Source organism: Schistocerca nitens, chromosome 5 (assembly GCF_023898315.1).
Source record: "Schistocerca nitens isolate TAMUIC-IGC-003100 chromosome 5, iqSchNite1.1, whole genome shotgun sequence".
Taxonomy (NCBI): Eukaryota; Metazoa; Arthropoda; class Insecta; order Orthoptera; family Acrididae; genus Schistocerca; species Schistocerca nitens.
The window spans coordinates 252,883,063-252,955,151 of record NC_064618.1 but is presented as its reverse complement, the minus strand read 5'-3'; the positions used below and the strand labels follow the sequence as shown (position 1 = coordinate 252,955,151).

General features: G+C 42.3%; 1 protein-coding gene and 1 long non-coding RNA gene across 2 annotated transcripts in view; both read left to right on the top strand.

Annotated features, from left to right (window-relative positions):
* The first annotated feature begins 24,921 nt into the window (after positions 1 to 24,921).
* On the top strand, positions 24,922 to 46,751 carry LOC126260834 (uncharacterized). Its single transcript, XR_007546649.1, has 2 exons — positions 24,922 to 25,137; positions 45,568 to 46,751. It is a non-coding gene; the product is annotated as an uncharacterized LOC126260834 (long non-coding RNA).
* Positions 46,752 to 64,315: 17,564 nt separating this feature from the next.
* LOC126260370 (ctenidin-3-like) overlaps positions 64,316 to 72,089 on the top strand; it is a 10,107-nt gene continuing 2,333 nt past the window's right edge. Inside the window, exon 1 of the mRNA XM_049957699.1 lies at positions 64,316 to 64,375. Coding sequence (XP_049813656.1) covers positions 64,316 to 64,375 — 60 coding nt within the window. The remainder of the gene's footprint in view (positions 64,376 to 72,089) is intronic.

Below are 72,089 nucleotides of genomic sequence, written 5' to 3'. Positions count from 1 at the left end.
GGCGTATAGTGGGCATGCGGGAGGCCGGGTGGACGCACCGCCGAATTGCTCAACACGTGGGGCGTGAGGTCTCCACAGTACATCGATGTTGTCGCCAGTGGTCGGCGGAAGGTGCACGTGCCCGTCGACCTGGGACCGGACCGCAGCGACGCACGGATGCACGCCAAGACCGTAGGATCCTACGCAGTGCCGTAGGGGACCGCACCGCCACTTCCCAGCAAATTAGGGACACTGTTGCTCCTGGGGTATCGGCGAGGACCATTCGCAACCGTCTCCATGAAGCTGGGCTACGGTCCCGCACACCGTTAGGCCGTCTTCCGCTCACGCCCCAACATCGTGCAGCCCGCCTCCAATGGTGTCGCGACAGGCGTGAATGGAGGGACGAATGGAGACGTGTCGTCTTCAGCGATGAGAGTCGCTTCTGCCTTGGTGCCAATGATGGACGTATGTGTGTTTGGCGCCGTGCAGGTGAGCGCCACAATCAGGACTGCATACGACCGAGTCACACAGGGCCAACACCCGGCATCATGGTGTGGGGAGCGATCTCCTACACTGGCCGTACACCACTGGTGATCGTCGAGGGGACACTGAGAAATAGTGCACAGTACATCCAAACCGTCATCGAACCCATCGTTCTACCATTCCTAGACCGGCAAGGGAACTTGCTGTTCCAACAGGACAATGCACGTCCGCATGTATCCCGTGCCACCCAACGTGCTCTAGAAGGTGTAAGTCAACTACCCTGGCCAGCAAGATCTCCGGATCTGTCCCCCATTGAGCATGTTTGGGACTGGATGAAGCGTCGTCTCACGCGGTCTGCACGTCCAGCACGAACGCTGGTCCAACTGAGGCGCCAGGTGGAAATGACATGGCAAGCCGTTCCACAGGACTACATCCAGCATCTCTACGATCGTCTCCATGGGAGAATAGCAGCCGGCATTGGTGCGAAAGGTGGATATACACTGTACTAGTGCCGACATTGTGCATGCTCTGTTGCCTGTGTCTATGTGCCTGTGGTTCTGTCAGTGTGATCATGTGATGTATCTGACCCCAGGAATGTGTCAATAAAGTTTCCCCTTCCTGGGACAATGAATTCACGGTGTTCTTATTTCAATTTCCAGGAGTGTAGAAACAGTGGCCAAGTCTAGTCGTCACTGAGCTTCTCCACTAGCTCCAATTTGAGTGGTTTCGTAGAAATCTTCTGTCGCAGGACTTTGCACACTGTCATTGGAGCCATTTCGAGTTCACGGGATGCACGATGCACCGATTTCTTTGAACTCCTTATGAATGTCTCTCGTACGCGCTCCACATTCACTTTTCTCACACTGGGACGTCCGCTTCTCTTTGCCGGACACAAACAACCAGTCGTAACGAATTTGTTGTGCCAGTGGTAAAGGGCATTCCTTGTTGGTGGCTTCTTACCATACTTGGTTCTAGGCATCCGCTGAAAAGCTGCAGCACACTTGTTTTTGTCGAGCTCAAACACACAGAAAGCTCGCTCCGCACCTGAACTCGCCATGTTTGCGACTAGCGCTGACTATCAGCAAATTACCAAACAACACTGGCGGTATACATGAAAAAAAAAAAAACAACTTTCAGGGTTTCTCTTCAAAATGACATATGTATGATATCTGTACAATCTTTGGTTGTTGTGCAATAAATAACTGGAAGTGTTCCCGGACTTCATGTACTCCCTGTACATCGTTCTCACCAACTGAGATGATAGGTCAATGTTTCTTGTGCAAGCCGCGCAGGGTAGCCGTGCGATCTAACGCGTCTTGCCGCGGTTCGCGTAGCTCCCCCCGTCGGAGGTTCGAGTCCTCCCTTGAGCAAGGGTGTGTGTGTGTGTATGTGTGTGTGTATGTGTGTGTGTGTGTGTGTGTGTGTGTTGTCCTCAGCGTAACGTAGTTCAAGTTAGGTTAAGTAGTGTGTAAGCCTAGGGACTGATGACCTCAAAAGTTTGGTCCCATACAACTTACCACAAATTTCCAAATTTTTTTGTGTAAGCTGATATTAGTATCAGGTTTGAAATAGCATAGCAATATTGTTTAAAAAAAATGTATCGCCACGAGAATACATCGAGAAGCCCATACCGTCTCAACAGTCAGCCACCGCTTTCCTCCAATGTGCAGCAGCGTTTCGCCTCTGTGTGCAGAATATTATAGTGGCGGTCGAAGCATGTAATTTGGGTTTGCTAATAGGCCTATGTGTAGAATAGTTGGGTACTGTTTAAAGCACACTGTCAAACAGGTTTTCACATGAAAGTTCATCAGAGATTAAGGTCTACTTTCACAATCTACCCTTTTACAGAACTCGCTTGAATTTCTCTGTGTCCTTGATCTCTCCCCACGTTTTTTTAATTTATTTATATTTTGATTAAATTATTATTCTCTTGTGAAGATTCAGAAGTCAGTTGTGAGCTTTACAGCACTTCTTGGCGGGAAGAGCAAAGACTTTTCCAAAACTTAAGTACTGTATGTGATAGTTTATATGTCACCTGAAATCTTTTGCAGAAGGCGCACCGTTCTCAAGATTAAGAACAGAGTTCGCATTGCAAATTAATTTATTTGTGTCGTGATCATGTTCGACCACGACCGGATATGAGACATAGCAACTACGAACAGAGAAACCGAAGGGAGCAGACAGAGCTGGAAATTTTCTTTGCTATACTACGCCACACGTTAAAAGAAATTAAATTTAAACCACAAGCAAGTTAAATGGGAATGCGCTTTCTGCCTTAACTACGACGTTTGCGACATGCAGTTGGTACCTGGTAGCTGTATCAATACTATAAAAATACCGTTATTTCGGTTGCCATTAATAGGAGATGGATAGCACAGAAATACTTTAAGTAATAGGCAGGCACTACAGAATTTGAGAGCACAATAACCAATTTAATTACCTTAGTCAGTATTGCTAACAATAGGCTCCGTACAGTTTCAATGTTATTACATCTTAGATGCACACATAAATTCTTACATAGCACTGAACAATAGTAATATTTTATAATAATTAATTAGTTATTGCTGACCGCACCACATACACGACCGCAGTCTTTAAAAAAAATGTATCGGACTGTGGTAACAGAAGAGGATTACAATTCTTCGTCTGTCAAAGAACAAGAAACACAAAATATCGCTATCGATACAATTTATGAACAATTCGTATTCTGCGCCGTGGCGCGTAAGATATTTTTTGAAATAATAGGTGGTCGCTACTCAGCGACGATCTAAGAAATTTTTACAAAAACTGTATGTGTTTTATGAGCCTGCATGGTCAGATTATCGAATGTAAGTTTATGTAAGCTAACGAAACAGATACTAATATTACACTGTCGAAGCATATAATTTGGGTTTGCTAATATGCCTATATGTAGGATAGTTGGGTACTATTTGAAGCACACTGTCAAACAGGTTTTCACATGAAAGTTCATCAGAGATTAAGGTCTACTTTCACAACTACCCTTTTACAGAATTCGCTTGAATTTCTTTTTGTCCTTGTTCTCTCCCCACGAATCGAATAAATGACTTTTCTGTGTCACTTGCACGATATGAGTAACGTAAATCCGACTTTCTATGAACTTTTTTGAATTCGAGGACGATACACGTATTCCTAACTACGGCTAACAATTTGCCTAAATTCAGCGTGTTAGGACTTCACAGAAAATGCGAACACCTGCTGCGAAATCAGATATCTTTGATGCACCGGAAGCTCCTCCGCCCATTAAGCTCCCCCCGCTGAGCACATCTGTTAAACGCCCGAGGCCATTCTCGCGGTCTCCTGCGCAGCAGTGAGGTTTTCGTCCTTAGCTGCGCAACGGAGCTCAGCGTGAGGCGGTTTGCAATGTAATTACTTCGCCAGATTTACGGTACAACAAGATGACATGCGCAACCACAAAGGGCAGTGGACCGTTTGCCCGTTGTGAGAGAAATTATGAGCGAAGTGCTGACTGTCGCAGCCAAGTACGCACAACGGCTGCCGGCAGTAACCAACCACGCCTGAAGTAACAAAATTAAAGCCCCCACCGCCGTGCATGCATGGTAGCTGCAGAAGTGTGCAGCTGCGTAATATGGTAACTGTAGACTGCCCAGCAGCCGCTGTTCTCTTAGAAACTGTTACGGCTTTCAAATGTTCCTGGTCTAGTCAGTCTTTCGAAATCGTAATTCTGACGGCTATTCATTACTTAATCAGCCAAATATGCACCACGGCTGCTAGCAGTAACGACGCATAGCATGGGTCCTTTTAGACCCAACAGGCTTCTGTTCTCTCAAGAAATTGTCTTAAAGTTTATTTATGTTACTTGATGTCCTGTGCAATCCTTGCGAATACAATTAACTTTCTTCAGAAGGAATATTGTTTGTTGCAAGGCAAATTAATTATTTTATTTTATGAATTTTGTAGTCCTACTCGTACAATGCATGACAGGGGTCTGTTAGACCCCGTAGTGAACCAACTGTCTTTCCTGTACTCTATTTATATTTTAGCAGACCGGCCCGTTAAAGCAGCTAGAGTACTGATAACAGTTGTCAGTTTCGCACAATAACACTCTTTATTGAGAGGTCAGAAGCACTGTAAAAGTGACATTCTAGTATTCAACTGAAGGTAAATTTATTTCTCAATGCCAAAACACTTTCTGATGAACTTATATTTTGTATCATAGACAGAATAAGTATTTAAGGTAGTATTATTTCTTATTTAGAACATGATTATATACCATACTACCTGTAAAGATGGAAGAACATGTGAAGTAAAGACAAGTGACCAAAACTTTAAATAAATTATTACTGAATGGTTGTAACGTGAAGCTCTCTTTGATCAAGAAGACAGGACCGTAATACGAGTAGACAGTATCACGAAAATTACGCCCTGTCCTGTAACAGTAATTTTAAGAGGTAGAGTAATTAAATAAAAAGGAAAATCCACTACAAATGAAGCCTTCCATGACCTTGTGATCGTTATTTTCGTGTCGAAGACAATTTGACAGTTTACGTTGTGTGGGCAGAAATAACAAACGTGTGATGTTACTAAGTTTCTCCAAAACAGCACCACAGTAACGAAAGACATGAAAGCAACATTATTTTAGAATCAGTTAAGATCAGGAGTTGATTATCTTGGCCAGAATGCAAGTACATACACTTGGAAGAAACAGTGAAGAAGATGCTATTTTATCTTATGGACAACCGTATTGGGTCTAGTAGCAATAAATATCTAGTGCTTATTTTCACAGTAACATCCTGGCTACATCGAAGGCAGACCTGACGAAAACAGGACTTTTCTTATATGGAGAGGTGAAATTAGTAGCCAAGGGAACAAAATTGCGGCAACCGGAAGATCGCCGAAACGAAGATGCTTCTTGTGTCCACAGCTGTAAGATAGAGAAGCGATCAATCATTTTGCAAATGCACAAAATATAAGTACAAAAAACACAGTGAAATTATTCGTGAGGAGTATTACTTTTAATGAGCAAATATTATGGTGTGAGTCAGTAAAACTGACAGTTAGTTACTCAACTATGAAACGTTATAATATAAATTATAATATTGTATTTAATACTGTAATAAAATAAAAATCACACTACCCTCATAAATACTTCCTTATTCGTTCTGTGTCACCAACCCATTCAAAAGTTTATATTTTCTTTTAAAAGTAACGTTTAGGAGTTGGTTTAAGGTAGTTGTCTTTACAGACCCCTCTCTTGCAGTTTTCATAGTCCAGCCGCTCATACACGCAAGGGTCAAAGCTCCCATCGCTACACATTCATGGCAGTAGCGGAAGTATAGAAGAGAATCCACCGAATGACCTGTCGCTACTTGCCTATGTGCTAGCGAGCACTTTGCAGAGATGAAGAGGTACACACTGGACATTGTATAAAGGCAACTATAAGAATTTTAAAACTGTAATATTTCCAGAAATAAGATGTTATTAATATTATATCACGCTGACATATTTTTCTCCGTACTGATAGGGTACATTATCCACTTCTTCTTCGGCTGTACTACAGTTAAATTAGTAATGACAGCTATGTACTGCTTGCAGACGGAGATGTTCAGGCTTTGAGTACTGTCATGTACTGAACATTCATCTCTTCTCGGCACACTTAAAGCTCAGTACGTATTAAACAAGGTTCCCCCTAGATCTCCACAGGCATATTTAGATTTGCGATTTTTTTTTAATGGTACAACTCTTGTTCATTAACGACATAGGGATTGCAACGACCACTGCCAAGGCCATGGATGTCCAATAGAGACGCTAGCTGGGTTTTCCCTTACTGGTTAAACGGATGTATTGTTACCCTCTGGAAAATGGCAAAACTGTTTCGTCGACTTTCAGACTATCGATATTTGATATGCAATTTTATGGAATGATACGTAGATCGAATTAATTTGATCTCAAAATAGCGTATTCCTTTATTTTTATTAAAGGTTATCCGATAGTGATTGCCAATACATGAAGTACTTGTTGGCGTTTTATTTCTTGAGAATTGGTTTGGCTGGGCTGGTAATTTCACAGACACACAGCAGATCAAAGCGGGCCGAAGGACACCCTTAACTTAGCGCAGGTTGTAAAAGGCGAGGCCGATGTCAAGTAGGAAAGCTATTGTGTGTGCTAGACAGGAGAGGGAGCGCACGTTGCGAACCGACACAATACGGACAGCAGGTAATGAACGCCACGGTCGTCGGGGCGCCCGCAGAGAAATTTTCGCGGAATTCTGCACAAGATGACCGCCACTCCCCCTTTCCTAAAGCGTTTTATTGTGGCGAGGACATTGTACACTACAGTAGAGGTCCCGGTAAGCAGACAAACAATGAGCCTTGGGCGGAGAATGCAGAGAAGACGGCGCCTGTCTCTCGATAGGAGAGCACAATGTACCAGTGGACGGTAGGCAGGCTATGCTTTCGACGGAACACGGCAGGCGAGGTGTTAGGATTCTTTAAGTGTGAAAGTGCAACTTTCTCCCAAGAATACCTGTAGCTGGAATTTCATATGTATAAAGCAGATAGGAATCTTGGGAAGGTCATAGGAAACAACGTGCTGTAACAAAATACCACGCTCCTTTCAGACACCGACAGGACAGAGCCAAAATAAATTCCTTTCTTTAGCTGTACGCCTCTGACGCGAAAATGTGGGAAATGTCATTGGTCAGCCTGGCCTGCCGTAGTAGTTTTGGAAAATTATTGAGAAGTGGGAGCACTTCATAGTGCCACAAACAGTACAATGAAACAGACTGCCCATGAGTACTAGAAAACTGACAACTCAACATACATAAAGTTTAGTAGATACAAATCAAGATTATAGAGAAATACTTGTAGGGAACCTGATTTAATGTCCTGTGCACCTCCATTTCATTTTCGCTGCAGTCTTACACTCCAGTTTATTCCGTTCGTTTTCCTGTCCCTCCCATTAAATTCCAACATGCACCTTTCCATTTCCCGCTGAAAAAAATTTCAGATTTGATATTGGCATTTAAATTGCATCTCACAGCTATAAATCAAAACTGGTAATACACACCGACTGTGAATTTACTTTTCAGACACATCACAAAGTTAATTTTGCAAAATGTTTTGGTATTTGCTTTGCGTTACACGGTCACACCCAGAGCACCGCACACAGCTACAAGGCTCCTCTACCAGTGGATTCTGTTTCGTGCCTTCTGTCTTCAATCAACCTCTATGTCGATCTGAACAAGTCCTCATGGATTCCATCTCTCCACCTTTTCCTTGATCTTCCTAGCGATCTTCTTTCGCACGTAGTTTACCAAAAGCAAGCAATTTGTTCTTCTGTCGGTTTCTTTTGGTGTCAGTTCAGTCATTGTCTTCAAATACTCTAAACGCAAAAATTCATCCACGTGTTCTATGACTTGTATTTAATTTGTATTATTTTCCTTTAGATGTGTAAATTGTACCTTTATATCTATAACGTTTTGTACATAGGTCTGCTTTCAAACTAGATCCATTAATTTCTTCCATTGTTTGTGGAAGTCTATGTCCGCTAGAGGTAAAAAATTCAGCATCGTCAGCAAAACCAAGGAGGTTCAGATATGTTTCGTTAAACTGTATGGGGTTTCAGTTTTCTCTGTTTAAAGATCTGAAAAATTCCTCATTTCCTGGTCAGTACTGTTTTGGTGGGACGGAAATTCATCGTCTGGCTTGGTTTGGAATTCTTAATTTTCTACTATCGTGATGAAGCTTAAATGAAACTGCATCACTGAATTCATATTCTGCACTTGTCTGATCTGACAGATATCATGTAAATGTTGAGTAGAAGAAGTAACAAAGTAAGTGTTATACTACCACTATTATTCCTTAAACACAAACGATGTGGCGAATAGGGTGAGCAGCAACCGGCGACTGTTTGCTGATGGTATTGTAGCGTATGGGAATCAGAATTTCTATTTTGTATGACGAATGACAACTTGCTCTAAATGTAGCGTAATGCAAATGAATTAGGGAGAAACCCCGTAAAGTTTGAACACATTATTGTGCTACGCTGCTTGACCCGTCACACTGATTAAATATCATGTACAAATGAGACCGTGAACAGAACACTTGCGCAGCTTATTCTTCAGTACCAGTGTATAATTTAGGATCCCCATCAGGCGGCATTAAAGGAAGCCATCGAAACAATTCAGAGGGGTGCTGGTAGGTTCCATCAGCATACGAGTATCACGGAACTGCTCCGTGAGTTCAAATGGAATACCTGGAGGGAAGATGAACGTTCCGTTCGTGAACCACTGTGACGGACGGACTGCAGAACTATTCTACTGACACGAAAATACATCTCACGTACGGACCCCGAATGCCAGATAAGAGAAATCAAGGCTCGTGCAAAAGCATACAGGCAATCGTATTGCCCTCGCTCCATACCAGATTTAGATGTAGCCTACATTTTACATAATCGTATTCTTTTATCAAATCTGTTATAGAGAGACAGATCGCAGCTGGTTCAGATTATTACGAGCGTGACATGCAGCCCCTTGTTCACCGTTGGTAAAAGTGCTTGATGAATGGTGGTCACAATCTCATTAAATGACAGTAGGTAGTTGGAATTTTGCTTCATTTAAATTGCTAATATGTTTTTAGTGTCTGCTAGTTTCCACGAAAATAAATGGGAGGCATTAATTTCCAATTGACTCTCTTACTAATGTTAATGTCTTGTATCTCTAGGGCTATTCATATAGTTTGTGTAGAAAATTTATCAGGTGAGTAACTCTCGCGTAGAAGATAATACATGTTGAAATCTTTATTCAGTAACTTCGATCTTGTCTTACAAGTCGTCCGTTGAACGACATCCACCTCTAATACCAAATGATCCCCTTCCTTCAGTAAAATCCATAATTTTTTCTTCGCTGTTCATAATTTGGCAAATAATTTGTAGGAAACATGAGGAGGCTTATGGGTCTCTATTTTACAGTTTTCTGTCTGCTGGTAGCTACAGAGTCGTCTGTCGTCTTCAACGATGAAATGTGTGTGGCTTTCGTCGATGTCCGCATATTCTTCATTCCGTAAAATGCAGAGATTGTTGCTTAACTTTATCTTTTTGTCGATCAGAACTTTTATAATTTTCCAAAGACTATTTTTTTGACATTGTATCGTCGTCTACTCTGCATTTTAGGAACCTATAATAAACACCAAAGTGGTTTAGGGCAGCAAAATTCCGTGCAATATCTTCTTTCTTTGACAAAGTATTTAACTTCAAAGCCACATAGTACTTGCCAAGTCCTTTTTCTCTATATTCGCTTCTGAAATAGTGTGTTGTTTATTTTTTCTTCGACTCGTTCTTTTAAGGTACAACCTCTATCATTTCTGATAGCGTATCTAAGTTACCAGCTGAATATTTTTAAAGTTTTGGAGTAACTTTTGTGTTAAAATCCCTTAATATCTCCATGTAGTAGGATTTGCAATTATTTACCAGGTTATGGAATTCTTCCAAGAATCTTCTGTGTCTCCATCAGGACGTGAGTATTTTGGCACACACCTACATCAACGTCTCCATGATTACTCTGCAGTTCGCAATAAACGAACACTTAACTCTTTCCGTGTGAGTTCTGATTTCTCTTACTTTATTATGCTGCTCATTTATCCCTATGTAGGTAGGCGTCAAACTAAATATTTTCACGCTCTGTGGAGACAGTTGGTGGTTGAAATTTCATGAGAAGGTTCTGCAGCGGCAAAGACGCCTTTGTTTCAACGACTGCCAGCCCAGTTTGTGTTTCATGTCGATGGTACCTTTCCTACTTCGCGATAATGCGAAACCAGCTGCACTTATTTGAAGCTTTTCGGTGTCCTCCATCAATTCTATCTGATGTGGATCTCACGCCGCACAGCAGTACTCTAGAAGAGGGCGAACAAGGTTAGTGTAAGCAGTCTCCTTTAATAGAGCTGTCACATTTGCTAAGTTTGCTGCCAATATATCGCAGTCTTTGAGCCGGCCGGGGTGGCCGAGCGGTTCTAGGCGCTGTGTCTGGAACCGCGCGACCGCTACGGTCGCAGGTTCGAATCCTGCCTCGGGCATGGGTGTGTGTGATGTCCTTAGGTTAGTTAGGTTTAACTAGTTCTAAGTTCTACGTGAACTGATGACCTCAGAAGTTAAGTCCCATAGTGCTCAGAGCCATTTTTGCAGTCTTTGGTTTTGCTTTACCCACAACATTATCTATATGATCGTTCCATTTTAAGTTATTCGTGTTTGTAATTCCTATGTGTTTAGTTGAGTTTACAGCCTTTATTTCCGTGATTTATCTTGTAAATGAAATTTAGTGGATTCCTTTTAGTAATATGTATATGACTTCACACTTTTCATTATTTAGTGTCAGTTGACGCTTTTTGCACAACACGGATAATTTGTCTAAATCATTTTGCAATTCGTTTCGATCCTCTGATGACTTTACAAGACAGTAAATGACAGCATCATCTGCAAGCAATCTCAGATTGTCTCCTAAATCGTTTACGTAGATCAGAAACAGCAGAGGGCCTATAAAACTTCCTTGGTAAACGCCAGATATTGCTTCTGTTTTACTCGACGACTTTCCGTCTCTTTCTGACAGGAAATCACGATTCCCGTCACACAACTGAGACGATACTACAAAGGCACTACACTTTAGTTAGAAGACGCTTGTAAGGAATGGTGTCAAAAGCCTTCTGGAAATCTAAAAACATGGAATCAGTTTGACGTCCCTTGTCGATGACAGTCGTTATTTCGTGAGAATAAAGAGCTAGTTTTGTTTTACAAGAACGATATTTTCTGAATCCTTGTTGGCTCTTTGTCAATAAAGCGTCATCTGCGAGGTCGTTAATAAAGTTCGAGCACAATTTATATTCCAAAATCCCACTTGAAATCGACGTTAGTGATATGGATCTGTAATTCAACGAATTACTCTTATTTGCTTTTTTGAGTACTGTTGTGACTTGTGCAACTTCCTAGTCTTTGGGTATGGATCTTAGTACTAGCGAGCCGTTGTGTATGATTTCTAAGTATGGAGCTTTTGTATCAGCATACTCTGAAAGGAAACTGACTGATATAGAATTTGGCCCGGAGGCTTTGCATTTCATAAATGTTTTCAGCTGCTTCGCTAGACCGAGGGTGTCTACTTCTAAGTTACTCATGTCGGCAATTGCTCTTGATTCGATCTCTGGAATATTTACTTCACCTTCTTTTATGAGAGAATTTCGGAAAACCGAGTTTAGTAACTCTGCTTTAGTGGCAGCATCTCGCGTTGAATTCCTCGCTAAATTGTGAGCTTCTGAATAACTTAACGAATCTTGGGGATTTTGTGTGTGTGTGTGTGTTTTTTTTTTTTTTTTTTTTTTTTTTTAATTTGGCATGCTTGTTTCTCTGCTTCTGCAAGACACTTACATAGTCATATTGGAAGGAGGGGAGACTGTCTCTTAGGAAAGGTTCAAGCAAATTTTTATTTGCATTTCTAAATAGATGTATTTTGTGTTTATTTTTGGTGGGTTTGGATGTTATGGTACTCAGTCTAGCTACAACCATCTTGTGGTCACTGATCCCCGTGTTTGTGGTCAGGAGTACTATTACTAAGAGGTCAAGTATGTTTCCGCAACCATTTACACTTAGGTTCGATATGAATGATTCCCACAGACCGCACCAGTAGGTAGTTGATACAGAACACAGCCATCACTTTAACGTAAAACGCTCGATGTGTATTAGAAATCGAAGTATTTAATCGAGAGAAGTTAAGCTACTGTTGGGACCACATTATTTTAAAAGGAGGGGAACCGCAGCTAAAATTGTACACTGTGAATAAAATCTTCGGCACTGGCTGTTAAAATACTTTTATTAAAAAGTCACAAACGGTTTCGCATTAGTAGAGATGCATTTTCAGGTGAAAGTTGTTTTAAACAGTCAGATTGCTTAGCTTATAAAACGTATCACCTGAAAATTCGAAGCTGTTAGCGAATTTCTAACAAAAGTATTTTAACAGCCAGAACGCAAGACTTTATTCACGATCTGGTTACGATAATCTGGCTCTCTTGACTTCACTTCTTCGGTTTTGATAAATCGCTTCGGGCGATACCTTGAATTTTTATTTTATTTATTTATTTATTTTTTTTTTAAGTGGTGTCCTAATTCCTTCTCCAACTTGGTACAAGTAAATTACAGTTCGTTTATAATGATTTCAATGTCGATGGGGAGCAAAAATGAAACGTACCTTTTGCTTAATTTGATTTCGCATTATTAATATGCTTTATTATTATTTACGTGATAGCTTTGCGCAATAGCTGATTGGCTCTTTCAAACCTGTGCACAGGTTTTTCAGCATATCATCAATATTAGCTTTCCGCCTTCCAGGATTGCCGGGATAAGGAACGGCACGAGATTCTTTCGGTTCTAAACATGTCAAAAGGCAATTAAAATCAATGGAGCGTTGTGAATTATATTTTGTCCTACAGCCAAATAGTTTCTCTAGTTTGTGTTTTAGATAAATGGAAAAAGGAGACATGAAATGCGCTCACCGTGTTATTTGATGTGCATAATTTATGACTTCTTTTCCGTAAGAAGAATTCCTTTATTATTATTACTGTTATAGTGTTGTTGAGAAATCGTTCTCTCAACATCTGTCTGCATACTTCAGCATTATCATCTTACATCGTGGCTAGAAATTAGGGATTTTGGGATTGCTGTAATATTTACGTAGTCTACCTTTTGGTGATGTATTGTGATCTGTCGTATCTCCATACAGAGATTGTATTTTTAAGAATTTCTTTTACTGTGGTGGTTTCGTTCCTTCGTCCGTTTTAAAACTTCGTCACAAAAACTTCTTTGAACGCCTTGTAAAAGTTTTTTTGATGTAAATAAAAAAGTGAAATATATTTTTCAAAATATCTTATTGCAGCTTAATGAATCTGCAGTCTGATGCCTAGACAGGTAAGAAAAGCTGTCACTACCTACAGGAACATTAAGTTCAAATTTCTAAAAGCTAGTCAACATATTTCCTTTAACGAGGAGCATCTTTTACGAAATCTCATTCCTAAACATGTTTCAGCTTATGTGAAAATTTAGAACTTCTCCTTGCACCATTACGAGAAAAAAAAAATGGGTCTCAGTTAACAATGAAAAATGTGAACTATATTTTATTGCACCTAACAGGTTTCTACAGATTAATCTGCATCTTCAGAACTTCAATATCTGGACTGGCAAGTAACAGATCTTTCGTTCATAAATCATAATAAACATGATATGTCGGAGTATGAGGCTGATAGTTTGTGGTGGCAATTATCGAATGCACTAAGTTCATTTTCCGATATGTCATGTTATTGTGGCTCATTAAAGAAGGGTTTCTTAGTTGTCGGATCAGAATATGAAGTCTGTTTAACCATGTTATAAGTCAGTATTGAACTTCAGAAGATGACACAATAATCTACCGAAAACAGTTAAGCGCGATAAACTATTCCAGCAGTGCAGCTGATGACTGATTTTATTTTGTAAAAATAGACGACTATACTACAGTTCCTAAGAAAATGACAGCTATAAACAGTATAAGAACGAAAGGCATAAACCTATCATGCACAGTGGTAGCAAACGTGCATAATATACGTGAACATACTCGTACGTACTTTTGCAGAAGCTCCAGATATTTTAATCAAATGTTGATATGCCTGAATTGTTTCTGCAAGGCACGACACTTGGTCCGACTTTGATAAACATATATCCTGTAGATACAAATTCGGCAAATTCCTTTTTGAATTACATGCTCCCCTTTTTTGCTGTCCCAATAAGTTTCATACAGAGACGTCGAGATGTAGGATAAGCAAGTACTACAGTGAACAGATTAACAGCCAGTGTACGCGCCAATAGATTAAATACAAGCAATAGCTTACGTTAAGTCACGTGATGTCAATGATTAATAACAAGCACAGTGGAAACTTTGAAGCCGATATGATTTGTGAGCAGTGACGGGTTTCGCTTCAGGATTTGAGCTGTCGAACATTAACCTCGAAACATGACGAACACGAGCTTTCTCCTGCCGCCCGAATGCAACCTAATACTTCGAAGTAATATCACCGCCAAAGCACACATATGACGATAAAATAAGGTGAATAGCCACCCTCCAGGCGATAGAAATAAAACTACAGCGTCCGATGATAGGCGAAGCTACATAAAGATACTCCTGTGAGTCTCAGATTTGATAATAACTGGCCCATGGCTTCGAAATCTTCTTGGGATCCTATCTCTTGACGTGGATAGATATATCGCATCTCCACGGTTTTATGGAAATCCATTTTTCTTTTAATGGGCAACTATTATATTTTGATGGAAAAGGGGCGATATATGTGGAGAAATTCATCCGAAAGCATGCTGTCTCGGAAACTGTTTGGGAACCGTCACTTTTGAAGAGAGACGTATGTCAAATCATATTTTTGTGAACAATCTACATTGCACAGTTTAAATATTTAAGCATTCTCTACGTACAGGCGGATTTCCGTTGCTAACCGGTTAGTCGTTTTGTGGCAGGAATGGTGGATGTAGAGTGATGTGATTCGCTCTATGGCGAAACTAAGGAAGGGATCAAAAAGTGGAAATACAAGAGCTGCTATTGCGTTTCAGAGCTGTTATGTTTTACACACATAATGCTACACAAAGCGATAATATTACCTGTTCAATTATTTTGTTTTCTATGCACACCACCTATTTGCGGATGTCGTGTCGCTTCATTAAAGCTTACTATCCTAACCTCTGAGTTCTACTTACGCTCTCGATAATGGCCACAAGTGTATTCGTCACATTCGTGTTTTGTGTGTGGCACAGGAAACAGTGGGAGTGGAATGTGGCTGTGGGTAGTATAGACGTATGTATTTACCAGATTTTAAACACATTTATTAACAACATAATTCAATAGATCACAGCACACGAGTAAAAGTAAAACATAAAAGTAAAACACTATGAATATGACCAAACTATAAATATTCATTAACTTAAAATCTGGTGTAATATGCAAATGGTATGATTTCCGCCCTTCAAAATAACTTTAGCTTTAAAGTAAGAAGGAGGGCACAAAGCAATAGACAACCATACCACTAATGATTATACAAACTGGAAGGAATGACAATAAAAATAGAATAGCAACACTAGCGCGATATACTGTATCAAAATCAAACCTTCGTTAAAGCACATGAAATTAGGCTACACGAAGCTGGACACGGGACAAAATAAATCAGACTAGGAACGCAACAAGACTAACAATGGGAGTCAGAAATGTAGATCACTTAAGATCTCTTGATAACAGTGACTCGTTTCAAGCTTATAGGAGTTTCATCGACTAATTTTTTTTTACTTTTATTTTAACTGATGTCTGATAACAAGTGAACTTAGTATCTCTTCTTCTTCTTCATTTTCTTGTCTCTCTCTCTCTCTCTCTCTCTCTCTCTCTCTCTCTCTCTCTCTATATATATATATATATATATATATATATATATATATATATATATATATATTTGAAGTCGTTTGCGCATGTCTGTTTGTATACGCAGGACAGTCTCTTGTACAGCTGTAGGTATTTAGAATTTGTAGGTATTTTGAATTTTGATCCTGTTTTGAGAAATAAATGCACTAACTCACAAAGAAGGTTTCTGTGTATAATTTATTTCGTACAAACTATTTGAATTGTGAAGAATTAAAGTTAAGTTGCGAAAATGATGTCATTGACACGTAGCAAACAGCTATCAAAAGTGTCTTGAGAATGCAACGAGGGGGATCTAAATTGCCACTGGTGTGGTGGTCTAGCTGCAAAGTGTGTGACTGGAAACCAAAAGGTTGTGTTACTGAATCCTGGTGGGTCACTTTTTTCACTCTGCCTTTTAACAAAGCTTTCAACTCTCGGTGATATGGAGATACGCATTCGAAATATGACACCACTGTGACTGCCAGTTTCTACTTCCTTGAGATTAGCAGTCTGAACACGCCATCTTAATTCACTGCAAATTCTTCGAACAACTGTCTTTGAGTTACTCAATTTAGTAATATCGTAACAAATACTCTATGTAATCAAAAGTATCGGTAATGCTGAAATTCAATATGGTGTTGGCCCACTCTTAGCCTTGATGACAGCTTCCACTCTCGCAGGCATACGTTCAGTCAGGTGCTGGAAAGTCTCTTGGGGAATGACAGCCCATTCTTCACGGAGCGCTGCACTGAGGAGAGGTATCGATGTCGGTCGGTGAGGCCTGGCACGAAGTTGGCGTTCCAAAACATCCCAAAGGTGTTGTAAAGGGTTTAGGTTAGTACTCTGTGCAGGGCAGTCCATTACAGGGAGGTTACTGTCGCGTAACCACTCCGCCACAGGCTGTGCATTATAAACAGGTGCTCGGTCGTGTTGAAAGATGCAATCACTATCACCGAATAGCTCTTCAACAGTGGGAAGCCAGAATATGCTTAAAACATTAATGTAGGACTGTGCTGTGATAGTCTCATGCAAAACAACAAGGGGTGCAAGCGTCCTCCAAGAAAAATGCGACCACACCATAACATCAACGCCTACGAATTATACTGTTGGCACAACACACACTGGCAGATGACGTTCACCGGGCATTAGCCATACCCACATCCTGCCATCGGATCGCCACAATGAGTACCGTGATTCGTCAATCCACACAACGTTTTTCCATTGTTCAACCGCCCAATTTTTACGCTCCTTACTCCAAGCGAGGCGTCGTTTGGCATTTACCGGCGTGATCTGTGGCTTATGACCAGCCGCTCGACCATGAAATCGAAGTTTCCTCACCTCCTGCCTATGTGTCACAGTACTTGTAGTGTATCATAATGCAATTTGGAATTCCTGCGTGATGGTCTGGATAGATGTCTGCCTGTCACACATTACGACCCTCTTCAACTGTCGGCATTCTCTGTCAGTCAACAGACAAGGTCAGGCTGTACGCTTTTGTGCTGTACCTGTCTCTTTACGTTTCCACTTCACTATCACATCGGAAACAGTGAACCTAGGGATGTTTAGGAGTGTGGAAATCTTACGTACAGACGTATGACACAAGGAACACCCACTCACTTGACCACGTTCGAAGTCCGTCAGTTCCGCGGAGCGACTCATTCTGCTCTGTTACGATGTCTAATGACTGTTGACGTCGCTGATTGGTGTAACTGGCAGTAGGTGGCAGCACAATGCACCTAATATGAAAAACGTATGTTTTTGGGGTGTCCGGATAGCTTTATGACATAGTGTATGACCAATAACGCAAAGACAACCACAGGCTGTGATGTGAGACATTTTGAAATAATCAAGTATTTTTAACCAACAATTTCCCTGAAGTTGTTTGGAATGAATGACATAGCGAAATAACATGAGAATCCACAAAACGTGGTAGTTTGTTTTTTATGATACAAGGAAAATGTTTTTCGAAAAGGTCTTTCAATAAATTTGTTTCTTTTACATGTAGCAAAAGCGCAGGAGTTGACTCAGCTTTCAGGTTGCTGCCTCCCTTGAGTTAATCCTAGATGTGGACACGATTCTTCTCATCACAGAGCGGGGAAATCTGACATAAATCAGTTTGGTCCTATTTTACCCCCTTAGAGTGTGAATTTCTAAAAACAGTGAAATATGTTTTTCTTTCAAATTTTCATACATTTAGGTTTACGGTGCTTTCATAATTAAATACTTTCATAAAATATTTCATTTCCTGCTTCACCCTCTTAGTGCTTAGGTTTCCAAAAACCGAGAAGTCAAAGACCAATTTTCATAGAAGAGTCTCAAACATACTTTAGTAGTTCTTTAAGAATGATTTATTTTCAAAAACAAACTTTCACCCACTATTTCTCCCCATAGAGGTTAAATTTCCAAAAATGCAGAAACACATATTTTTTATTTCTGGCCGAGAAACCAAATTCCAATTTTCGTAGGTCTAGCTTTAAAATTGCCCTAATACCGACATATTTTCAAAAAAAAAAACCTTCCATTGCCTTTTCCACCCTCTTGGGAGAGAAATTTTGAAAAATTCCTTCTTAGACGACGCCGGCAGCGTAAGATCAACACTCTCTCCAAATTTCAAACTTTTATTCTTAGTGCTTTGGGCTGGGCTGTGATGAGTTTGTCAGTCAGGATATTGTCTTTTGTGTGTATAGGTAACTGATGCTGTGTGTCATTAATTAAATCACGAATTACACAGTTGCAACCTTTCTAAAAACTTCGTCTGTGATGGATGAAATTGGGGGTAGAAGAGGATTGTAAGCAGCAGCGAGCAAATAGTGAACGATGAAATATTACCGTAGCACAGGGTGACAGCCTTCTTGAGTTGGAGTGCTGAATGCTTTACCGAGTCTAAACCTGTCTATGTTGTCTATGACTGGTTTGATGGCAAGCATTTCATTGCATAAGCTTGCATTGTCCGGGACCTACAAATACATCAGATGGCAGTGAGCACGTGAATGTCATCTCTGATTAAATAGTTTGTTAGATGTACCTTGAGTCACTTTGCACTGTAAGTTGTAATGACGTGAAAACAAGACACTTTGCGAATCAATAACTCAAATTGTAGTTAAATATGGCTGCATATTGAGCATTTGGAGAAACGTTTGCATAACAGAAAACAATATTAAGTGACAAAAGGAAGTGTGTATCACCTATGCACCAAATCCTCTGCAAGTTTGTAAATAAAAATTCTTCTGTAGAATAAGAGTTGTCCCGAAGGAACGTTTCCTGCTTGCTTCGAAACTTATTGTCTGTCAAGCGTTTACTGTATTGGATAAGTCATCAAAAATTTTAGTAGAGGGGTTACTCCTCCTTTTTTGACCTGAAGTCAATTAAGGAAGAATAATGTAGGTAATTCCTTCTTCTAGTATTGTAATTATGGATGTAATTTCTTCTGAACCAAGATTATTTTCAAGAAATTTCATAAAAGGAAATCTATGCTGAGTTGGGGCAGGTGAAATGATTAACTCCTCAAACATTTGTCTACAAGATGATAGAGACTGAGCACCACGTATTATTCCTATGACACACTTTTTCGCAATGAAGAATTTCTCCCTTAACACAGATTTACTCCATTTTATAATTCCGTACGACATTACTCAATGAAAATAATCGAAGTATGTTTCGTTACGAACTGCTCTTTCCAAGGTCTACAATAAGAACTGCAGAAGTGGCTGCACTGAGTTGTTTAAGAATAAAATGTGTTTTTTTTTAATCTAAATTGTGGTTAATTATTCATTTAATAATGGTGAAGATTCTGCACTGGTTTCTAACTTCTACTCATACGTCAAACTTATCATTGATGTGCGCGGACCCTCCCGCCGGAGGTTCGATTCCTCCCTCGGGCATGGGTGTGTGTGTAGTTCTTAGCATAAGTTAGTTTACGTAGTGTGTAAGTCTAGGGACTGATGCCCTAAGCAGTTTGGTTCCTTAGGAATTCACACATTTGAACATTTTGGATACGATGTGTCGTTTTTAAATTAAGAGACCAGTGCAGAAAACTAGTCAATAATACTACTATACATGTTAATTGCAGTTTCCTCAGATTCTGTATGTATGTTGAGACTGATTACAATACATGTTTCATCTCCAAAAATTACTAACTCTAAAGGCGTGTGTTACTAGGGGCGCCCAGTAAGTAATGCGACACATTTGTTTCTGAAAGGAGGTTTATTCAGGATTCCAATATACCGTATTATTGCTCACTCTTTCGGCAACAGAATCCTATTTTTCAACTTAATCTCTGCTCACTGTGAAGGCCTTACGCCACTGTACTGGGAGAGCCAATATGCCCACTGAGTGCCACTCTACTGGTCGACGTGTGGCGCTACTCCATATACTGACGTATTGGCGGCTGGCCGGCACATGGGAGGTCTGACAGCTTTGCCCAACTTTGTTGCCATGATTAGAGACGCCTCGCCCAACGACTCACTAAAACTGGCAGAGAAAAATAACGTGTCGCATTACTTACGGAACGCGACTCGCAAATTAAAGTTAAATAACATACATTAGAAGGAACAGTATGCCCAAGCGTGTGCAACTCCATTAATGATATCCCTCCAAATCAGAGAAATACCTCCTTCTGATGTTGATGAATCACGATGTTCTACTTTTAGCTTTCTTTCTGCTAAGCATGACAGGACCCGTCTGTTAGCTATACCGTTAATTCGATAAACCCTCAGTTGTGATAAAATATTGTGGATGTTGGCGAGCTGAGTGACAAACTGCAATGTTCCTGGATGAGCACTACTTCAACCTGTTTTCCAGTTATGTGCGCTTAGAAAAAAAAATGGTTCAAATGGCTCTGAGCACTAAGGGACTTAACATCTGTGGTCATCTATCCCCTGGAACTTAGAACTAGCTAAACCTAAAACATAAGGACATCACACACATCCATGCCGAGGCAGGATTCGAACCTGCGACCGTAGCGGTCACGCGGTTCCAGAGTGAAGCGCCTAGAATCGCACGGCCACACCGGCCGACTGTACGCTTACGTTTTAGTCTTTACGCTAAGGACTGCGAACTGGCAGCCTTTGTTTTGGAGCAGCATATTGGACAGATGCCGTTTACGATGTCTGAGGCCGTTACAGGACACAGCTTCAACCCCGAACGTTGAGGGACACCTCTCTAGCAACTGCTACATCGGTGACGATCTTCGATTCCTAAGCGGTGCCTCTTCACACTTCAGCAGGATGAGGAATGTGGACGTCTTCTTCGAAAAACATCAGTTTCCATTGCTTTCACGACCTAGCCTCCACGTTCGTCGCACTTCTCACCCACTGAACATACTGTACCGGTGGCTAGTTTACAACTTGATCGTCGCGGTTCTCCAGCAGCCACAACTGATTAGTGGCTTCAAATAACAGCTTCCTGGAGAAAACTTCGCCAAAAATGTATTCAAGCCGTCTATAATTTTATGTTACGACTTCTTTTGGAGGTTCTGATTAAATCACATGGTGGAATTCACACTAAATTAAATCATCGCTAAAAGAGATATCGTACACTTGTGCAAAAGTAATTATTTGCGTTTTATCAGTGTACCTAAACTGTAATAAAAAAATCATTTCAGTCACATATACTAATTTTGATGTTGGTGTTACCGCAGACGTTGTGTTGCTATCCATTCATTGTATATGACTCACAGATGTGCTGATCATACGTTAGCCTTAGTTGCTGGTATACAGTAGATTGTAGAAAGTGATAAATAGCTACTCATACAAACTTTACTGTTGGTAGATATACGTCCAGTTCGGCCGCCGTATTTCAAGTCCTTTTTAGGTGGTGCCACATCGGCGACTTGCAAGTCCTCACAGAATTCGTCATAAACTGCGTTGTTCCAGACAGTCATGGAGACCTGCAGCACCCGCCTGACTCACTGGCAGCTCTTCTAGCTCTTGTGCCTACTCCAAATGACATCTCGTCTTGATTCTGCAGGGTGATCGCAATACGGAGACTCGTCAACATCTTTACAGGAGCTGTTAGGTACGAAAGAAACTAATCTTTCTTGTTTCGGTGACATTTACCCAGAAAGCCTAATGGTTCTGTATTCAACGTATATTGCGGAAAGATGACTCCCGTTCAAGAATCGTGTGGAAAAATTGAAATAATCTGAACCGTGAAAAGAATGATGCAGGCAGTCGTTTCTATGGCTTAACAGCTTAGAACGCACGCACCCGTGTTCCAGAGGCGCCGGCACGGTAGCTCAGCGTATACGGTCAGAGGGCTAGCTGCCCTTCGAAAGAAAAACGAATATGTGGTATTCAGCGATGAACTTGGAGGGATGTCACGTGACATTCGCCCAGACAAAATACTGAGAAAAATGACGAACAAAATTAATAAAAAAGAAACAGCTTCCTTAACTGGCAATAATACCGAGTTCGAATCCCGTCGCTCTTCAAATTTTGAATAAACATCATCAGCAATGGCGACCAAAGATTTCCGGCATAAGATGTCGAAGTCACCCTCATACTGCTAACGGGCTTGTCGAAGAGGGCGGAGGAGCAGACTGAGGTTCAGGGCACTCTCTTGCCCTTGGGCTGGGACACTGTCCTTATAACGCGGAAGAATAAGTAATGATCAACGGCATGACGACGCAGAAGGCAATGGAAAACACTGCATTAAAGAGACATAGCGTGTATCCATAGGACATATGGCCTGTAATTGCAAAAATGTCATGACGATTTTACCACGGGCAAAAGATTCCGGAATAGAACCTCTTAGGGTCTCCGGGACTGGCTACCAGGCTTGACTAACCGACGGGAGGAGAACTTTCTATAATGTCTGAGATTTGAACATGATAGAGAAGCTGGGCCGCGCGGGGTAGCCGCGCGGTCTAATGCGTCTTGCCACGGTCCGCGCGGCTCCCGCCGTCGGAGGTTCGTGTCCTGCCTCGGGCGTGTGTGTGTGTGTGTTCTCCTTAGCGTAAGTTAGTTGAAGTTAGATGAAGTAGCGTGTAAGCTTAGGGACCGATGACCTCAGCAGTTTGGTCCCATAAGACCCTACCACAAATTTCAATTTTGTCAGAGAAGCTGGAAAATCTGGAAGTACGTTTGAAGCACAGGATTGTGTGGCAATGAGACGTGGACTGTGGGAAAATCGAAACAAACGAGACTCAAAGCATGTCAGATTTGATGATATAGAAGAATGTTGAAAATTAGGTGGACTGACAAGGGAAGGAATTGGGAGGTTCCCCAGAGAATCGGCGAGGAAAGGAATATATGGAAAACATTGACGAGATGAAGGGACAGCATGGTAGGACACGCGCGAACACATCACGGAGTAGTTCCATGGTACCAGAGGGAGCTGTAGACGGTAAAAACTGTAGAGACAGAGATTAGAATACACCCAGCAAATTATTGAAGGGCTTTTTGCTGCAATTGCTACTCTCTGAGATGCTACTCTCTGAAATGCTGTCCATGCATCAGCACGGCTTTAGAAAGCATCGCTCCTGCGAAACGCAAGATATTTCACGTAATATCTTGCGAACCATGGATGAAGGGTATCAGACGGATTCCATATTCATTGACTTCCGGAAAGCGTTTGACTCGGTGCTCCACTGCAGACTCCTAACTAAGGTACGAGCATATGGGATTGGTTCCCAAGTATGTGAGTGGCTCGAAGACTTCTTAAGTAATAGATCCCAGTACGGTGTCCTCGATGGTGAGTGTTCATCGGAGGTGACGGTATCATTTGGAGTGCCCCAGGGAAGTGTAGTAGGTTCGCTGTTGTTTTCTGTCTACATAAATGATCTTTTCGACAGGGTGGATAGCAATGTGCGGCAGTTTGCTGATGATGCTGTGGTGTACGGGAAGGTGTCGTCGTTGAGTGACTGTAGGAGGATACAAGATGACTTGGACAGGATTTGTGATTGGCGTAAAGAATGGCAGCTAACTCTAAATATAGATAAATGTAAATTAATGCAGATGAATAGGAAAAAGAAATCCGTAATGTTTGAATACTCCATTAGTGGTGTAGCGCTTGTAGCGCTTGACACAGTCACGTAGATTAAATATTTGGGTGTAACATTGCAGAGCGATATGAAGTGGGAGAAGCATGTAATGGCAGTTGTGCGGAAGGCGGATAGTCGTCTTCGGTTCATTGGTAGAATTTTGGGAAGATGTGGTTCATATGTAAAGGAGGCCACTTATAAATCACTAATGCGACCTATTCTTCAGTACTGCTCGAGCGTTTGGGATCTCTATCAGGTCGGATTGAGGGAGGACATAGAAACAATTCAGAGGTGGGCTGCTAGATTTGTTACTGGTAGGTTTGATCATCACGCGAGTGTTACGGAAATGCTTCAGGAACTCGGGTGGGACTCTCTAGAGGAAAGGAGGCGTTCTTTTCGTGAATCGCTACTGAGGAAATTTAGATAACCAGCATTTGAGGCTGACTGCAGTACAATTTTACTGCCGCCAACTTATATTTCTCGGAAAGACCACAAAGATAAGATAAGGGACATTAGGGCTCGTACAGAGGCATATAGGCAGTCATTTTTTCCCTCGTTCTGTTTGGGAGTGGAACAGGGAGAGAAGATGCCAGTTGTGGTACGAGGTACCCTCGGCCACGCACCTTATGGTGGATTGCGGAGTATGTATGTAGATGTAGATGTAGAAGGGTTGGCACAGGAGACGAATTCGTAGTGAGCTGTATCAAACCATCGAGAAGGCTGCTGAAAAAAAAAAAAAAATGAAAAAAATCTTATAGTTGAGGGCAGAACAGTGGGTGGAACTGAATTGGTCTGAATTGGTGGTTGTCACATTTACAGCGAACTGAAACCGAGGGAGTTGACTGATGGGTTGAAAACGTTTTCTTGGTTCTGAAGACGACGGGACGGTGGGCGGGCTGTGGAAAGAGAGAAAGCTGTCCGATTGGTCCTGTGACTCCGATCGACAGCCGGGCTCTGGACCCGTGTGCCCACACGCCGGCCCGTATCGTGTGTCTGTGTGCGGCCGGCCTGGAGCGGACCAGCTGGTCCCTGGCGGCTGGCGGCTGGACCGGAGCGCTGCACGACTGGTCTGGTCCCCATCCTTGAACCCCGCCTCGCCGCCTCGCAGCTTATTTAGGTTGAGCTCCGCCGCCCCACCCTGCCGCCCCACTACGCCGACGCAGCCGCACTTTCACCGCTATATAAACTGCCGCACTGCATTCTCCCGTACCTCCAGTTGTTTCCTGGATCACAGCTCTGCACCATGTTCAGGTTTCTGGTAAGTATGCACCGCGGTCAGGAGATCGTAGAAAGGCGCCCACGAGCAAAACAGTAGTTAATATTTTCTAAAAAAATCATTTAAACGTGTTCAGACTTTGTTTATAATTCAAAAAAACAGCCTTTTAGTTGTCAAACTGGGGATAAGATGTACGAATGGTCAGGTGTAGAGCCTTGAAATACAGCACCCACGACTGGAATGGCTTACATTAAGACTGTGCATGTCTTTGGGGCAAGTGCAGCTCGTAGTTAAAGAGTGTGAGGCGCACTTCCTTCATAAGATGTATGACAATATATTTTTCATTAACGTATTACGTAATTTCAATTATCCAAAAGCACTTCGAATATTTTCCACACGTATTTATTTTAAATAATGACAGCAAACTTGTTTGGAACTGTTGATACCGACTGATATTTTTCAAATAGTTAGCAGCCATTCTTGCGGCTGCACCTTGAAGAGATATTCATCTCCATCTAGCAGAGGTTTGAGGATGTGGCTTGTATGGAGTACAGCTATTCTGGGCTTTTACAAGGCACAAATAGCTGACTCTAAGGCAGTCATACCAATTACCACATTATTAAACGGTGTGCTCCTTATGGGAAACGGGATAAACCAAACTCTATCCGAACAGGCCTCGACAGGTTCAACAGTACCGCCCGACCACCATGTCACCCTAAGCCGATAGGCGACACTGGCTACGGATAAGGAGGAGTATGTGGTGAGCACACTGCTCTCCCGGCAGTTGTCAGTTTCATGACGGGAGCCGCTACTTCTCGGTCAAATATCTCTTCAATTGGCCTCACAAGGGATGAGTGCACCCCGCTTACGAACAGCGCTCGACAGACCGGTACGGGCACCCATTCGACAGCCAGCTAAGCCCGAAAGCGCCTAACTTCGGTGATCCGACGGGAACCGTTAGTACCACAGCGGCGAGAGCGTTGGCTAGAAGGAATAAACAAGTGGCTCTTGAAAACTGAGTATCTGTACCTCTCTAGTAAGTTTTGATGCATCATTACTCGACGTTTATTACTGAAACTACATTTATCTTTCTGATATTGGCAGTTACATCTGCTGTGATAAAACCATGTTAAGTGTGCAAATGTTTCGCTTGAGTAACTTTAATACGGTGACATGAGTTTCACGAACTACTCAGGAAATACGCTTGTGAGTCGTTTGTCGTCTCTTTCAGTTGCTAACAAGTTCCTTTACTGATAAAGTACTTCAGTCGGATGCTTCTTATTGTTTCTCGAGATGAGTTTTGAAGGTTTTCGCAATGTGTGCGTCAAATACAACTGCCGAGAACAAGTATTTTAGGACCATTCTAAGGGGAAAAATGTCCATATGACTTTCTGGCACGCTGGGACAATTTAAATTTGATACTACCACAAAACTGATGTACTTCATGGCAACAGATCATACCTTTTCACATATCGTCTAACTTAGAAAATGGTACAATACACCAATGCAGTGGTAAGAAACGCGATTGTCACCATCACATAACTCTCGTTAGTTGTTTTCAAATTTATGGAGCTCTTGAAGACCATTCATCTTTTTTTTTTTTTTCTTCTAAAAACCAGCAACACTGAATACATACACAATGACGGTCTTCTGCTGATCTTATGATGTTTATTATATTGGGCTCGTGAACACAGAAGTCTTTTCAATGTTTCATTTTTTCTCAGATTTCATACTGCGATCCTGTTTAAAAAATCTAGCTGTAAAGTGCATGCACGAAGTAAGGAAAACTGCATCATTTTATCCTCATGAGAGAAAAATGTGATCTGAACCTTACAACGGCTTGAATCTTAATTATGGTGTACATGTAAATTCAGATACCTGTACGATCCCATCGTTATAAAGGAATATCTACTCTTTTGGTTTGTATAGAAGTTGTGCGGCAATAAAAGAAACGCGATATAAATACGAACAAAAATATAATTTTAAAAAATGAGGTGACTTGTTCTAACAAACACTCGGCTTATCATAAGCAAACTCAGTTGGTACCAGATCTACGTTCCCAGGGTGGTTAACAAAAAAATTTACTAGTTGTAAAGAGCGTAATACTTTGCATTTGTTGCCTACAGACGAGCGCAATCGGATGGAGTTTTTACTCTATAGATGCCCCATTGCAAATCTTTCATATTAGAAAGCGTGTCTGTAGTTGTGGTAAAAAGGAGACCTTACGCACATTTTTTACATCTGCTGAACTGTACACAGGTAAAGCCCCGTATCACATCTAGTTTCTCTTTCTCGTCGCGATCATTTCGCGAGACTTATGTGGTAGGAAGTAATGCATTTTCCGACTCGTCTTGGAATGTACGCTTTTCAAATTTCAAGAGTAAACCCTTTCCGTGATGTACAACACCTCTCTTGGAGCGTGTGCCATTGGAACTGTGTATTCCCGGGACACTCTCGCACCGAACAAAAGGTCCCGTGAGGAAACCAGCCGCTCTTCGTTGGATTTTTTCCGTTTGTTATGTGACGCCTGTTGATTCATAATAGTCCAGAAGTAACTGAACCAGCGTCTTGTAGGTCAGTTTTTTACATTTCTTAAGATTTCTCCAATGAATCTCTGTCTGGCATTTGCTTTTTCTAAAATTTGTTTTGTGTAATCATTCCACTTGCTCTGGGTTGTTAAAGAAATTTCCACTTTTGGCGATCAGATTGATTTCTTTCATAATACTAAGTCAGACCTGGTGGTGCAACTGTGAAGCTCATGTCTGGGAACAGAAAGGTCGCGACATCGAAATCGGCCGGTCCACGGATTTCTTCACTGTGCCATTGAACTATCATTCACCTCTCAATCACATGAAGAATCGCCAGAAATGACAGGCGTTCCGCATTTCATGGTAAACTGTAGGTCTCAGTTCGCCCGGTGGTTATGGATACGCAAGTCGCCGAAATGGCTTCCAATTGAAAGAGCTGCACCAGGCTGCTGAGCGACACAAAAATATTATTTACGGTATTAATGATTTTATTGCATTATGTTGATCTTTGACGAAGCCACTAAACGGAAATTTATATCCTAGAACTCTGTCGATCACATCCTTAACAACGAGCAGACTTTCAACACGTTTCCTCCACCTTTTGGTACAATTTCTATAAATATGTCACGTCGTCATGTAATTCAAGCAAATGTTTCAGTCCACTGTTTTATTGTGACAGGAACTGTTTTACCCCTGGCGGAGTGTATGTTTAGTTGATCTTTTGGCTGCAGCTGAAATTTCACAATCCAAATATTTTCGAACACTGACATACGCTCTCGAGAACAATACTCTGCTGATTGGACCATTCAAGTGCCTCCCAGAGACCGGATCAAAGGTTAAACTTACTAGCAGCTGCTCTCCAACCTACCAAGAACTCCTCTTCGTTCCACCAGACGTAATCTCAGTCATCGCCATAAAAGAGAACAATGGTCCCTTTGGAGCGCTCTCTTTGGTGTACGATTTGTGTAATAGGTGGTCATTTAACTTTTCAGCCTTGATATAAGTCATGGCAGTGAAGTGGTGTTTATGTGCCTGTCGGTTGTATGGATTCAGTGCATTATGATGGACTGGTGGGAGCAAGTGGCAGAATGGCAGAAAGTGTCGCAAAGTCTCCATGACCACACCCTGAATAAAGATGACACACCAGCGTGTACTGCCCATTGTGTCTACGAGAAGTGCTGTTATGACTCGCAGCTATGTAACACGGCACAAAACTGCAGGGAACGGAAACGAATTTTTCCGTCTTGTAAACGGAAATAAATTTCAGACCTGATTGGAATTTGCTGCTTTCAGTAAGTGAACGTCCATTGCATCCAGACGAAGAGCAAACCCCGGGAAGGAAACGGCATCCAATGGAAATGTTCAGTCTGGTACCTTAAACAAGGTCATTTGTCACAGCAGCAATAAAGCTGTAGATCTGGAATGGGTCAAACAATAGAGAAACTGGACAGCAGATGACTGGAGAAACGTATTGTGGTTTGATGGGTCGCGATTTAGGCTCTTTTCAAACGATGTCAACGAGTCGATTGCTCCGACGGCTCAATTCAGCAAGTAAATGCAGTGTATCCAGGGTGTACCTCACGCCGGAGCTGGTTCAGTCATGTTTTGGGGTGTTTTACGTAGAATGACTAGGGCCCTCCCATTCAGGTTACCGTGAACATGAACCGGGCGTTATTTTAATATTCTCAGTGGCCGAGAGTTTTACTGCCTTCTACATCTTGATGATAAGTACGATCGTCTTCCTACATGAGTACAGCCGGGGTCACAGGCTGCAAACGTTTCTGGTTTGACACACGCTCAAGCAAGAGGTCTTTTCCCACAGAAAATGTCTGAGACTATTTGGGGTAGCGGGTGAAAGTTAGGTAGTTTGGAAGCTCTACGGGACCTAATCATCAGTGAGTGGCTTCATTTGCATATGCCACACCTGAGGAGTGTTATGGATTCTCCTTCTCGCCCAACTGAAAGTATTATCAAGAGTAGAGACAGTGTTACACGTTATCAGATGATGTCTCTTTTGGATGAGTAATGGTTTCTTCGGCGTGGCACCATGCAGTCCAAAAAGTTTCTTGATTGGATTAATAAAAAATACGAATAAATTAAGATGATGGTATTTATCTTGAGGTGTTCTACGTAGTCCGTCTGCTGCCCCCTGCCGCCCTCCTCCTTCCCCGCCACATTAGAGTGCAAAACACAAAAAGTTCGTACGACCATGTGTGATGTTTTTCAACTACCGCATTCCATTGCTTTGAATGTGGGCTATGACGTCAAAGCGTTGACTATTCATGTTTTGTGTGAGTGTGGTATCTGTTCTTCCGGACATGTCCGAAAAAACAAAGACACCACTCTGTAAATGTATGCGCACTGACGGCAATCACTGATCATTCAGTACAGATTCAGTCTTCGTTCGAGATCTTGCGGTGGAAACCAGCAGTGAGGTTAGTGGACGGGGGACGCTATGTCAGTAGTGTCCGACTAGTCTGGAATTCGGGGTGGACGGACGTGAAACATGCTAGGATAGGCGAAGCGGTTTAGGCAACCGCTCTCATAAAGCGAGAAATCCGGGTACGTGTTCCGGTCCGACAAAAATTTTCGTTGCCTGATTGCGACTAAGGTCGGAATTTCAATTTCATAACTTATTTTTTCGGGAGTCAAGGTGTGCGGGATAAATTTTGCAGAAACTTTTCTCTTCTTTAAAACATTCTGGAGAGTGTGTTGAACACTTGATTTGGAGATGTTGCTTTGTTGCGATTTGTTAAACAACGACGTTGAAATACTACGGCAATACGTCCGTACTTAACACTCGCTGCTCACGACTGACGGGTCGAAAGCACATCTTTTATTTGTTGAGGCTGCCGACATAGTTACTGCGCTGACGTCATTTTTACGCCAGGAATAAAATCACTCTCAGAACTTTTTGGGCGAGCGTTGTATATATCTGGCAAAGAAATGTATCCAAAACAATCTAGTTCTCTTGCAATAGGAGAGGAAGCTTGAATTATTGTGCTGGATAGCGGGCCAGGTACGAGGGATATCCGGAAAGTAAGTTTCGATCGGTCAAGAAATTGAAACCACTGAGAAAATCTTATAAAGCTTTCCACATATTTGTACGACAGTGTCTCTAGTGTGCCTGTCGGTTACATCACTTCATTCTTTTCAGTTCTGAGCGCATGGTGAGCACAAAAGATGCGTATAAAATAGTGTCTCCCGCCAATTATGAGGCCCTGTTGAGAGATTTCGCCTGATGTTATGCAACCCACATTACAGAACTGTCATACAGTTCCTACTTTGTGACAATTCTCGGTCGCAATCTGCAGGGGCAATGAAAATGCTGTTGCAGCGTTTTCGATGGGAAGTGTTTGATCACCTGCACTACAGCCCGTAATTGGCTCCCTCTGTGTTTCATCTCTGCTCACATTAACTACTGGGTATGAAGACAACATTTTCGCACAGACAACGAGCTGTAGATGAGCGTAGAGAATTGGCTGGAAACAAAGGCGGCTGCCTTCTATGACAAGCGTATTGGAAAGTTGGTACAACGCTACGATAAATGTCTAAGTCGGAGTGGTGACTATGTGGAGCAGTGGCTGGAAGCTGTAGCTATCTGTTGCAGACGAATTTTCAAATTGGTTTCCTTTTCGTGATCAACCGGAACTTACTTTCCGGATATCCGCCGTAATTCAGATGCAGAAAGTAAGATGGCGCAGCAGCTAAATATGTAACAGTGCATGCCGCAGTGTCCCATTTACCTGCAGGCTCTAGAGTCACTGTTAAGGCAGAGAGCCAGGCATCAGTGGAAAGAGGAGTGCCTGGTTGTGGCGGAGCACCTACTGGCGACTCTGGCGGGACGAAATGATGTTCATTCAGCCTCGTAAGATCAACTACACTGCTTCTTAAGTGACACTGAAGTCTCCAGCTACCGAGTGACGCAGCACAATGAAACTGCGATAGGCACTGAGCCGCGTGGCTGGTCTAGCAGTAGACCGTAAGCCTCGGTTATGCAAGAACACGCAGAGCCAGCAGGTGTGAGTGATTGGTGGCCGCCCTCGCCGGCGATCCCACGGTGTCTGCGGCGCGCTGTGTCCTTGTCGGAGCAGCCAGGCGTCGCGGATCTCGCCAAGGCTACCAGCTTCGTGGACCGCCGGGCAACCGCCAAGTTCACGGCCGTACACGTCCCAGGCAGTCTGCACTTGACTCCTCGTATATCAGTGTTTGCCAACAACTACACTACAGCCACTCCACTAACGATCCCCAAGAACCTGACCCTGCGGTATCACATTTTTCGCAATAAACTTTCTTTGCCCGAGTCCCCAATTAGTGCTTCTCATTAAAACCATCAAAGCTCTTTCTTTCCACAGATGGAAACGACATCTAGCTACTTATAGTTTCCAGTAAGAGGGGAGGAGGAGATTAGGGTTTAACGTTGCGTCGACAACGAAGTCATTAGAGACGGAACACAAGCTCGGATTAGGGAAGGACGGAGAAGGAAATCGGCCGTGCCCTTTCAAAGGAACCGTCCCAGGATTTGACTTTAGCGATTTAGGAAAACCAGGGAAAACATAAATTTGGATGGCCGGACGTGGGTTTGAACCGTCGTCCTCCCGAATGCGAGTCCAGTGTGCTAATTACTGCGCTGCCTCGCTCGGTTCTACTTTCCTAGTATTATCATCATTTTCTTGCCCATCACTTTCGAGGTCTTCCATTCGGCTTGTAGTTCAGGATCTTCTGGAGAAATCTGTGACCTGGCATTCTCATGAGGTGTTGTTTCCAATCTCTAGATTTTCGAATTTTTTCACTCATGTTGAAAATATTTAATTCTGTTTTAATATCTTTATTTCTAATCATACCACTTCTTGCGCATCCCTTCGTTTTCCTTAGGTACCTGGTCCCTGCTGTTTTAATTTTATTTTATATACCGGGTGATCAAAAAGTCCGTATAAATTTGAAAACTGAATAAATCACGGAATAATGTAGACAGAGAGGTACAAATTGACACACATGCTTGGAAATGACATGGGGTTTGATTAGAAATAAAAAAAATACAAAAGTTCAAAAAATGTCCGGCAGATGGCGCTTCATCTGATCAGAATAGCAAAAATTGGCATAACAAAGTAAGACAAAGCAAAGATGATGTTCTTTACAGGAAATGCTCAGTAGGTCCACCATCATTCCTCAGCAATAGCTGTAGTTGAGGAATAATGTTGTGAACAGCACTGTAAAGCATGTCCGGAGTTATGGTGAGGCATTGGCGTCGGATGTTGTCTTTCAGTATCCCTAGAGATGTCGGTCAATCACGATACACTTGCGGCTTCAGGTAACCCCAAAGCCAATAATCGCACGGACTGAGGTGTGGGGACCTGGGAGGCCAAGCATGACGAAAGTGGCGACTGAGCACACGATCATCACCAAACGACGCGCGCAAGAGATCTTTCACGCGTCTAGCAATACTTTTTTTTTTGGTTCTAATAAAACCCCATGTCATTCGAAGCATGTGTGTCAATTGTACCTCTGTATCTACATTATTCCGTGGTTTATTAATTTTTCAATTTTATACTGACTTTTTGATCACCCGGTACATATTAATTTATTTATTTTTGTAACGCAGCTTTCACTTCCATAGGATAACACAGGAACCGCCACCACTTTATAGAATTTAAGGATGGTCTCTTTTTGAAGTTTATGACCGAATGTTCTGCCAGTGGTACCGCAGACAGCTTGGAATTTGTGTACTTTGTTTTCAGTATCAGAGCCAGAATCAAAGCTTAGAGCACAGATCAGTATACCAGTTGAATGAAATAACCAAGAAATACTACTTCAAAATTTGTAGAATAAAACGAAAGTAATGATATCCCGAGGAAAATATCCAGTCAGATCAAAAAATGTTTTGGATAATTCAGTTTTAGAACAAATTTCTGGATATCTCATCCACATCTACAGCTACATTTATGCTACGCAACCAATCTTCGGTGCGTGGCGGAGGGTACTCTTCTCATTCCATTGTTTCGTTCTCGCCCCTCCTACCCCACCCTCCACTCGGTGTTCCGTTCACGATAGGAGAGGCGAAAGAACTAGAGAGGAAAGATCTGCTGTATACAGCTCGACGTGTGAGCGTTAAATTCTTACTTTCTCGTCGCTGTCATTTCACGAGACGTACGTGGGAAGAAGTGATCCGTTGCCCGACAATGGTTGGAACGTGTGTTCTCGGGATTTCAATCATAAACGTCTCCGTGATGTACAACGGCTTTCTTGTACTGTCTGCCACTGGATTTTATGGAGCACTTGCCCATCCGTTTCGTGCCGACTGGATGATCCTGGGACGAAACGCGCCGCTCTCCGTTGAAAATACTATTAATCCAGCATATTAAGCATTCCCTTTGTAAGGCACTTCTTTCGTGGATGAGTGACATTTACTTAAGGTTCCCCCAATGAATCTCAGCTTGTTATCTCTTTCCCTACAATTCTTTTAATGTGGTCGTTACACTGTATGCTGCTTCGGTTGGACACCCATAGGTAACTCACGGTAGTTATCGTTTCCAGTGTTTTATCGCCAGTGGCAATGGACCACTTCCCCTATTTGTGAGCAACACATTACATTTACTTACGTTCAGGTTCAATTCCCAGCCCCTGTATCAACCGTCGATTCCCTACTGGTCTTCCTACATTTCACTACAGCCTTCTTGCGCAGCAGTCTTCTCACACACAACAGCTTCGTTTGCGGAATAGCCTCACAGAGCGTCCAACATTATCCACCAAATCATTAATGGAACGTATAAACAGTTAGGCCCCGATAACACTCTCTTGCAGTTCCCGAAATTATCTTCACATCTGACGATTTTGTTCTGATAACGACAGTCTGTCCCACAAATTGTTTCAGTTTCCAGAGATGCATCCCAAAACACTCTGCAACAACCCCAAGACGTTGGGCTTAAGAAACTGTTGTTAGTCATCCGCTCAAAAGAAGAATGTTAGAGTAAAGTGTGCGGCCCACAGACATCAAAATATTTACGAAGGGACCATGAGATTCGATGGACAAACACGGGAAGGAAGACTGTCGTGACTTGAAGTGCTTTTAGGTTGATAACGGTTGACTGCACGGAACGTTAGTAACCAATACACCCGAATTCGAATCCGGCATTGACTTTGCGTCCACCTCACTCAGTCCACTAATCGAGCGGGAATGTTAAGCTAGGTAACTTTTTTCAGGGAAGTTGGACGTCATCCTGTTTGTTTTTCTACTCGCCTACACATCCATAAAAACAGGAGCACGACTTTTTTGCTCACAAGCGTTAATTATAGTGAGTCACGATACACTGTTACGTACATGATGTATCAGTTGCATTTCTGTAGGAGAGCAGACTGCTCAACTAAGACCTTACTATGAAAGACATGTTCGCGCTAATTGCAACACTTAAAAATTGGTTTAGAGAACACGTTCAACGATTTTATTTCGTAGCAAGTGCTTTCCAACTCTGTTCTGGTTTAATAACATACTGGAGTTTCTGATAATCATTTTACCGGCATCTGTCGTGAAAATTGTGCATTTCGTGTTTCATACAAGACTTATTTGAATCTCCTTAAAAGATTTAATTGTAATTAATTTCTTCTTATTTCAGTACGAAACGCTAATATACTTAGACCATTTGATACTGAAATAGCCTTCGAAGAACTTTCTTAGCAATCGGTTTGAGATCTAAGGCTAGAATCATGTTACTCCGGTCCATGGGATGGCTATGACGGTAGAGTTAGATTACAGTTCTTCTTTTCCTGTATACTCGGCGAAGGAAGCCAGAAGGAGGCAGATAACGCTGGCACACTACGTCTCAGTCCACAAACATCAAACATGCGCTTTAGAGAAAGAGATATCTAAGGGGAGGCGGGGAGGAGGTGATTTGGGGGGAAGGGGGCCGAATATCGAGGTCATCGGTCCCACCGGGAAGGATGGGGAAGGAAGTCGGCCATGCCCTTTCAAAAGAACCACCCCGGCATTTGGCTGAAATAGGAAAATCATGGAAAATTAAATCAGCGTGGCCGCAGGCGGGTCTGAATCGTCGTCCTCCCGAATGCGAGTGAAGCGTGCTAACCACTGCGCCAACTCCCTCGGTAAAGAGATGTCTGAGAATATACGCCTGTATACTTTTACTTTCCTAGCAAACTGCACGAAACAAGCAAGTAGAAGGCAAATAACGCTAATACATTACGTCTCTATCTAATGATATGAAAAACGCGCCCTAGAGAAAGAAAGAAATATCTGGGAAAATACGTCTGGATTGTAGCACCGTATGAAAATACATCATGTACTGTAGGAAAACCTGATACGAAGACATTAGAAGCGTTTTAGATGTGAGGTTACAGAAAGATGCTCAAAATTAAACGGACTGATAAGATACGAAGTGGGGAGGTTCTAAGTAAAATTGGCAGAAAAAGAGATATACATAAGACAAAGATGATGAGACATGAGTTAAGACATCAAGAAAGAATTTCGACGGCGCTTGAAATAATTATAGAGGAAGACAAAGACTGAAATAGTTACAACAAAGAAATGAAGACGCAGTGTGCTCCTCTGTAAAGAAAATCGCAGGACTTCTCAAGAATCCGTCCGTCGTGGCCGAGCGGTTCTAGGCGCTTTAGACTGGAACCGCGCTGCTACTACGGTCGCAGGTTCGAATCCTGACTCGGGCATGGATGTTTGTGATATCCGTAGGTTAGTTAGGTTCTGAGTTTAGGGGACTGATGACCTCAGAAGTTAAGTCCCATAGTGCTCAGAGCCATTTGAAGACTCCTCAAGAAAGCAGTCAAAGATTCATAAAAAGAAACAACAACAAAAAAGTTTGTATCCTCGACAAGCGCCGTATGATGGGTTACAGAGAGTAAAAATGTACAACGTGAACCAGGAACCCTCCGACGAAACTTCGCAGGAAGTTCTGTTATATTTTCTGCCTATTTTGATATGACGAACGCGTGGCCCCCAGTAATTCATTAAATAATGGTTGCATTTGCTTTGATTTCTTACACCACATCTTTATATACGAACTGCAATGAAAATATCTGGAAGACAGCGCAAATATCGACGGCGTTCGCTGTGTGTCTTGATGGAAACATTGTTGTTCGCATCATTCAGTGTAACTGATGTTGACAACAGTAATACCCACTTTTCTCTTCGTCCTCGAGCTGTTTTTCGGGCAATGCCAGTTGTACGCTAACGAGGAAACACGGGAATATGGATAGGTTTACTGTAAATAAATGTAAATGTCGTGTGACTAGGGCCTCGCGTCGGGTAGACCGTTCGCCGGATGGTAGTCTTTCGATTTGACGCCACTTCGGCAACTTGCGCGTCGATGGGGATTAAATGATGATGATAAAGACACCACAACACCCAGTCGCTGAGTGGAGCTGAAGAGTTGTCTGATGTGAACTTCGTGTATCGGTTCACTGAATAGACTGGATTGGTTGATTGATTTGGAGGTGGGGACCAAACAGCGAAATTATCTGTTGCACCGCATTTGGGGAAGGATGGGGAAGGAAGTCGGGCGTGCCCTTTCGAAGAAAAGCCTCAAGCGTTTTAGGGAAATCACGGAAAACCTAAACCAGGATGGATGGACGAGGGTTTGAACCGTCGTCTTCACGAAAACGAAGGAAGGGCAGCACAATGACGCTAAACTGAATTGTTCCCACAACCACATCGTAGCAGTTTTGCCTCTCTACATATGCGCCTACGAGAAGCCGGATCCTTTCATGAATGAGATTTTCACTTTGTAGCGGAGTGTGTGCTGATATGAAACTTCCTGGCAGGTTCAAAAAATGGTTCAAATGGCTCTGAGCACTATGGGACTTAACATCTGAGGTCATCAATCCCCGAGAACTTAGAACTACTTAAACCTAACTAACCTAAGGACATCACACACATCCATGCCAGAGGCAGGATTCGAACCTGCGACCGTAGCGGTCACGCGGTCCTGGCAGGTTTTCGGATCCTTTCGTGATAGAATGATTGCATACAACAGCCATTTTATTTGTTGATAAAGGTATTTTCACAGGAAAAATAGTAATTGAGATGACAAAGCGAGTTAATCACATTACATCATTACCCTATATATCACAGGAGATAACTGTTCCCCTGGAGCAGAAAAGTCAGAAGATTTTCCTGAATAGTCTCTTAAAGTTTGTCGGTGGAGTTCTTTGCTCAAGTTGGTGGAAGTCGAAACGCAGGGCACGGAATGCCACAGGAGTACCGGCAGGCATCGCAGCTGTTACAAGGGGAGGCATTTGCCTTTTGCGGCGATAGGGATCGTGTGCCCTTTAAGGAAGGTTGCGTCAGCGGACCCGCCGGGCGGCCTGTAGAGTCAGTGGGCGGGGCGAGAGAAGTGCCGGGCGCGGGCGCAGCGCAGCCGGGAGAAAGCGGCGCGGCGGCCCGGGCCGTGACTGCCGGCGTAGCAGGGTGGGGGAGGACAGCCGCACGTGACTCCGGCTCACGTGCGCGCAGCACTGCTCGCCTCGCCGGAGTCAAGGCGTCCGCCGCCGATGTGTTCATTCAATGTTAGACCGATAATACACTATCAAATTTCTTTCTCAAATATCTTTGTCAAAGATATTTGATGGTGTAATAGAGAACTTTGTCAAATGTCGTCCAATATTTGATCAAATCTAGGGCCTCGCTGTAGATTTGATCAAAGAAGTCGCTTCTCTTCTATTCACTGTCAATGTGACATGTTACCACATGGAGCGCTAGCATCGCTGCAGCGTCCTGTCGTCTGTAGTGTTCTTATAAACACTGCCAGTAAATACAATTGGTGTGTGCCGACAACTACAAAATTAATAGAGATGTATGAAGCTGAAGCTTAAAACGGGGGCCACCCTGAATACAAAAATAGATTATGAAGATTGGAGACCTGACCTGACCTAACCTAACCTAACCCTCTCCTGTAGCAAGGAATCGGAGTGTTACAGTGAGCCTGTCTTCTGCAGATGAAGCAGTTCTTAAGAGAATATTGTGCTTTGTGATATGAGGATACACTTCACTTAGCACTTACAGAAATGTATGCTCATCCATTCTTAAGTAATTGATGTACGACTTGACGTCCTCCACTATACGCTCACGGAACAAGTTTTGTTGAATGCTTTTATCGTGTCGTCGAAGAACCCACGGCTTCACCCAGGTATGTTTCCTTTTTTTTCTCCACTTCTCTTCCGCATGTGCACACAGTGCAATTGTGGTACATGCAACTGCTGCGGTTAAGAACAAGTTGTTGTTGTCAGCCATCTTGAAATTTGACGAAAAATATGATGACAGTGTAATACCCCTTCTAGCACTACGTCAAAGATCTTTGTCAAATATATTTGACGGAATATTTGATCACATCTTTGATCAAATCTTTGACAAAGAAATTTGATAGTGTAATACCGGCCTTATCTCCGTCTGGATGACTGTTGATTCCTCACTAATTACCGCAAGCAACTCAAGGTACTTATCCATTTTCGTAAAATGTAGGACAATGCAAAATGAATAAAGCGATAAAGGTTTCAAAATACTGACACGCATTATTTACAGACGAAGGGAGAAATTGTTAGAAGCCGACATCGAGGAGGATCGTTTCTGGTACACGCCAGACAACAATGATCCTATGACTTTCAGGGAAGGTTAAGAAAGGCAAAACTACGGTACAACGTTTATAGTTTTAGGTAAATCTTCTGTCGATGTTGACTGAAAGACACTCTTTGAAATTAAACGGTAGCGGGTATAAAATCAGGTTGTCTGCAACTTGTACAGAAAGGTATCTGCAGTTAAAGGAGTCGAGAGATGCACTAGTTGAGAGTGAGAGAGGATTGAAGTCTATTCCTGATATTATTAAAATTGTATATTCACCAGGGAGAAATTTCGAAGGCCAATTAAAGCTCAAGGAGAAGAAATAAGAACTGTGAGGTTTGACGATGGCGTTGTAATTACGTCAAAAATTGGTTCAAATGGCTCTGAGCACTATGGCACTCAACTGCTGAGGTCATCAGTCCCCTAGAACTTAGAACTACTTGAACCTAACTAACCTAAGGACATCACACACATCCATGCCCGAGGCAGGATTCGAACCTGCGACCGTAGCGGTCTCGCGGTTCCAGACTGTAGCGCCTAGAACCGCTCCGCCACTCCAGCCGGCGATTATGTCAAGATGGCAAACAGGATGGCAAAGCACTTGGAAGAGTAGAACTGAATGGATAGCATCTTGGAAATACACTCCTGGAAATTGAAATAAGAACACTGTGAATTCATTGTCCCAGGAAGGGGAAACTTTATTGACGCATTCCTGGGGTCAGATACATCACATGATCACACTGACAGAACCATAGGCACATAGACACAGGCAACAGAGCATGCACAATGTCGGCACTAGTACAGTGTATATCCACCTTTCGCAGCAATGCAGGCTGCTATTCTCCCATGGAGACGATCGTAGAGATGCTGGATGTAGTCCTGTGGAACGGCTTGCCATGCCATTTCCACCTGGCGCCTCAGTTGGACCAGCGTTCGTGCTGGACGTGCAGACCGCGTGAGACGACGCTTCATCCAGTCCCAAACATGCTCAATGGGGGACAGATCCGGAGATCTTGCTGGCCAGGGTAGTTGACTTACACCTTCTAGAGCACGTTGGGTGGCACGGGATGCATGCGGACGTGCATTGTCCTGTTGGAACAGCAAGTTCCCTTGCCGGTCTAGGAATGGTAGAACGATGGGTTCGATGACGGTTTGGATGTACCGCGCACTATTCAGTGTCCCCTCGACGATCACCAGTGGTGTACGGCCAGTGTAGGAGATCGCTCCCCACACCATGATGCCGGGTGTTGGCCCTGTGTGCCTCGGTCGTATGCAGTCCTGATTGTGGCGCTCACCTGCACGGCGCCAAACACGCATACGACCATCATTGGCACCAAGGCAGAAGCGACTCTCATCGCTGAAGACTACACGTCTCCATTCGTCCCTCCATTCACGCCTGTCGCGACACCACTGGAGGCGGGCTACACGATGTTGGGGCGTGAGCGGAAGACGGCCTAACGGTGTGCGGGACCGTAGCCCAGCTTCATGGAGACGGTTGCGAATGGTCCTCGCCGATACCCCAGGAGCAACAGTGTCCCTAATTTGCTGGGAAGTGGCGGTGCGGTCCCCTACGGCACTGCGTAGGATCCTACGGTCTTGGTGTGCATCCGTGCGTCGCTGCGGTCCGGTCCCAGGTTGACGGGCACGTGCACCTTCCGCCGACCACTGGCGACAACATCGATGTACTGTGGAGACCTCACGCCCCACGTGTTGAGCAATTCGGCGGTACGTCCACCCGGCCTCCCGCATGCCCACTATACGCCCTCGCTCAAAGTCCGTCAACTGCACATACGGTTCACGTCCACGCTGTCGCGGCATGCTACCAGTGTTAAAGACTGCGATGGAGCTCCGTATGCCACGGCAAACTGGCTGACACTGACGGCGGCGGTGCACAAATGCTGCGCAGCTAGCGCCATTCGACGGCCAACACCGCGGTTCCTGGTGTGTCCGCTGTGCCGTGCGTGTGACCATTGCTTGTACAGCCCTCTCGCAGTGTCCGGAGCAAGTATGGTGGGTGTGACACACCGGTGTCAATGTGTTCTTTTTTCCATTTCCAGGAGTGTAGGTAGTGGGGTGAACATCAACACAGGCAAAAAAGCGATAATGTGATGTAGACGAATCAGGCACTGTTGAGGGAATTAGATTTGAAAATGAAGCACTAAAAGTTGTAGATGAGTTTTGTTATTTGAGCAGCAAAATAATTAATGACAGGCGATGTAGAGAGAATGCAGGCTGGCTACAGCAGTAAAAAAGGATTTCTGAGAAAGGTAGTGGTTAACACGTAATTACATGGCGTATCAAAAAGAATCATCCAGTTTGGCATGTCTGTATTTCTGAAATTGATAAACATATACAGTGAATTTTGTTTTTTGGTGAATGGGAAACTCAAAAAGTTTTTTTCATACCTTTTCACAAGTCTTCAATATGACCCCTTGAGATGCACGGCATGTGTCAATGGGGTATTCCAATTGTTCTCACACTGCTGCGAGCATGTCTTGAGTTACAGCTTATGCGAAATTTCAATTCATTCATTGTTGTGAGGCACACAAACAGATTCTTTTATAAAAAACCCCACAAGATATAATCACATACAGGCAGGTTCGTTGACATTGGAGGCCAGTAACGTGAGGCTGAATCATTTGGTCCAATATGACCGATCCTTTGATTTAAAAATTCCCGCACTTTCACATGCCAGTGTGTTGGTGCCCCATCCTGTTGGTAAATGAAGTCATTCGAATCAGTCTCCAACTGTGGAAAACGAAAGTTCTCAAGCATATTGAGATATGTACTTCCTGTAACAGTGTTCTCGGCAAAGAGAAATAGACTATACACTTTTTCCCGTGAAACTGCACAAAACACATTAAATGTTGAAGAGACAACTTTATGTTGTTGTTCCGTACCCCATATTCTCGCATTATGAAAGTTCATCTTTCTGTTTCAATCGAATGGAGTTGCCTCGTCACTAAACACTAAGCGTGGAAGAAAACTGTCATCGTCCATCTTGCCAAGAACGAAATTACGGAACTACACACGTTGTTGTTTGTCGCCTTCACGAAGAGCATGAAGTAGCTGGAATTTGTGTGCTTGCACGTGTAAACGTCGACGCAACACACGCCAGACGGACTGGGGGCACGATGAGCTTTCGAGCTGCACCGCGAACGGATTTCTGTGACTCCTTGTGAAACAATGACGGATGCGTTTGACGTCTGTGTCAGACAATCGGGATGGTCCGGCGATTTGCCTTCACACAAACAGCCTGTTTCTCGGAACAATGCATGCCATTGTCTAATGCTTTGTGCACCAGGAGGATCCGCACCTTTCCTAGTACGAAAGTCACACTGAGCAGTTGTTATTGACATGCACTGCGGAAAACGTAGAACACAAAACACCATTTTTACTAGAACTGAAGTGGGCGGAAACATGTAAAACTGGGGAGTTTGCTATTTCCAACTGTACGTTGTTCATGCACATATCTCAAATAATATAATATTTTCAGGTGCTGCAGTTATTTATAATCAATTACATTCAGTAAAATTTCAGTACAGAGCAAATATTAGGAACTTGTTTTAAATGTTCAGAAATGTAGAACAGTGCAGATCACAAAACTCAGGAAAGGAGTATTCTATGACTACAGCTTTTGTGAGTCAGAAATGGAAACAGTGTACAAAGCAGATTCCTTAAAAAAACAAATTGTGCGCTGCACATTAGTATAATCGTCATGTGTATGGGACCCATACCGCATAGGACCAAAAGGGAATATTGAACGTGCACAAAGAAGGGCAGCACAAACGATAACTGGTTTATTTCGACTAACGGGAGGTCACGTAAATGCTGAAAAAACTAAATTGACAGACGATTGAAGACAGGCGCTAATTTTATCCGCCAAAACCTAACAACAAAATTTAAAGAGGGAGATAAGAATCTAAAGAAATTCTTCGTCTCCTTACGTATCGATCCTTTAGCGAGCGCTAAGACCTGATTAAAGTAATTACAGCGTGCACAGAGGCATTACAGCAGTCATTCTTCCAGCGATCCATACGTACCCTCTGCCATGCGCTTCACAGCGGTTTTGCAGGGTATGGATGTAGATGTATTATGTTAGAACTGCACTCAGCACTTTCACGGCAGTGATATTCATGTTAGAGGTGGTAGTCCTCTTCAGAGTTCACCTCTCCGCCACTATTTTTAGGCTTATTTTGCCCATGGTCTATCAAAATCAGTTTCTTCCCTGCATTCTGCAGCTACATTGTTCACCTCAAAGACTTCGAGACGTGCTTAAGATGTTGCAAAACTGTTTTCACTAAATGAATTGCGAGATAATCCTCACTAAACCTCACTAAACAACATGTTGTGTCTTTTCTTAGCTATGTTAATTAGAGCCGCGCGGGGTAGACGCGCGGTCTAAGGGGTCTTGTGTCACGGTCCGGGCGGCTCCCCCCATCGGAAGTTCGAGTCCTCCCTCGGGCATGGGTGTGTGTGTTCTCCTTAGCGTAAGTTAGTCTATGTTAGAGTAAGTAGTGCCTAAGCTTAGGGACCGATGACCGTAGCAGTTTGGTCCATAAGGCCATTTGGGTCTCATAAGACGTTACCACAAATTTCCAAAAAAATTAGCCCCGCACGATATTAGGTAGGTGTACCAGTTGTTTTGGCTCTTCAGTGTATTTGATATTGGTAGTAACGCGAATTCTTTACAGACGAATGGAAAAACTGATGGAAGCCGACCTCGGGGAAGACCAGTTTGGATTCCGTAGAAATGTTGGAGCACGTGAGGCAATACTGACCCTACGACTTATCTTAGAAGAAAGATTAAGGAAAGGCAAACCTACGTTTCTAGCATTTGTAGACTTAGAGAAAGTTTTTGCTAATGTTGGTTGGAATACTCTGTTTCAAATTCTGAAGGTGGCAGTGGTAAAATACAGAGAGCGAAAGGCTATTTACAACTTGTACAGAAAGCAGATGGGGTGTGAAATGGAAGCAGTAGTTGGGAAGGGAGTGAGACAGGGTTGTAGCCTATCCCCGATGTTATTTAATCTGTATATTGAGCAAGCAATAAAGGAAACAAAAGAAAAGTTCGGAGTAGGTGTTAAATCCATGGAGAAGAAAAGTTCGGAGTAGGTGTTAAATCCATGGAGAAGAAATAAAAACTTTGAGGTTCGCCGATGACATTGTAATTATGTCAGAGACAGCAAAGGACTTGGAAGAGCAGTTGAACGGAATGGACAGTGTCTTGAAAGGAGGGTATAAGATGAACATCAACAAAAGCAAAACGAGGATAATGGAATGTAGTCGAATTAAGTCGGGTGATGCTGAGGGAATTAGTTTAGGAAATGAGACACTTAAAGTAGTAAAGTAGTTTTGCTATTTAGGGAGCAAAATAACTGATGATGGTCGAAGTAGAGAGCATATAAAATGTAGACTAGCAATGGCAAGGAAAGCGTTTCTGATGAAGCGAAATTTGTTAAAATAGAGTATAGATTTAAATGTCAGGAAGTCATTCTGAAAGTATTTGTATGGAGTGTAGCCATGTATGGAAGTGAAACGTGGACGATAAATAGCTTAGACAAGAAGAGAATAGAAGCTTTTGAAATGTGGTGCTACAGAAGAATGCTGAGGATTAGATGGGTAGATCACATAACTGATGAGGAAGTACTGAATAGAATTCGGGAGAAGAGGAGCTTGTGGCACAACTTGACTAGAAGAAGGAATCGGTTGGTAGAACATGTTCTGAGACATCGATGGATCACCAATTTAGTATTGGAGGGCAGCGTGGAGGGTAAAAATCGTAGAGGGAGACCAAGAGATGAATACACCAAGCAGATTCAGAAGGATGTAGGCTGCAGTAGGTACTGGGAGATGAAGAAGCTTGCACAGGATAGAATAGCATGGAGAGCTGCATGAAACCAGTCTCAGGGCTGAAGACCACAACAACAGTCACAAAGCTGTTTCGTATTCGCAACGCAGCTACAATTATTGCTCTTTTGTGTTTGCTCAAGGCAGAGCCACATTTCCTTACGAAGTATCGGGAGGTTTTTGTGGTAAGTTCTATGGGACCGAACTGCTGAGGTCATCGGTCCCTAGGCTTACACTCTACTTAATTGAACTGAAACTAACTTACACTAAGGACAACACAGACACCCATGCCCAAGGGAGGAATCGAACCTCGGAGGGGTGGGGTGGGGGTGGGGGGGTACTGAGAGGAAAAGGCTTTTAAGGAAAGAAGTTGTACCACAAAATGATTAATACTATTTTCAGTCGATTATCTGAATCTGATGTGAAGCTCAGTTGGACATGCCTTTATAACCAAATCTTATGCGTATCACAAGCACTTGGCAGTGCACTATTAGAGAGAACGTTTTTGCCCGGCAGGTACTGCTGGTTCTGGTGGCGCTGGCAGCGTGCGTGCTGGCGACCCACGAGCCGGGCCACACGGAGAGCGGCGGTGGCGCCTCTGGCGGCATCCGCTACGGCGCAGGCGCGGGCAGCGTGTCCTCCGAGGGCGGCCACGGCCGGGAAGCCGGCTACGGCGACGCCTTCGGCCACGAGACGCACGGCAAGCAGTAGCCGGGCGCATCCCCGCTCACTCTGCACAGCGCCGCTGCCGCCTTCATCACAGACTCTCACCACAGCCGACAGCACTCAGCACAGTGACGCACTACTACTGCGTGGAAATGCATACCCGAGAACATGCCAGTACAGACACTAAATAATGGTAGCAGCTCTGTAGATGTCCCACGCAAGCAGAGCAGAACACGTACCCAAAAGGACTAATTGCCTCAGATCATCTCAAACAGTATTTGCAATCAGATTACAGTAAAAGTAACATAGGCCAGAATACCCTCATCGTCTACTGCGTCACATGACTGATGTCTTCTGGAGGGTTGTCTTATGAACATAAGCAGCTGCCATGTATGTGGCGAACAATTTCTGCAAAGACATTTCATGAGAGACTACAACTGTGCGCCAAGTTAATATAGAAACTCTGCGCGATTCGAGACCTGCACACAATGTCTATTCGCCAGTGCCTCAGTAAGTGTCTCTCATTTCAAAAAATACGAAACAATGAAACTCTTTGAAAGCACCATTACTCTAAGATATCATCTCTAATGCCGTATATGTTTGCACAGTTATTAACGTGTTACATGTGTCTAGCTACGTTAATGAACATTATACAGAGCAGCTTAAAAAAGATCCAAGAGCAGAGAACAGCAATATTAATACAACTGAGTAGTCTGTCTAATACCTGTATTGCTTCTTTCAACGAACAAGACAGGCCTAAAGTGAGAAACTTATATCTCATCTCGTCGCCATAGCGACAGCGCTGTGTCTGGCATTGCACTTGGTGTTATGCTTGTTGGAAGACGACAGAGGCAAAATTTCATAAGCATCTGTAGTGTAAACTATATTAAAATCATTACTGTGCAACTGGTATTTCATGAATCATTTCTGTGTGTCACAAATACAACAGCACCAATTTGGGAAGATTTTTACACTTGCTTCAAATAAACACTTGCATCACCTTCATTTATCAAATAAATCTTTTTGTACAAAAAGCTATTGTTATCTTTGAGTGTTCTGCTTATTTTAAACGACCAACTCATATAATTATTAAGAAATTATCACGCACTATCGAGTATAAATGTACAGTATGTCATCTTCATCTTGTTCGTTACTTCTCCTCTGTGAAGCAGAGAGTGACGAATGAATACGAAGTTTTGTTAACTTAATATTGTCTGAATATCTGATTTATGTGTAAAACATTCCGATTCGCAATAAGGGACATTCACCAGGTACTAACCGTGGTAAGTGGTGACCTGATGATATTACGTCTAATAAACAACAGCAGCATATCGTTTTTACCGCTCGTAAATACATACACTACTTTAAAGCTTCTGTACTCCAAATATCACACATCTTAACAAATAATAGTCGCTGAACAGCAAGAAGTAAGCAACTGGTACGTGATTTTAATAATAGCTGAGAATATATACCACCAAGTGGTTCAGAAAAACTGGACCGACAAAGAACAAATCATCTCACTATACACTGAGAACGAGGAAGGACGGGAGATTAAGATATAACGTCCCATCGACGTCAAGGTTATTACAGATGGAACAGGAGCTTGTACTGGGGAAGCATGGGAAAGGAAATTGGCTGTTTTGTTTTCGAAGAGCAGTACGGATATTTTCCTTAAGCGATTTAAAAATCCTAAAATAGAAAGACCAGACCGGGATTTCAAGCGCCATCCACCTGAATGTGTGCCGAGCCCAGTGTATTATGACTGTGGCATCTCGCTCTGTAGTCCTAAATACAGAATATTACGTATAAGTATACCATACATAGGCCCGCCCGGTTGGTCGTGCGGTCTAACGCACGGCTTTCCGGGCGGGAAGGAGCGCCCGGCGGATTTGTGTCGAGGTCCGGTGAGCCGGCCAGTCTGTGGATGGTTTTTAGGCGGTTTTCCATCTGCCTCGGCAAATGCGGGCTGGTTCCCCTTATTCCGCCTCAGTTACACTACGTAGGCGATTGGTGCGCAAACAAGTTCTCCACGTACGCGTACACCACCATTACTCTACCACGCAAACATTGAGGTTACACTCGTCTGGTGTGAGACGTTCCATGGCGGGGTCCACCGGGGGCAGAACCGCACAATAACACTAAAAGAGTGGGTCGATGTGGGGTGGCGGAGGAGTGATGTGGACTGCTGTAGTCGTCGTGGGGTTGTGGATCACTGCGGCTGCAGCGGGGACGGAGCCTCTCCGTCGTTTTAGAAACGGTTAACATACAATACAATACAATCCCCTACATAACAGTAGAAACTTCCAGTTCTAATACTGACTGACGTAGGGACGACCAAACAACAAAAAATGATGAGAACCATGTTTGTGCAGAAGTTTGTTGATCTGTTTCACAAAACACAATGCCATGGGCTGGGTTGCATCCAGTGTGGTATAGCGGTTAGCGTCCCTGATTCACGTGCTGCCGGCCGCCATTTCACACCTCATCATCAGCAAAACATTTGTTGCCTACTAATTATCAGTTCTGCAATATGCTTGCATATTCTGGAACATTCGATTTTTGTATAAATAACGGCATTCTGGAATATTAGATGCTTCTATGAATAGAACGTGTACCGATTTTTGACACCAATCTCCGCCGCTAGTCGAACATGCCGTGAAGAATTAGCTCAGCCACTGCGGAGGTATACTGCAACCGTCGAACGACGTTTAGCATCCGACCAATGCAAGTACAACCAACTACTCTGCCAAGTACAATGCCCTACATAAAAACAGACATTCGGAGGACAGAGAATAGCACGATGGTACGTTTTCCATGTGAGTGCCCTGCACACCTTGCATGCTACTGCATAATGAGAAGGCGATTGTTCGGTGACCATTATGCTCCAGCTTGTCTACCAGCACAACAGTATTGTTCATGACAGATGTCAACCATCACACCAGTCTACTGCAAACTATTATAGCCGCCATACCCTGGATAATATCACCCCCCCCCCCCCCCCAACATGCAGTTGCCATTCCCTGTCGCTGTACAGAGGTATCAGCTGTCTCCTAGCTGCTGAATTCAGAAAAACTAAGATAGGCAACCATTTATAGAGATAAGGCCGGCACAGACGAAAGTCCTACATGTACGACATTCACCAAAATGTCAGGAAATCTCATTGACGTCATCATCAATAGCAAACCTGTCTGGGTGCAATTCGACTCAGGGACTTCCTTTCCTGGGATCATTGTCATTGAAAGAGGATGATTCATGATACGAAAGCGGTGTGCAGAAGATCGCAAATGGAAAATATGTCCTGCTAAGAGGAACATGCACTCCAAAAATAACTATTAACGGCGAAATGCAGCCATACAAGTATCTTCTTTTAACGGAATGATGTCTTCATGCTATTCTTGGATTGGACTTCTTGCACACCACAAGCATTCATAAATGTTGTAGATCAGAGCTCCAGACTGACGAAGCTATTCCAACAAGCACACGTTACAAAGACGGTCTTGGTGGCTCTTTGCCATTGAATGTTATCACGCCATTATCAGTGAAACGATTTCCAGGTCCCATTTGACATGCTCAGTTAAATTGGGAAGGTACTGTCGACTGCAAAAACCAACTCAGGCTCACAAAATAAATCTAGATGCCAGCGAAGATCATAGGAAATTTAGGTGGTCAAAGACCACTTTGGATCACGAACTGTCAGAGCAGCCACAACTCATCCCAAAAGGTAAGTGTTAGGGACGACCGAACTAGGCTGCGAAGGGCATGTTAGCGTTATCAATGAAGAGCCGAGCTCCACTGACACAGAAGCCATTGCAGGGGAAGAAACTACTATCAGAATCCCAATAGAATCTGGTCAGACGGAGGAACAATTTCAGTGGGAAGTATCCATTTTAAGTCAGTTTTTGGATGGTATGAAATCTGTAATCGGGGAAAGGCAGGTCAAGTGGTTCATGATAAAACACTGTATCAGCACTGGATCACCCACCAATTCTCCATTGCTCACAAACAGTGTTGCTGATTGAATGACGGATAAACCAGGAAGAAGAGCAGAAGATGCTGTAAGAACCTTCAGAGAGTCCTTTGTCCTCTGCTGTGGTCCTTGAGAAGAAGAAAGACAGCCCATGTCTACATCGACTACCGATAACTGGACAAAATCATGAAGAAAAATATCAATCCATTTATGAGCACTGATGCTTGAAAGGTGAGTATTTTTCAGCTAAAGACATGTAGGTTAATGAGGCTGACCAGGAAACGACTGCATTCATCACTCCTGATGGCCTCTATTGGTTTAAGATTACGTTGTTTGGATAGTATAATGCTTCAGCCACCTTGGAATGTACAGTGGACAACCTGCTTCGAGATCGTAAATGAACAGTGTGTCCTGGTTATCTGGATGACAAATGTCGTTTTTTGCAGGACATTTGTGGCCTGACAATCGTGCTGTAGTGCGTTCAGGAAGAAAGCCTCTGCCTGAATTCGAAAAAGTGCCTCTTTGCCATCCAAGAACTAAAAATGTTTGCGAATCTAGTGAATGGCAGTGAAGTCTCTGGTGTCGCAAGGCTCGGAAGTTGAATGCGCGCCAGACGGTATGGACCTGGATACACACTGGGGGTTTCTGTCAGCCGGTGCGACTGTGCCGCGAGCCTCGCCGTGCGAGTTCGCCACTCTCCGTACCTCGTGAAGTCCGCGGCCAATCGCGTTTCCCGCGGTCATGTATTTAGGCGGACGCGCGGCGCTACCCGGACAGTCTGGTACTCGCGGTAGTTCGCTTGCGCATCGCGGTCGTACTGCGTTCCAGTTCCGTGTACATACTGTCGTTGTTTGGAGTGTTGCTGCGTTGTTATTGTCTCGCCGTGTTTGTCCCCAGTTCTTGCTTTCTTGCCTCGTGTGGTGTCCTGATCGGTCGTAGTGTCTACCATCCGCTATTTGTTCGTCTGTCTTGTCTGTTCGTTGTTAGCGATACCTCCAGTGGCTTCCCCGCCTGGCGGCTTCGAGATTCCATTCTCCGCCGTGCACCGCTCGTCGGTCGCTCGCGGCTTTAACGGGGGCCATCCAAGTGCAGAGGTTCCAGATAAAATAAGAACAATCGCAGATTTTCTGACTTCCTGGCGCACTCTTGATGTGATAAGCTTTCTCACAATGTACTATATTACTGGAGATTCATAAAGGACTTCTGTACCAAAGCACGTTCCTTCTTTGGTGGAATACAGCAGCACGTATGAAATTTCGGTCAGCACTGCGTTAATGACATTGTTGCTGAAGAGAGAAAATATCCAGCACTACTGAAAATTGTAGTAGCGTCGAAGAAGGATGCAACTGGCAAAACGGAATGTCCTAGTGGAGCATTGAACTGTGTGGCACCAATTCAGCTAAACGACCTCATAGGGAGAGGGGTGATGTCATTGTGGTGACGTAAGAAGTATTCAGAGTGCAAGACCGGGAAGCTGTTGAAACAACAAAAGCTAGCCATCACCTCAGAAAAGTGAAGCTGGGAAATACTAATACTACAGCTCCAGCTAAACTCCTCCAAGATCTGGGTAGCGACAAGAGCAGAACAAATTAATTCATCTATACGGCTTATTGTCTCTTCTGGGGTGGGGATGCTGCAGTTGGAGAACTACTGGGCTCCCATGTACCGCAAATCAGACTCCAAATGTGTTCTCAAATGATCACTGACATTCTCTGCATATGACCATAATTGTGATGCCAAGGACCATCACAAACAGCTGCTGACTTCAAGACAGTGACTACTGCAGAGGCAGATGAAGGAAGTACCAAGTCGTGTATCAAAACCTTTGTCGTCTTGTAGCAGCAGGCAACCACCTACGCTGGGGAACACATGCAGACGACTTAACACCTTAGCACTGCTGGGTCTCTCTCTGAGTGACTGCTTCGTACTGGTGGCATCTTTTGTAGTGAGACATCGGTTCAAGCGCGGACTGGGGGCAGTCCAGTCCTTCTGTCACTGTGCACGGAATTCTGAAGGCTTTTATTGACGTTGATCACTGACCAGTGTGGCCATATACCTTCGATGTCGATGATTTGAGCACCATCTTACCCAGAGCTGTATTTCATGGCCTGAGATGGACCAGCAGTCTGAATGGCTCGTGGGCTGTGCCAGCTATGGCTGCCCTGTTGACTCCTGCCCAGGAGCAATTGATGACGACACCTCTCTGCAGCTCACTATGTCATCGCGGTATCGACAGCCTCTGCTCCAGTGGCGAACACTCTTCTGTGACTAACACGAATAAAAGTTTAATTCTGTCAGAGCTGCCATACTAGCGATTGACCACTCGCTTCCAGTCGCTACCGTTACCAATCTCGTCCCACATTTTTCGAAGGAGACGGTGTTACTTCCTGATCTGTGTATAGCTGTTTCCTCTGCCACAGTAGAGGTCACACCATCGGCATCTACATATGTGTAAGAGCAACTGTGATAAAGTGGGGAGGAAATGGTTGCTCGCCATTCAAGTTGGCTGTCATATTTCCACGACACTCTAGCAAGTAGTAACCCAGGATTCGCGAAGACTATGGACAGATGGCTTACATATGTTTGTGTCTTGAGAGTACTCTGTCGGTTTACTTGAACGAAATTTCTTCTGAAGCCAAGATTGATATATATTATATGTTTTGATAACGAATCTTCTGTCGGTTCTTGGTAGAACAACATTATAATAAAAGGAAAGCTCTAGTTTTCCTTTATTCTACAGGATTACTTTTATTGTGCTAGCCACTTTCTAGCTTACAAAGCCATCTTCAGACGCTTACTGGCCATTGTCGCCAAAGGAGTTACAATGTTTGTAAACGAAACTGGAAAAGAAGTTATAAGCTAGATTGAAGCACAAATGCACAGCAAACAACATCTTCAAAAAAATGGTTCAAATGGCTCTGAGCACTATGGGACTCAACATCTTAGGTCATAAGTCCCCTAGAACTTAGAACTACTTAAACCTAACTAACCTAAGGACATCACACACACCCATGCCCGAGGCAGGATTCGAACCTGCGACCGTAGCAGCCCCGCGGTTCCGGACTGCAGCGCCAGAACCGCACGGCCACCACGGCCGGCCAACATCTTCGATAGTGTGGTGGTAATACAATGAAAAAAGTAAAAAGTTGAACAATAAATAACTAGCCGGCCGCGGTGGTCTCGCGGTTCTAGGCGCGCAGTCCGGAACCGTGCGACTGCTACGGTCGCAGGTTCGAATCCTGCCTCGGGCATGGACGTGTGTGATGTCCTTAGGTTAGTTAGGTTTAAGTAGTTCTAAGTTCTAGGGGACTGATAACCACAGCAGTTGAGTCCCATAGTGCTCAGAGCCATTTGAACCATTTTGAATAAATAAATATAAAGCGAGTAACGAGGAAAATACTTCAACACAAAACTGGAAAAGCAAAAAAAAAAAAAAATGTTCAAATGGCTCTGAGCACTATGGGACTCAACTGCTGTGGTTATCAGTCCCCTAGAACTCAGAACTACTTAAACCTAACTAACCTTGCATGGGGCTTAATTAAAATAGAATGCAAATAATTTTAATTTTTTGTTTTAGTAGCTGTATGTCCGACTACGAAGTCTCGTACCGGTTGGCCCTGACTAGTATTATTACGCAATTTGACTGCATAGAACAAAAACAAAGAATGCAATGGAAATTTTCATTAACACAATTAATTAATTAAGTCCCCAGCAACTATAAAACCTACGAAACCAAAGCACAAGTGTAACTGTTCTGTGTGTGGGAGTATGACTCAACGTACGCATCTGGCACGGTTCTTCTTCAATAACACAAGAAATTTTAAATATCATTTATACTGAATTAATTAAAGAAAATAAAAATACCATAATTACTCAAGAGAACCAGAATTACACTCTAATCCCAGAACACAAGCCAGATGCTTTGTTGACTGAACCTGTAATGAAGCATTATTTACGACATTAAATAATGAAAAATAAATCAAGTTTCGTTACCTTCATATATTGACCAAAATCACTCTAATCGTTACAATATATCTCCACACCGACTCGCTATTACCACATCTCAACAAGAACTTTTCAGTATCACATCTCAGCAAGCACTCCCTACTAGCACATCTCAACAAACACTCTCTGCTACGAGTTCTTAACAAGCACTGACTACCACGAGCTCTCCCCAAGCACTGACTACTACGAGTTCTGAACAAGCACTGCCCACTACGACATCTCAATAATCACTGCCAGTGGAGGCGGCGGAACAATACTCTCTAGCGCGATCTCTGGCGCTGTGGCTCAGTGTAGCCACCTTTCATATGCCCTTCCTCCACGGGCTAGAATTTGATGGTATTTTTGCCAGCATTGGTGGTGAAAATACCACCAAATTCGTCAAAAAAATACAGACAAAAATAAAAGATAATATTAATGCGTAAATATCATATAACTATATAAAATTTTGGCTTTGCAATGACCTTTCAATAACCTAATATATAAAATACAGTAAGCAATACAAATTCTTTCATACATGTGACTTTACATAACAGTTTACACAAGTATTATGTGGTTAAACAATTCAATCAATAGCGTCAGCAATGACGAATATGTGCAGGTAAGAGTCTCATAACTTTCACAAATAGTAATACACAAAAAATCAGTTTATACAAATATTCACATAAACGCTTTCCATAGCCCAAGAAACAAGTAGTTGACAGTTCCAGCAGTAGCACCCAGCAATGGTCAACAGGTGCAAAAACCAACAAGTGACATTTTTTTTCAGTAGAAACAGTCCATCAGTGGCACCCAGTAATGTTGAATAGGTGCAGACACCAACAAGTAACACCATTTCAGTATAAGCAGTTCCATTAGTGGCACCAGCAATGTTGAGCAGGTGCACACAGCAACAGGTGACATCTTTTCAGTAGAAGCAGTCCATCAGTGGCACCCAGCAATGTTGAGCAGGTGCCGACACCAACAAGTGACATCATTTCGGTAGAATCAGTCCATCAGTGGCACCCAGCAATGTTGAGCAGGTGCAGACATCAACAAGTAACATCATTTCAGTATAAGCAGTTCAATTAGTGGCACCAGCAATGTTGAGCAGGTGCACACAGCAACAGGTGACATCTTTTCAGTAGAAGCAGTCCATCAGTGGCACCCAGCAATGTTGAGCAGGTGCAGACATCAACAAGTAACACCATTTTGGTAGAAGCAGTCCATCAGTGGCACCCAGTAATGTTGACCGGGTGCTGACCGCAGTCCATAAAATTCACTATCACTAATCACACTGTTCATCAGCAGAAATTAAACATGTCCTAGTGGCACCAATCATGTAGAAAAAGTGCAAATAACAGTTCATAATATTCCCTATCACTAATCACACAGTTCATCAGCAGAAATTAAACATGTCCAGGTGGCATCCACCATGTTGAAAAGTGTAGCACCATCACTAATCAGACAGTTCAGGCATGAACAATAGTTTGAATACACATACAATGCTTTTACACTAAACATACAAATCATAATAAACACACAAATGATATCAGATAATTGTCATATTAAATATTACAAATACACAAATATCAGTAAACCTATAATTTTTATGGGTGTCAGTGCAAGCCACAACAACAAGTAAAATAATATTTGGGAGATAGGTTGGTACCAATTTGGGATAGGGAAAGGAAAACACACAAAAAACACTCACTCATCTTTCATCCACATTAGTGCTACTTTGTAATTGAATAGTGTTAACTGTGTAAATGCAATTCTGTCAAAATTTTATGTTCATCATGTGTATCAAGTAGTAGTGGCAGCAATGTATAACAGTCAATAATAGTTAGTCAACGTCATAGTCATCATGTCAAGACCAATGTTTGCCAAGCCAGATCAAAATGTACGGTTGCTGAACAACTGTCAGTGAGCCAAGATATGCAAATACTTCCTCTCTTCAAAAAAAGTATATACTGCTTAGTGATTTAACAAAGTATGTGTGTAGACAATCTTCTTTCTACTTGAGTGTTCTAGTTTGCCATCTTCATCCTCCTTGTTCCATATAGACCAACCAAAAAAAATATGCTCCTCACTTACTTCACCTCTTATCCACCAAAACTCCAATAATCATCAGCATCACATAATCTCAATACTTCACTAATACCTCTTCAATACGTCGATACATATAAACCTTATCATCAGTATCATTTGCCCTACCTCTTGTCCACGAAAACTCCAATCATCATCACTTAATCTTAATACTTCAATAATACCTCTTCACTACGTCGATATATATAAACCTCAGCACCAATATCATTTCACTTCCATAACAACTCTTTCCTCTAGTCAGTCTGCTCGAACAAGTACAGACAAAATCCTAGTGCAACTTCAATTCATCATCCCATACAATCCGAAGACACAGTGTCCACCCACAACCTCTGTGTAATCCATCTGACCCAAATTTTCTACTCATTATAAATTATAAGATACATTTTGGTTCCTTGTCCATCATTAAATAAAAGAAATGCATACATGACCTCTAACAGACTTAGTTCGAATAACTCTCAGTAATTAAGTACGATTACGGAGTGTGAATGATCATAATATTTCAGTGTGTACACCACTTCAAAAATTATGGCAAACAGAAGCAAACATGTGGAGTATTTCTTGTGTCAAGTGTCACTTCCTATTTCAATTACTCACGAAAAATGCAGTGTAATAACTGTCAATGGTCTAACCTAGTGTTGGTATGTCATGTCGTTAGCTTCCTTCCTATTAGCATAAATTTATACAGCTTCCATAAAACCTCCAGCTCATGTGACTTCTATGCAGTTTCTTGTACCAATGTCGTTCGTAGAATTATAGCAGTTCATTTTCTTATCTTAAAATATAAGGCACTGAGCGTAAGCAAAACATGCAATAGTGAGTAAATATACCAGTAGAGAACAGAATGTCAACAAGTGGATGCAGCACAATTCCTACAACGAGGCTCTGCCAAGCGAACAATCTATAATTAATACCATAATGTGACCTAAATTCTATGTTCATACACCTCATATCAGCATTTCTATATTCTAAATTGAAGAGTAGTTGTGACAACAAACAGAAATGTGTAAATATGCAATCCATACGCACAGCAGCAAACATATATCTTACGTAATAAACAAGTCATTAGCATCATGTCAGCATAAGCAAATAAATGTTCATATGTAATCTTAATAAGTAAACATGAAGGCGCAAGCAGATAAATCGCAAAGTATAACTTACATACGTAACCATATCAGCACAATTAATCAGGTGACAATTAAAATGTAAATAAATAAGCACAGCAGGCACATAATAAAAAAATATGACATCAGTGAAAAAGCATAGCAGCCAAGCGATGCATAATATACATAAGTAATAACACTGTTCATTAATCAATAATTGTCAGAATCAGCAAATGTACACAAGCACGTCGCTTCACAAGTAAATTCATGGAACATGAAATTTAGCACAAAGTCTGAATCACGTAATCGCGAGCAGCAAATTACGTCTAAAGTACGTACCTAGGTGGAATTATGTTACCTGAAAAATAAACTCAATTAATCGTTACCTTTTTGGTTTTTTACTTCTTTTTTTTTCGAAATTACATTCTTCCTGAAATTTTCTCCATAGTAAGTCGTCTTAACGTCGGACATGCACAGAATTTACCTGAAGGTCTTAAATATTTTACACAACCGTATCCTGAAAAATACTGAACGTTAATAACATAATTTATAAAGTCACCATAGCTTTATACAGAATTTAGTCGGAAAAATTAGACTTTGTATTTGTTTACGGCTGTCAGTGCATTCACACTGTGCGCTCGATCAGCTGTAGGCGCGTGACGTATGAAGTAATTGTTTGCGGTCAACGACTGCCTTTTGCGGCGCGCAGACTTCACTGTTGCTTTGAGTATCTGCCGCCGCCGGAACACGGCGCGGTATCCTTGCATTCTCCACCTGTTTACGTATAACTTTTGGTTTCTCAAAAGTATGTCATTCCTCAAAAATTTTGACGTTCGATATATGATGTATTCCCTTAGAGCGCCGAGATTTAAGAGTTTCTACTTCAACAGTGTTATCATGAATAATTTTGCGAATCCTATATGGACCGTTATAAAGCAGAAAAAATTTGCGACATAAGCCTTTTTTTTATGAGACAAACGGTGAGACTTAATTAACACCTTTTGACCAACTGACAAAATTTTTAAACGACCAGGACGTTTAGCTGATTTCTCTCTTCTAGCAGCCGCAGATGCAATATTTTGTAGAGCCAGGTTGACAACTTCAGAATGCCGCAGTTTCCGTGAAGGCGGAAAAGGAACGATTTCAGAAATGCGATTAATCGGTGCTTTATTTTTTAATGTCAATATAGGCGGTAAAGAAGTTGAATCATTAGGAAGTTCATTCAGAATGTTTTGAAAAATATGAAGATACTGATCCCAAGTTCTGTGATTCTGATGACAATAAAGACGACACAATTTATTGATTTCCTTCATCCATCTTTCTGAAGCGTTAGATTGAGGGTGAAAAAGTGAAATGAAGATTGGTTTAATTTTACGACGCCGTAGAGTACGAAGCCAAATTTTAGAGCGAAACTGTGATCCATTATCTGATATAACCTTATCAACATGACCCACTTCTTTAAGAAAATGTTTGATGAAAGCATTAGATACTGAACGAGCTGTTGCTTTGCGTAAAGGTGTAAAACACACATATTTTGATGTCAATTCCACTGCTACGAAAATGTACGCAAAACCATTAGTAGAACGAACCACTGGACCGAACAAATCGACTGCAGCCATGTCCTTTAATTTCGCTGGAATGATAGGAAACAACGGTGCTCTGTGAGAAACAGTTGGCGGCTTAGCCTATTAACATAATTTGCATTTGGCAAGAACAGATCGAATACGTTTTTCCATATTACTGAAGTAGCAATTTTCTCGTAATTTATGAAAGCATTTTCTGGGACCAAAATGTGCATAACTGAAATGTGTAAACGAGGTGTGGCCAAATCATCCAATCTAACAAGGCGTCTAAGAAAATTACAGACACCAAGGAAACTACGAACATCACGTTTTGTGGAAGGAACAGCATAATTACGAATAGCGTCTAGTTTCTCTGGATCAGGAAGAATACCGTCTGTAGAAATAATGTGACCGAGAAATTTCACCTGAGAACGACCAAATTCAGATTTTTCCAAGTTCACTGTAATGCCAACTCTTGCAAAAATACGTAATAATGAATCCAAAATTTTGTTGTGCTCACTCCAAGAACGTTTAGCAATACCAATATCGTCAACATATGAAGTAATATTGTCACGAAGATAAACAGGTAAAATTTCGTTTAAACTACGAATGAATGCTGCAGAAAATATAGTAAGTCCAAACGGTAATTTCCAAAGTCACTTTTGGGTAAAACAGTCAAATCCGGTTATTCTTTACCTACTGTCTAGATAGATGGATAGTAGAAGAATTGTTTTTATAGATGCAAAGAATAGTGAAAGAGTAGGCAGCGGTGCAGAAAACTAGAAGGGAAATAGCACCACTACAGCTCGGGGCCCTGTGAGCGCTACAGCACATATTCACTTAGTGTAGTGAATCCCCTGAGGACTTTAATAACTGCACATAAATTTGTTTGTGACTCAGTGGCAAATCTGGTGGAAGTGCGCACGTAAATCGATCCAACCATGAACATGGACGTATGTCATTCCTAGAATTGCAAAAGATCTTAAATTTCCGAACAGTCAAAAAGTGTTTATAGTCAAAGCTTCCGCCTCGCGGCGACAAAGACCTACCGCGTCTGTCCCAGTCACAATGACGATTATTGTCAAGTTCGCGCGCCTGGTGCTCCCTTGTAGCATCCTGTAAATGAAACAAATTATTTTCTTCAAACCCCTCCGCTAACTGTGATTCCAAATTTCTTTTGCTGTCCTTTCCTACGATTTCACCTTCAATTTGTTTGACTTGCTTTCGTAATGCCTCAACTTCCCTTTTAATGCGTTCATTAAATTTTCCCTGATTTTCAACATGCTTACTTATGTTCTGGTACTCTTCGGTTTCTGCAAATGGTAATGGAGCTGTATCATCTGAATCTCTATCCCCATTTAAACTAAGACTTGTCAATTTATCTGAAATCTCCTCAACTCTTTCCGATAAGTCACCTATTTTTTCTTTCTGTTTACTTACGTCTTCCGTAAGTGTCGCGACTCGGGTTTCAGTATTGACACATTTGGTAGTTAACTGTTCATATTGTTGTGTTAGATTATTTATTCTGTCATTTGGTACGGATTCCTCGATTCTCTCAAATATTTCTTCCTTATCATGTGCACGTTGTAAATTTAACTCTGAAAATTTTTGTACTATCACGCGATCTCTTTCCTCCTGTTCTCTATCCTGTTCCCTTTGTCTAATCTCTACTGCAATTAATCTATTATTGTGAGCATTCAAAATCGATTGTTCTTCTTCTCTAATTTCTTTCTTTGATTCATCTTTCGTATTTTTGAAACATGTCCCTATTCGTGAGCATAACCGTGTTGTCATTGCTTTTAATTCAGATCCTAACTGTGATCCCAGGGAGTCTAACCGTGTTTCCATTGTTTCCCTATTAGTTTCTAATCGTGTTGCCAAAGTTCCCATCTGTGATCCCAGTGATTCCATTGTTCCCTTTTGTGAGTCTAACCGTGTTACCACTGTTTTTAATTCAGATCCCAAATTTAATATTGCACTCATCAACTGCTCCGTGTTAACTTGTTCGCAATTCTTTTCGCCCCTAACATTCCCCGCAAAACTAACTTCCTTCTGCATAGCCATAAAGCTATCTGTGTTCGATACTATTCCAGAATCTTCTGTCGTCAATCTCGGATTCTGTGAATTTTCTGATTGAGAAAAATTTTGAAATGGTTCCGGACTATTTTCCCCACTTACTAAATTGTTTTCCACTTCATTATTCATGATACTGTTTTCCTCTGTTGGCGAGTTCGCCATGTTAACAATTTCGTCATTCTCACTATCCATCGTTTTCGCCTTTTTCATTGATCGCGTAATCATTTACAAAACGTACAAAACTCGTCACTATATGAAAATTACACACAATGACACTTTATCTCCAACAATACCATTCACACGAAATGTTTCCCTCAAACACGATTAATCGAACAATTGAAATAATTGCACTAATTGTCAAACCCTTAGACAAGACAACAGAAATCAAATTTTGCAAAAAAAAAATACCATTTGAAGAATGACAATTACCAAATCTACACATGCAAAATAGACTACAATTGCTAAACTACAAATTACTACAACAATACTACTGTCTACTATTTTTACAATCAGAAGATTCCAAGGGACGATCCGAAGCAGCGGTCGCCACGTGCATGGTGGCTTAATTAAAATAGAATGCAAATAATTTTAATTTTTTGTTTTAGTAGCTGTATGTCCGATTACGAAGTCTCGTACCGGTTGGCCCTGACTAGTATTATTACGCAATCTGACTGCATAGAACAAAAACAAAGAATGCAATGGAAATTTTCATTAACACAATTAATTAATTAAGTCCCCAGCAACTATAAAACCTACGAAACCAAAGCACAAGTGTAACTGTTCTGTGTGTGGGAGTATGACTCAACGTACGCATCTGGCACGGTTCTTCTTCAATAACACAAGAAATTTTAAATATCATTTATACTGAATTAATTAAAGAAATTAAAAATACCATAATTACTCAAGAGAACCAGAATTACACTCTAATCCCTGAACACCCTGTGGTTACAACTGCTTCTACAGCATTCACGAGTTTTCTCGTAAAGGCTCGCAGTAAAAGGTATTTGCTTTTAATATAATGAGCATTGCTATGAATCTTATCACTCCAAATTCAAATGGTTTGAATACCATAATTTGCTACTCAGAGTCCTTTCAGAAGTGATAGGTCGCCGTTTTCTTCAGACCCGAGAGTAAAGCAGTGCTAGAGATGAAGTATACATTGTGCACTTGAAACATATATTATCAGCCAAATCTTCGGTTGCTAAGCCAACGCATCAAAATTGAGTAATTGGGGAATTGTATATAATATTATCAGACAGGTGTAAAACTGTTAGTACTTACAGGAACAAATGTGTAAATCAAAAGGTAACACGAACGCTTCAGTGACTGACAGTTAATGTATTTGCAGTCAGTTAATGTGTTTGTTAATAACGGTAATAACTAACAAGTGAAAATGCGAGTTCATGTAAATCATATGTCTCCTTACATACTATACTAATAACATCTTAGTTTCAAACATACAGTTGTTTTCACACACTTAAGACTAAGAAAGACATTGTAACCAACAAACATACGAGCTCAGGTACAAGAAATTCCTTTGCAAAATCAATTGTGTGGAGTACACTGCTCCATGGACGTGAATGTCGGAAATTGGAAATGACCTGAAACTGCTGAAATATAGACATCACGGAAAATGAGTAAAACAAGCTGGACAGAAAGAAAAGCCGACCTGAAAGTCTTAAGGGAAATAAAGAAGAGAGAAAATTGTGAAAGAAAATGGAAAAAATTAAAAGAAAAGAAAAGTTTGTGGGGCATGTCATTATACACAACACTTAAATATTCTTGAAGGGAAAGTGCCGCGGAAGAAAGAGAGAGGATGGTCTAGAAAGATGTATTTGGAAGACATTGAGAAAAGGAGTGGGTATGACAATTACACGAGAAATGAAACGAACAGTCATTGACAGAAGAGTGTGGTTGCACCGACAAGATATTAGCCTTTATGACAAGTGTGTGGATGGAAAAATATTACCTACATTATTGATGGAACGATTGTCTGTGAACGATTGTTAACTGAACTTATTAGTGAAGGCAGACATGACGTGGGCAACGTCTTAAAATCAAATAGGAAGCATCTCTTAAATACAAGACAGGTTTTGTCTTGCACTTAAGTGATGCTTCCTATTGGAATTTAACAAATTTTGTCTCGTACATAAAACGTTTAGTGAATACTATCTAACAACTGTTTTTTAAGCAATAAGTGCGCCTGACTGTTTAAAAAGTTACAGATTATATTTTCCTCACACTAATACACTCTAAGTAATAACAAAAGGAAGGTACACCACGAAAGCATTGATCCACCTCTGGCCATTATATAAGCTGTTATTCGGCTTGACATTGATTGAAACAGTTGTTGGATGTCCTCCTGAGAGTTATGCCCAACTAGCGTGTCGGAAAGTAAAATCTCGGGACGGTTGGAGGCATCTGTCCATAATGGTCCAAGCTTCCGCAGTTAGGGAGAGATACGACAACCTAGCTGCCCACGATAGGGTTTGTCAAACACGACGACAAGCAGTAGAAACTTTCGCGTGTGCAGGGGGACATTATCTTGTTGAAATGTAACCCCAGGATGGCTTGTGGTGAAGGGCAGAAAGACGGGGCATAGAATATCTTCGGTGGAACAGCAACCGTACTGTCACGCGCCATACGACCCGACAAACAGCAGTGATGGTCTGGAGAGTGACTGCTCTTCATAACAGGACCCCTTTTGTAGTCAACTCAGCACCCTTACAGCACAGCGATACGTCGACGATATTCTACGCCCCGTTTTGTGCCATTCATGACATGCCATCCTGGGGTTAGATTTCAGCAAGATAACGCCCACCCGAACAGTGTTAGACTTTCTACTGCAAGTCTTTGTACTTGCCAAACACTATCTTGGCCAACAAACCCCATTTGAGGTTTGGTGCATAAGGGCTCATCAACCACCTGGGAATTTTGACGACCCAACGAGCCAATTGGACATCGGACAACTCTGCCAGTAAACGCCAAGCCGAATAACGGCTTACGTAAAGTGCAGAGGTGGACCAACGCGTTACTGACTTGCCCCACATTTGAAGTTTCTTCTCTTGAATAAATCATCCAATTTTTCTGAAATTGTAGTGTTTATTTTTCTGTACGTGTACATCACATCTACACGGTAGAGGTATCCTTTTTCTTAGAGTGAATATTATTACTCTGTACCGTTATTTCTTATGTAGTGGGCAACTATTACTTCGATGCCATTTGCCTTTGGCTCACGAGCAAAGCAATATGCTACAGACGGGTACGCCGAAACCTTTACTTTCTGCATTTGCGCCGACATTGATGCTCAGTCACCATTGACAGTATATCTGTCAATGGAATATTCTAATCCAACATGAAAGAGGACCACATCCTACACGTTCAGCATGGTACTGACTTCGTTCATTTGTGTCCTTTATTCTAGAGCGTAGTTGCTAAAAGTTTCTACCTGTACGGAATTTTGTGATAATCAGTGACTTTGATTGTGAAAGACAGCAGCTTAAGCTACATCCCCACTGAAATTTTCTGGGATTGACAATTTTGCAAAAGCTATTCGCGCATTTAGCAGTGATGTATGTCTTAGTCTTACATTCGTTGAAGAGAATCTATCTGGAAGTGAGCATGTTGTAAAAAAATACGTAATTGCGGATGTTGTGAATGATTTCAGGCATTTTCAAATCATCCACATCGAAACTTGTTCGTCACACATGTTTGTGCTGGAGCAGATCAATGAGTACACATTTAGCGCAGGTAACAGCTGCTAAACGCTGACAAGGACGAGGACGTCGTATATAAAGCGAGCAATGTCATTCGACGTCGATCCTGCTTATAACGCCTACAAGATCGTCATGGTCAGATACCTGGTGAGCGCAACTGATCAATATTGTACAGAATCAGCCGTCACTTTTGACACTCATATAACTGCCAAGAGAGTAGCAGCATTAAGGAACAATTAATATCGTTTTATCTCAGTTTTTAGGATTAAGTGTGAAATTCCCTCCTTTCTATTAACCAGCAAGATCTCGCTCTATTCTTCCAAATGTTTTTAAACTGTAAGAAATTTCTGAAATATTTTTTCCGCATACATGCTGTAGCTAGAAACCATTGTCATTCTGTTATTATTTCAGTATAAAACTATCACTGACACCAAATATTAGAAACTGTACGACGTTATCCAATAATGAAAACTCTCCTGAGCTGAAAGTAAAACTGTAACAAACCTGATTCCGTGCCTGCTTTCTAATCTTATGTAGATTTATAGCATTACGTAAACTGAGCGTCAGTCTGTGGTGAACCAGATTTTTTGCCTGTTTTGTAATATTAACTAGATTTACAGTATCGTGAGCTACCTATTACCAATCACGGGCGCAAAAATGGATTAAGTTTGCGTGTAACTGTTTCAATACAGTGAAGTGGCAAAATCCATGGGATAGCGATATGAACGTATTCAGATGGCGGTACAATCATACACACAAAGTATAAAAGAGTATTGCATTTGCGGAGCTGTCATTTGAACTTAGGTAATTCATGTGAAAAGGTTTCCGACGTGTTTAATGCCGCACGACGGCAATTAACAGACTTTGAACGTGGAAAGGTAGTTGGAGCTAGACGCATGGTACGTTCCGTTTATGAAATCGTTAGAGAATTCACTATCCCGAGACCCACAGTGTCAAGAGCGTCGAGAACACAAAATTGCAGGCATCACCTCTCACCAAGGCCAACGCAGTGGCAGACGGCAAGCACTTAACGACCGAGATCGGCGGCGTTTGAGTAGAGTTATCAGTGCTAACAAACAAGCAACACTGCGTGAAATAACAGCAGAAATCCATGTGGGACGTTCGATGAACGTAGGACAGTGCAGCGAAATTTGGCGTTAATGGCCTACGTCAGTATGCGACTGACGCAAGTGACATTGCTAACAGCGTGACACAGCCTGCAGCGCCTCTCCTGGGCTCGTGGCCATGTTAGTCGGACGCTAGTCTACCGGAAAGCCGTTTCTTGGTCAGATGGGGAACGATTTCAGTTGATAAGAATTGATGATAGTGTTCGAGCGTGGTGAAGATCCCACGAAGCCATGGACCCAAGTTGTCAATAAGGCACTGTGCAAACTGGTAGTGGCTCTATAATGGTGTGATCTGTTTACATGAAATTGTCTGACAAGGGGAGGGTGCCAATTGTGAAATTCAGATTCGATTTATACTGCGCATAATAAAAGCTCATGGCCAGAGGTGTAATGTGGCAAAGCACCAAGATGCACTTCTCAGCCGTTGTCGAGAAAATCGAGAGTTAAAAGAAACCATTGCAGTGAAATACTCTCTACGATGAATAGTTTTCCACAGCGTCTTTCACAAGGGTAAGCGCTCGGGTTTGTAATCCGAAGGTCACCGGATCGAATCTCGCGCCATGCAACTTTTTTTTTAGTATTTGTTTTTAGTAATTCATATATATATATATATATATATATATATATATATATATATATATATATATATATATCGGGTCTCTATTCTAATTCGAACGTTTGACTTACACTATACGTATTCGTTTCGGAATATCGTTTCTACGTCTTCCGTTAACTATACGTGGTAAACATTATGAAGACAATTAATAACATTTGTGAAATACAACTTTGTTTGCGGAAAGCATAATCATGTTCGAAGTCGCCACTTTTTCCACGACAAACGACTTTCAACAACTTATTAAATGCATAATTGTTGCAACTGATTGCCGGGAATTTTTTTTATATATATATATATATATATATATATATATATATATATATATAATTTGAATTACAAAAAACAAATACTAATTAAAAAAATTGCATGGCCCGAGAATCAATCCGGCGACCTTCGGATTACGAACCCGAGAGTATTTCACCGCAACAGTTTCTTTTAACTGTCGATTTTCTCGACAACGGCTGAGAGGTACATCTTGGTGCTTTACAACATTACACCTCTGGCCATGAGCTTTTATTATGCGCAGTATGAATGGATCTGAATTTCACAATTGGCGGCCTCTACTTGTGAGTCCTCTGCTCTAATTAAATCGATCATCGATTGGAAATGTTTATGTTTGGCCATTCATGGACTTCGCGTACCGAAACAACATGGAATTTTAAAGATCACAAACCGCCATTTCAACGGGCCATAGTTGTTCTCGAATGGTTTGAACAACATTCTGGACAATTCAACCGAATGATATTGTCGACCAGATCGCCTGACGTCAATCTGAACGAACTTATGTGGGATATAATTGAGATGTCAGTTCGTGCAAGAAATCCTACACTGGTAACTCTTTCGCAATTACGCACAGCTGTGGAGGCAGCATGACTCAGTATTTCTGCAGGGGATTTACAACGACGTGCTGAGTAGATCGCACGTCGAATTGTTGCTGTAGGCCGGTCAAAAGGAGATCCGACACCGACACGACATTAGGAGGTATCGCATGACTTTTCTCACCTCACTGTATATTGTAGCCGTTAACAGATTAATCAGCAGTATTGTACGCTTTTTTTCATGAGATGCAGGCGAGGACGTTTTCAGAATTATACATGGAAGAGAGTGTTATTGTGATTCCAGAGTAAGTGATTAGCCTCATGACTGATACGTAATGAGTTGTTTCATTTCGTTGTGTCTGTTCTTTGCCAGCATGAATCGAGCAAGTATCGACACGATTTATATGTGTCCCTGTCGATTGGAGCATGTTAGCTCTAATACACAGTTTCCGTGTTCTGCTTATACGCTTCCGTAGTTAAGAGCTGGGTTGGAACCCTGCCCTCTCTACCCTCAGATCACCCATCAGCCACTCGCTTACTATATAAATAAATAAAATGGTCATCATGACAGAATGCCATGCGAAGAGCCTGAGTTCGATTGCCGGCCGCGTCGGAGATTTTTCTCCGCTTGGGAACTGGGTGTTGTGTTGTCTCCTTTATGGTGTCACCTTCATTCACAAGCAACTCGCCGAAGTGGCGTCAACTAATAAGACCTGCATAGGGCCACACGCACTACCATTACTTGTTCTCCCTCAGCAAATTTAGGAACATTCGTATCCAGTTACGTTAGAAACATCGCTTTACAGATATTGTGCTCTGCGTTTTGTTGAACGTATCTCAGCTGACCATATACACACTGAAATAGGACGGATGAGTACCCTATAGCCACTAAATGACTTTTAGTGATTATTGTGAAACGGTAAACCGCTTCTAAGTGCACGTGAGCAAAATGTGTGTCCTGCACACACTCAGCTTCGTATCGCCGGAATTAAATGAACTTAAATTTATATGTTTTTACTGACTGCTTCTGTACCTATCAGGGTCCCGATTCTATTCCCGGTACTGCCTGGTATTTTTTCCTTGGTGGGAGGATTGAGGTGCCAAATGGGGAGACACTTGAAGGAGATATTTCGGCTCCAGATTCTGGGAGGTGCCAACTGCCGGGAGAACGATGTGCCTACTACATGTCCCACATCCTAATAACGCCAATAGTAGACGATGACACGGCGGCTTTTGGCACGCATGATCCGTTAGAGCATGTTTGTAGCAGCAACAGAACTGCTGCCTGAGTGACGCTGTTAATGAAATAATTTGGACCATACTGTCAAGTCGCAAATGTGATAGCAGAATAGTGAGGGGTGTTAATTGCAATTCGTCTCTGTATTACATTTTTTTATTTTATTTTTTTTTTTTTTTGCTTTTAGTATGGCCTTCGGACTTAACCCACACAGCCAATATTAATTCTGAGAAAGACAACCTGCCAAGTGGTTTTTCCTTATCCACTTTCGATGATAACGTAAAACCCAGCAACTTGTGGTGGAGGACCCTGTCTTTATTGGCTACTTGTCTGACATATTACTGACACGAACATCCCAGACCCTAATGCCATTAAGGAGGAAAACTTGCACCAAATAATGCCAATGCACAGAATGTCCGCGAGCATCGGTCTTCATACGTAAGGCGTACACAGTATTTAGTGTGCTATATACCAGGTGATCAAAAAGTCTGTATACATTTGAAAACTTAATAAACCACGGAATAATGTAGATAGAGAGGTAGAAATTGACACGCATGCTTCGAATGACATGAGGCTTTATTAGAACCAACCATATTGCTAGACGAGTGAAAGATCTCTTGCGCGCGTCGTTTGGTGATGATCGTGTGCTCAGCCACCACTTTCGTCATGCTTGGCCTCCCAGGTCCCCAGAACTCAGTCCGTGCGATTATTGGCTTTGGGGTTACTTGAAGTCGCAAGTGTATCGTGATCGACCGAGATCTCTAGGGATGCTGAAAGACAAAATCCGACGCCAATGCCTCACCATAACTCAGGACATGCTTTACAGTGTTGTTCACAACATTATTGCTCGACTACAGCTATTGTTGAGGAATGATGGTGGACATATTGAGCATCTTTGCTTTGTCTTAGTTTGTTATGCTAATTATGGCTATTCTGATCAGATGAAGCGCCATCTGTCGGACATTTTTTGAACTTTTGTATTTTTTTGGTTCTAATAAAACCCCATGTCATTCCAAACGTGTGTCAATTTTATCTCTCTATCTACATGTTCCGTGATTTATTCAGTTTTCAAATTTATACTGACTTTTTGATCACCCGGTATTTAAATTCCATCGCCAAGACACTGTGCCAAAACCTCCATCCAAAGCAAATAAAGAGGGTTTGCTGCAGTAATATAATATAAGATAGATGAGACTCGGATATGGTATTTCAGTTTCACATTTGCGTTGGTTTTGTATTGCAAATCAAAATATGTATCCCAGTTCTTTGAATATAAGTCGATGCACTTACCGAGTTACCGGCTGGAAGACTAAAATTACTAGCTATATACGAAAAAGTGAGTGACTGTTTCTAATCAAACTTATCCAACCAATACACCCTCTCGCTGTTGTAACCATATAGGGAAATATTACGCCAATTGCTACAATGTGAACTACTCTTGGATAACGGCTTTACAGTTCACCTACTCGGTGAACAGATGTCGTGCTGACCTTCTTTCTGAAAATTAGCGTGTAATCGACCCCTCAGGAGTGCAAAGCCAACGGCCGTGCTGCAGTGGTAACACCGGTTCCTGTCCGATCACCAAAGTTAAGCGTTGCCGGGCTCGACTAGAACTAGGATGAGTGCACGTCCGCTCTGCCGAGCGCTATAGGCACGAGGGATGGATGCACCTCTTACGCGGCGAACTGAGGAGCTACTGTGCTGAGGACAGACAACAGCTATGGGTGCGGTGTGCTGACCTCATACCCCTTCATATGCGTATCCAGTGATGCCTGTGGGTTGAGGATGGCACGGCGGCCGGTCGCTTGTTTGGGCGGAGTTTAGGCAGAGTTTTGTGAGTGCAATGGGATCCGGTTCACAACAGCTTACGTATGTCACCAGCATAACACTCCTGCACTGATTTTTATTATTTAAGCTAAGAGACTGTAAGTCAGTTTTTACAAGAAAAGAAACCGCCTGCAATCTGATTAATGAAAGGAAAGCAATACGTACTTACACTGTATTTTAACATCCGATTGGTTAGCATAGAATCGTTATTCACATTCTCTCTTCAATGCTTAATGCTCCTTCTTTCTTATATTTTTACAACAAAACTTTTTCCGTTTCCATAATCACACAGGATACACCAAAATTTCGTTTCGGCATCCAAGAAAACGACAACATGCTTAAGAATAAGAATTTAAAACATCCCCACATCAAAAAAATAACCACTGTTTTTTTTCTTTTTTTTACAGTTCCATCTTTATGGCTCATTTTAAAAAAACTCGCTGCCGCTGTTTAGTTTTTCATTCTAGCACAGACATGACTGTAGTCGACATTTCCTGCCCTCTTTACACTGCCAACACATGGCTATACTATCGCCTGTCTCAGATTGTCTCTCTTGCTATCTCCATCGTTTGCAGCATGAAAACTGAAATAAAATCCGTTTTAACTACTACTTTCTCTTTAGCTGTCTAGTTTAAAACATTTTACTTAAATTACATTCCGTTTTTGTGCTGCGATAAATTATTTAAGAGCTGTAAAAATACACTGCTTGTGAATGAAACTCGCGTGAAAGTACACTGAAGAGCCAACTGGTACACCTGCCTCATATCGTATAGGGCCCCCGCGAGCACCCAGAAGTCCCGCAACACGTCGTGGCACCGACTCGACTAATATCTGAAGCAGTTGACACCAGGAATTCTGCAAGGCTATCCATAAATCCATAAGGGTACAGCACGTTGCAAGGCATCCCAGATATGCTCAATGATGTTGATGTCGGGAGAGTTTGGTGGCCAGCGGAAGTGTTTAAACTCAGAAGAGTGTTCCTGGAGACACTCTATAGCAATTCTGGGCGTGTGGGGTGTCGCATTGTCCTGCTGCAATTGCCCAGGTCCGTCGGAATACACAACGGACATAAATGGATGCACGCGATTAGACAGTACGCCTACGTACGTGTCACCTGCCAGAATCGTATCTAGACGTATCAGGGTCCCATGTCACTCCAACTGCACACGCATCACACCATTACAAAGCCTCTACCAACTTGAACAGTCCTCCGTTGACATGCAGGGTCCATGGATTCACGAAGTTGTCTCCATAGCCGTACACGTCCATCCGCTCGACACAATTTGAAACGAGACTCGTCCGACCAGGCAACATGTTTCCAGTCATCAACAGTCCAATGCCGATGTTGACGGGCCAAGGTGAGGCGTAAAGCTTTGTGTCTTGCACTGATCAAGGATACAAAAGGGAAAGCCAATATCGATGATGTTTCGTTGAATGGTTCGCAGTGTGACAATTGTTGATGGCCCATTATTGAAATCTGCTGCAATGGGCGAAAGGGTTCCACTTCCGTCACGTTGAACGATTCTCTTCTGTCATCGTTGGTCCCGTTCTTGCAGAACCATTTTCCGGCCGCTGCGATGTCTGAGATTTGATGTTTCACAGGATTCCTGCCAATTCAGGGTACGCACGTGAAATGGTCGCACAGGAAAATCACCACTTCATCGCTATCTCGGAGATGCTGTGTCCCATCGCTCGCACACCGACTGTAGCACCATGTTGTAACTCACTTAAATCTTGGTCATCTGCCATGGAAGAAGCAGTAACTGATATAACAAACGCGCCAGACACTGGTCTCATGTAGGCGTTGCCCACCGCAGCACCGTTCTCTGCCTGTTTACGTATCTTTGTATTCGAATTCGCATGCCTGTACCTGTTTCTTTGACGCTTCAGTGTATGTACGCGAAAAAGTGTCACACTATAATAATGAGTGCTTTACCACCAATACCGCTTTATAGTAGGGAAAACGAAGTGAGCTAGTTTCATATTTCTTCCAGACACAATCATAGAACACATATTTGTCGTTACTGGTATCAGCATTGTAGTGCTCGTATTTAGAGAACGTTAAGTATTTGTACGATACTGCAGTGCCTGTGTTATTTTGAATTTAGATGCAAACTTCCTTTGGATCGTAATTCAGAATAACGCAGGCACTGCAGTATCGTATTTATCCGCCGACACCGGGCAAACGACTTTAAAGTAAAATGTCTCACCTGTACAGAAATATACATAATGGATG